The sequence below is a fragment of the Rutidosis leptorrhynchoides genome, chromosome 4, assembly GCF_046630445.1.
Source record: "Rutidosis leptorrhynchoides isolate AG116_Rl617_1_P2 chromosome 4, CSIRO_AGI_Rlap_v1, whole genome shotgun sequence".
Lineage (NCBI taxonomy): Eukaryota > Viridiplantae > Streptophyta > Magnoliopsida > Asterales > Asteraceae > Rutidosis > Rutidosis leptorrhynchoides.
Window position 1 is genome coordinate 422,972,853 of NC_092336.1, and position 72,089 is coordinate 423,044,941.

Below are 72,089 nucleotides of genomic sequence, written 5' to 3' on the forward strand. Positions count from 1 at the left end.
ACCACTGGCATACTTCCCTGTAACTTGGTAACTATTATTTACATGAGGTATTGTAAACGCGAATCCTGTTGATAGATCTATCGGGCCTGACAACCCCAACCGGACTGGACGACCAGTATTCAACGGTTGCACAGTACTTCATTTTGGTGACTACACTTGGTACGGTGTAGTGAGATTTCATAATAAAGGGAATATGCGACGTTGATTCAATGTTAAGTATGGTTATCAAGTGCTCAACAACTTAGAATATTTTTATTAAAACGTTTATATATGAAATCTTGTGGTCTATATTTATAACGCTGCCGGCATTAAACCTATATCTCACCAACTTTATGTTGACGTTTTAAGCATGTTTATTCTCAGGTGATAACTAAAAGCTTCCGCTGCAACATGTTGAATTTAAGCAAGATCTTGAGTATGCATATTTGTGTCAAAAATAAAACTGCATATCGGAGGATTTGTAATGTAAAATATGTTGGAAGTCGTATTGTTATTATCACATGTAAAGTTTGTAAGTCTAAGATCATCGCTAAACGATAATCATTATTAAGTTGTTTAAACCTTGTATTTGTAATAAAAGCTATGGTTTGTATTGTAAAAACGAATGCAGTTTTTGAAAAATGTCACATATAGAGGTCAATACCTCGCGATGAAATCATATGTTATTGTATTCGTCTTTATGGTTAAGGTCGGGTTGTGACATGTGGTATCAGAGCGTTGGTCTTAGAGAACCAGAAAATTTGCATTAGTGTGTCTTATCGAGTTTGTTAGGATGCATTAGTGAGTCTGGACTTTGACCGTGTTTGATTTCGAAAACTATTGCTTATCCTTGTTGGTTAAAAATTAATATGTAAATATTATGTGGTATTAACGTGCTAGTTGTTATGTGATAGATGTCTGGCTTAGAACTTATTATCACATTCAACGACTCCGAACCAGAATCTTCAGATGGTGTTCCAGTCATTAACCTATCCGATGATGAAAACGACACCTTTGGGGAAGACTCACAAGTTCCGGATGAATCAATTGAAGAGGAACCAGAAAGTGATCCCGAGGAGGAAGAAATACAGGAAATTACGAAAGACAAGTTCGAACGAGGAAAGAAACGAAAGGCTACTGAAATGAAAAATCCAAATCCCGAGTCTAGAGAGAATGTTGTAGCACCAACTCCACCAGATACTTCCACACCTATTCCCGCTATTCCTATTAGTTCTATCCTGGCATCCAGTTCTTCAACCCCTCAGCCAAAACGCAGGGAGACAACCATGATAACCTTTAAGCGATTCCTTTGAACACAAACGCTTTTGGTTAAATGATACGCTGTTGTTTTAAACCATGGGATCATATAACGTTTTGTATAATATTACTAGTGTGGATTGCTTAATGTTTGATGTAAGATAAGCATATGTAAAATAGTGAAGTGTGAAATGCAATAATTTTCCATGGTTGAGTATTATTTGGGTGATAGTAATTGATTTTCGTACTGAGCTATTAAGTATGAACTTTAACGGGTAGGTACTACCCTAGGTATAATTATAAAATGCTAATAAGAAGAAAAGGCTTTTATAATAATAACTGGTTCATATTATTAATAAGCTACGATGTACTATAAATACATACTACATCTATAATATTCCATGTGAATAATTATTTTTTTTCCATTTTTATTGAAGATTATGGCGCGATTGAACCGAATGATGGAACAAGAAATCCAGGAACTCATCAATCAGCGAGTGAACAACAGAATGTTATGGGTCGAGGCTGCAAGAGGTGCTGCAGTTAACCCAAATCCTCGTGTGGGATGCACTTACAAAACTTTTCAAGGTTGCAAGCCCTCATCATTCAGTGGAACAGAAGGACCGATCGGTTTAACACGGTGGATCGAAAAGATTGAGTCTGTGTTTAAAATCAGTGGTTGTATTGAGAAGGACATGACCAAGTATGCATTGTGCACCTTACAAGATAGTGCACTCATGTGGTGAAAAAACTATGTGAAGGCCGTAGGAGGAGATGTAGCTTATGATACTCCCTGGAAAGAATTCAAAATAATGCTAATCAACGAATATTGTCCAAGGAACGAGGTTAGGAAGTTGGAAGCTGAATTACGAAGCCTGAAAGTTGTTGGTACTGAACTCACCAACTACAATCAGCGATTCATGGAATTAGCTTTGCTATGTCCCGAATTGGTACCAACCGAATAACGGAAGATTGAACTGTACAAAGACGGTTTGCCTAAAAAGGTCAAGGCAAATGTTACAGCATCCAAACCCAAGACTATTCATGAAGCTATCACCATGGCGAACGAGTTGATGGACCAGATTATTCTGGATAAGAACACCGATGACAAGACATCGGGAAACAAAAGAAAGTGGGAAGGTAATCATCAATAATCCAACAAGAAACAAGAAACCACGCAAGGTGCGGGTAGCGGTTCGAACTCAGGTTACAAGGGACGAAATCCTTTATGTAACAGATGCCACAAACATCACTCTAGTTATTGTAATGTGGTGTGCAACAATTGTAATCGAAAAGGTCATCTTGCTGAAGATTGTAGGGTTCCCGCTACAAATACAAACGGTACCAAGACTCCTGCCACCAATGCAAATAGAACTGCCTTGGCCACTGTTACTTGTTATGGGTGTGGGAAACAGGGTCATTATAAGAGTTAGTGCCCAAATCCAGAGAAGAATAATGGATCTGCACGTGGAAGAGCATTTGTTATTAATGCTAGAGAGGCGTGCGAAGACCGGGAGCTTGTTACGGGTACGTTTACCATTAATAACTTATCCGCATCTATTATATTTGATACTGGTGCCGATAGAAGTTACGTGTGTAGAGACTTTCATGCTAAATTGAATTGTTCATCATTACCTCTAGATGCTAAGTATATGATTGAGTTAGCTAATGGTAAACTAATTAAAGCCGATAAAACTTGCCGTGATTGTAAAATAAATTTAGCCGGAGAAACATTTAAGATTGATTTGATACCCGTAGAATTAGGAAGTTTTGATGTAATAGTCGACATGGACTGGATGTCCAAAATAGGAGCTGAAGTTGTGTGTGCCAAGAAGGCAATTTGCATTCCTCGTAAGGATAAAACGCCAGTAATGATTTATGGAGAGAAGGGTAACTCAAAGTTAAAACTCATTAGTTGTTTGAAAGCTCAAAAGTGCTTAAAGAAAGGGTGCTATGCTATCTTAGCACATGTTAATAAAGTCGAAATGAAGGAAAAAGTGAAGAGCATCAATGACGTGCCTGTGGCAAGAGATTTTCCTGAAGTCTTTCCGGAAGAGTTGCCGGGACTACCTCCTTTCAGGTCTGTAGAATTTTAAATAGATCTTGTACCAGGAGCTGCGCCGGTTGCTCGTGCTCCATATAGACTTGCACCGTCCGAGTTAAAAGAACTTCAGAGTCAGTTAAAAGAATTACTGGACCGAGGATTCATACGACCAAGTACTTCACCGTGGGGAGCTCCAATTTTATTTGTTAAAAAGAAAGATGGATCTTTTAGGATGTGTATAGATTATCGTGAATTAAATAAGTTAACTATCAAGAATCGGTATCCACTACCGAGAATTGACGATTTATTTGATCAACTGCAAGGATCATGTGTGTACTCGAAAATCGACTTAAGATCGGGCTATCATCAACTACGTGTCATAGAAGAAGATATTTCGAAAACTGCTTTTCTGACACGCTACGGTCATTATGAATTTTTGGTCATGCCGTTTGGATTAACGAATGCGCCAGCTGTATTCATGGACCTCATGAATCGAGTTTGTAGTCCGTATTTAGATAAGTTTGTTATCATTTTCATTGACGATATTCTTATCTATTCCAAGAGTGAGCAAGAGCATGAACAGCATTTAAGATTGGTATTGGAATTGTTAAGAAAAGAACAATTATACGCCAAATTTTCTAAGTGTGCGTTTTGGTTAAAAGAAGTGTAATTTCTTGGTCATGTTGTTAGTAGCAAAGGAATTCAGGTTGACCCAGCTAAAATTGAGGCCATTGAAAAATGGGAGACTCCTAAGACACCAACGCAGATACGCCAATTTTTGGGTTTAGCTGGTTATTATAGAAGGTTTATTCAAGATTTTTCTCGAATAGCTAAACCATTAACAGCGTTAACGCAAAAAGGGAAGAAGTACGAATGGACTTCTGAGCAGGAGAGTGCTTTTCAATTACTGAAGAAGAAGTTGACTACAGCGCCTATTTTATCGTTACCTGAAGGGAACGATGATTTTGAGATATATTGTGACGCTTCGCGGCAAGGTTTTGGTTGCGTCCTTATGCAACGGAAGAAAGTTATAGCATACGCATCCCGACAATTGAAGATTCATGAGCAGAATTATATGACGCATGACTTAGAATTGGGAGCAGTAGTGTTTGCATTGAAGATATGGAGACACTACTTATATGGGGTTAAATGCACTGTGTTTACCGATCATAAAAGCCTTCAACATATCTTCGATCAGAAACAGCTGAACATGAGGCAACGTAGGTGGGTCGAGCTGATAAACAACTACGATTGTGAGATTCTCTATCATCCCGGGAAAGCGAATGTAGTGGCCGACGCTCTAAGCAGAAAGGAATGAGAACCAATTCGAGTACGAGCGATGAACATAAAAATTCGCATGAATCTCAACTCACAAATCAAAGAGGCTCAACGAGAAGCTCTTACTAAAGAAAACATAGGAAATGAAATAATGAAGAAGTATGAGAAGCAACTCATTATATGGGAAGACGGAATTCGATATTTCGCAAACCGTATTTGGGTACCGAAGTTGGGTGGATTAAGGAAGTTGATATTGAATGAGGCGCACAAGACAAGATACTCGATACATCCTGGAGTTGGAAAGATGTACCAAGATCTTAAGACGCGTTATTGGTGGCCTAATTTAAAGACAGACGTTGCAACATATGTTGGGGAATGTTTAACTTGTTCTAAAGTTAAAGCAGAACACCAGAAGCCGTCAGGGTTACTTCAACAACCAGAAATCCCAGAATGGAAATGGGATGGTATTGCCATAGATTTCATCACAAAGTTACCTAAGACTGCCTGGGGTTATGACACCATTTGGGTAATAGTTGATCGTCTCACCAAATCTGCACATTTCTTGCCTATAAAGGAAACGGATAGAATGGAGAAACTATTACGACTGTACATAAAGGAAATTGTTTCAAGGCATGGAATACCTATTTCCATTATATCCGATCGTGATAGTAGATTTACATCAAAGTTCTGGCAATCACTACAGGAGGCCCTAGGAACTCGTTTGGATATGAGTACCGCATATCATCCGTAAACTGACGGGCAGAGTGAAAGAACAATTCAGACTCTTGAAGACATGCTCAGGGCATGTGTGATCGATTTTGGAAACGGATGGGAAAAATATCTATCATTAGCAGAATTCTCGTATAATAACAGTTATCATGCGAGCATTAAAGCTGCACCATTTGAAGCATTGTATGGAAGGAAGTGTAGATCTCCTATCTGTTGGAATGAAGTAGGAGATCGACAATTAACTGGTCCCGAGATTATACACGAAACGACTGAGAAGATAGTACAAATCAAGGAGAGATTGAAAACAGCCCGTAGTTGCCAAAAGAGCTACGCCGATGTCCGATGGAAACCATTAGAGTTTCAGATCGGTGACATGGTTATGTTAAAGGTGTCACCTTGGAAAGGTGTAATACGTTTCGGTAAAAGGGGTAAACTGAACCCAAGGTATGTAGGCCCGTTCAAGATCATCAAAAGCATTGGACCGGTAGCTTATCGACTCGAGTTACCGCAACAACTCGCCGAAGTACATAATACATTTCATGTATCAAACCTTAAGAAATGTCTTGCAAAGGAAGATCTCACCATTCCTCTTAAAGAAATCCAAGTCGATGAGAAACTACAATTCATAGAAGAACCAGTCGAAATCATGGACCGTGAAGTTAAACAACTCAAGCAGAGCAACATACCGATCGTTAAGGTTCGTTGGAATGCTGGAAGGGGTCCCGAGTTTACTTGGGAAAGAGAGGATCAGATGAAACGAAAGTACCCACATTTGTTTCCCGAGAACGCAAAATAGGTACAATTTTAAAATTTCGGGACGAAATTTATTTAACGGGTAGGTACTGTAACGACCCGGATTTTTTCGATCATTTTATACCTATGAGATTAATATTTACATAAATTAAACCTTACCAACATGATAAGTAATCTAAATTGTTGAGATTTATGTTTTTAAAAAGAGTTTTACACAACGTTTGACCGTCCAATTTGACCGATGATATCACGAACTATATAACAAACGATAATTATACGTTTGTGTATATATATGTATTTATATATATTTAACATGATCTAAGAATGGTTTAACATCTCATTGTGTACTAATAACAATAAGTTATAAGTATACTTTGAGACTACTAACTTAAGTTTTCAAAATGATAACTATACGTAACGTTATTTGACATATATACCTTTAACCTATAATACTTATACAAGCATCGTATAAATATGTATTTAATCACTTTTAAAGGGCTTATATACATAAAACAATATAAGTATATTTACAAAAGATAGCTATATTTGAATTCTCATTCCGTTTCCTCAAAATTTCTACACGTATACCTAGAGTATATGTACTCGTATCATACCCAGCTCCTATACATATTTACTATTAGTATATACACATCACAATCACTTTATTAGCAGCCATGAGTCAGCCAATTTTGGATCTTAGCATGCATGATTAATCAATTTGGCATATTACAAGACTTTTGCACAATATTACAAATTTATACATCTTTTTACCACCATTTATACTCCATTCCAATTTCATTTTTACTACACATTTTCTCTAACCAAAAATACACTCTTAGGAACCTTAAGTGTTCTTCACAATCTCAGCAAATAACCATGAAGATATAGCTTCAAAAACAAGCCTTAATCATCATAATAAATTCCTTACAAGAAAACTTCAATAATCCTTCCAAAAATACAAGTTTACTTCCAACCTTTTGATCCAACTCCACCACTCTTTTGGTTCTAGGATTTTTCTCATCTTTTACAGTAACGTTGTCCAAGTAACTTGAGGTAGTAACCTTGTTCATAACCTTATTTGATTCATATTTATATAGCTATCTTATTTTGTGTTGTAAAATTTTAACAACAAGAACATAGTTTGAATGATTTCAAACTTGTTTGCAAACTAAATAGATCCTTCTAACTTAACTTTTAAAACACTTCAATACCTGTAATATATCATAATGATATGCTAACTTAACAAGATATAACTTGGTTTTACAAGGAACATCTTAAAAACTGAATCTACGTCGTCGGAGTGCAACCGGGGGCTGTTTTGGGTTGGATAATTAAAAACCATCTTAAGCTTTGAATTGGAAGTTCATGTTCTGGAAAAATGATATTTCTTATGAATATGTTAACACATAAAAATTTCATGGTTTAACTCAAAGTGTAAGTATTTTTAGAAAAATGATCATTAAATGTTGTTTTTATGATGAAAAATGATCACTTTCATAAGTTTCACCAAAGTTTGACCTATAACCTGTGATTTAGAATACAACCTAAGGTATTTTCAGTTCATATTCTTAAAATTTGACTCGATCCAAGGAAGTGGCAAGTTGAACCAACAAAAACGGAGTTGTAATGAAGAAACTACGACTAAAACAAGATCGGGTATCCGAAGCTAGTTTAGCTACGAAAATATTTGGAGAAAAATTAAATTAATCATATATTTCTAATTAATATGATATTTCATATATATTTACTTATGATTTGATTTTATATATTTCAGGACCACCCGTAAACAACACGAGAAGATTAATCATAAGACCTCATGATTGTACGCAACACGTCATTTGACAACACGGTATTTTATGTACGCAACACGTCACTTGACAACATGGTACCATGGGTCGAGATTAATTCCGATCAATACGAATACGATGTGGTCTTTATTTATTTTATTTAAGCAACTAATTGTGGACCACTAACATCGAACTGCTAACTACGGACTAAAAAAATATTAAAAGTATTAAAAGTATATATATATATATATATATATATATATATATATATATATATATATATATATATATATATATATATATGTAACGATTACTTAAAAAGAAAATATGTTGATATATTATATATATGGTTAGGTTCGTGATATCTATCGAAGACCAAGTCGTGATAAATACCTTCAAGGCAAAAGTGAGTATATAGTCCCACTTTTAAACTCTAAATATTTCGGGATGAGAATACATGCATTTTATGATTTACGTTATGGACACAAGTGATTAAAAATATATATTCTACGTTGAGTTGTACCACTGGCATACTTCCCTGTAACTTGGTAACTATTATTTACATGAGGTATTGTAAACGCGAATCCTGTTGATAGATCTATCGGGCCTGACAACCCCAACCGGACTGGACGACCAGTATTCAACGGTTGCACAGTACTTCGTTTTGGTGACTACACTTGGTACGGTGTAGTAAGATTTCATAATAAAGGGAATATGCGACGTTGATTAAATGTTAAGTATGGTTATCAAGTGCTCAACAACTTAGAATATTTTTATTAAAACGTTTATATATGAAATCTTGTGGTCTATATTTATAACGCTGCCGGCATTAAACCTATATCTCACCAACTTTATGTTGACGTTTTAAGCATGTTTATTCTCAGGTGATAACTAAAAGCTTCCGCTGCAACATGTTGAATTTAAGCAAGATCTTGAGTATGCATATTTGTGTCAAAAATAAAACTGCGTATCGGAGGATTTGTAATGTAAAATATGTTGGAAGTCGTATTGTTATTATCACATGTGAAGTTTGTAAGTCTAAGATTATCGCTAAACGATAATCATTATTAAGTTGTTTAAACCTTGTATTTGTAATAAAAGCTATGGTTTGTATTGTAAAAACGAATGCAGTTTTTGAAAAATGTCGCATATAGAGGTCAATACCTCGCGATGAAATCATATGTTATTGTATTCGTCCTTATGGTTAAGGTCGGGTTGTGACAATTATCAATCTTACTAAAATTAATATATTGTTATCTCTAAAACTAGTAACGTTATTACAAATAGATATTTTTATATAAAAATACATTACACCATATTTTATTACTAAAAAGATATTAATTAAACTATATGTAAAATATATCAATTAATATATAAATATATATTAAACTTTAATATACAGATTTATCATTTATGATAAATAATAGTTATACAAAACATATGAACTAAATATATTAAATTCATCAAAATAATATATAGTATAACAAGTATATTATTAACAACAATATAAATATACATATATAATTTCTTGATTATGATCATGTGTATTAATAAAGATACAAATGATATAGGTTCGTGAATCCGAGGTCAACCCTGCATTGTTCAATATAGTCATATGTATTTTTACTACAAAATACATTAGGTGAGTTTCATTTGCTCCCTTTTTAATGCTTTTGCAATATATATTTTTGGGACTGAGAATACATGCGCTACTTTTATAAATGTTTTACGAAATAGACACAAGTAATCGAAACTACATTATATGGTTGAATGGATCGAAGCCGAATATGCCCCTTTTAACCTGGTAATCTAAGAATTTGGGAACAGACCCCCAAATTGACGCGAATCCTAAAGATAGATCTATTGGGCCCAACAAGCCCCATTCTGGAATTTGGAATGCTTTAGTACTTCGAAATTTATCATGTCCGATGGGTGTCCCGGAATGATGGGGATATTCTATATGCATCTTGTTAATGTCGATTATCAGGGTTCAATCTATATGAATGATTTTTGTCTCTATGCATGAGACATATATTTATGAGAAATGAAAATCTTGTGGTCTATTAAAATGATGAAAATGATTATTTATATTAAACTAATGAACTCACCAACCTTTTGGTTGACACTTTAAAGCATGTTTATTATCAGGTATGAAAGAAATCTTCCGCTGTGTATTTGCTCATTTTAGAGATATTACTTGGAGTCATTCATGACATATTTCAAAATACGTTGCATTCGAGTCGTTGAGTTCATCAAGATTATTATTAAGTCAATTATAGTTGGATATATTATGAAATGGTATGCATGTCTGTCAACTTTCGATGAAATGAAAGTTTTTCTTTTAAAACGAATGCAATGTTTGTAAAATGTATCATATAGAGGTCAAATATTTCGCGATGTAATCAAATGTTATTGTATTTGTTCTTATGGATTAGGACGGGTCACTACAGAAAACCACATCAGGAGCCTTTTGTTGATATATAGTAGTATAATATAATGGGTTTACTTGGGTTCTTTGTTTATTCTTAGTGTAGGCATTTACTTTTTACTTTAATCTAGTAAGGTACTAATAGCACACTATATATGGTAATGGTTTGAAATGTGAGTGATGTAGGGTGAGATACAAGATATTTTGTTTCCCAAACCTTGCATCTCAACAGTTATTGGGATATAGTCTTTTCAACAGGAGTTCTAAGGATTTAACATTCAATAAGATCGGTCATTTTGCTCTAATTAATTTTCTGCGTTTTGACGTATAGATTGGTGATATCTTTTTGTTGTTTGACGACGATGTTTATACATTTTTGACTTAATCGCTATCAGTGTAAACTAATTTTAACTTTACTTTAGCCAGCCGTGGACAGAGTATTGTGGCAATACTAATGTTTTCGAAAACTATTTTATAGAGCTGTCGTCAACACATGAGCTCATAAATCTAGAAACCATAAGTAAAAGAAAAAACAAAATCTCTGTATGTCTTATGAATTTATCCGTTTTCAAAAATAAAATCGGCTAAAGCCTGACACAAAATGTTTATTCAATTACCGCTATAAAGAGCATACTTTTTATGTATTTCATGTTTACAACAATGAATAACAAACTTATGTTATGAATAACTTTATGAACAAATATTAGCAACACTTTATTGATGCGTATTCTTTTTACTTTAGAAATTCAACCCACAACAAAACCTACGACAATAACCATGTAATATCGTTATTTAATATTAATATACATTTGCAAAATACTATATAAAAAGGGCTCATAATCTAGTAAATAGATATTCCGTATGATGTTTGGTCGAATTATCATAAACAACACTTGCAAACTCTCTTCCCCTATATGTTAACTTCATTCTGCAAAACGCACGATATTCGTTCCCAATCCTTAATTCACTATTTCCCCATCGTCAATTCACGAAGAAGTCGCCTCCTTCACACCGTTGCAAGTTCGTGGATCCGTGAGATTTTTTGGTGAGTTTTAAGTTTGGGCAAGATTTTTATTACGTGGCTACCTTCTTCTCAATCAAAGTTTCTCAAGGTTTGATTTCTTTTCAATTTCAGTTTTTAATTACTTCTCGGATCTCACGCACACCTCCTCATATTGTTTGGATTTCTTTTTTTTAACTCGATTTTTTCAGTTCTCACGTACAGCTTCCGAGCTTCTAAAGGTTTGATTTGGTTTTCAATTTCAGTTTTTTTATTTCAGTTAAAGTTTGGCCAGCTTCATATTTATCCTCAATTTTCTAATTTGTTCGGCATCTGAATGGAGATTGCGATGATTTGTTTTTATTATTTATATATATAAATATAAATAAAAAAATAAAAAGCTATAATTAAATAAATACAGTATCAAAAAATCGATATAAATATATAAAGGGTCAGCTGGTTAAGTGACCTGTGATTATATCTCAGTTTTGCTCAACTTCGATTTCAACAGCTTCTCAATTAGTTTAATTTGATTTTAGAACATGTTACATATAATTTTAATTGATGGGTCAACTAGACTTTCAATTAGTTTAATTCTCAATTAGTTTTGCACAGCTCAATTTTGCACAGTAACTGTTCTTTTCTAACATATAATTTAAGCTCACTTTTGCACAATTTCTAATTAGGCAGGTCTAGTTCATGGATCCGTGAGAGTTTCTTGTGCATATAAGTTAATTTGCATGAAAAAGAAAATCCTAATTCATTGTTTACTGTTTTACGGATTGCCGGATTGGTTTACTAAATTCCTGTTTTAGGCTACCTAATATAAAGTTAGGGTTTTGATCTTGTACAGTATCATTCTTTATTGTGTTTCAAATTACTACGTGTCTTGCTAAAACGTTATTATTGTTAATATGATTATAGATTTTCTTGAGCAACTTGAATGTTGAACACAAAATTAAGGTTTGAATTGTGCACTTAATTTTGTCTATGATTCAGATTTGATTCCTAATAATATGCGTGTCTTCATACTTAATTGTTAATGTTGAATAATTCGTTATAATATCTGCAGGTGACTTTAATGACTCGATTTTTGTGCTTGTTCATTATTGTTATGCTCGTACCGTTGGGGCCGGTGCTGGTATTAAATGCTAAGCCCATAGGAACGAGATTGGATCTTTTAGAAAGTACCGGTAACAATACCCACTGGGACGAGAAATCAATTTTAATTGAGCATTTGGCGCGTATAACGTACGTGAACAGCATAATTAACATGGCCGGTGTGATCTTATTTGGACCGGAAAAGGCTCAGTCAATTCTCCGTTATAAGCTAATCAAGCTTCAAGATCATGACAGACAATGTCTTGAATCCACGGTATTGTTTAACTTCAACGTTAATATAGCTTATAATAATAATAATGTACCTTTACAGTTTAATAAATCATACTTGTTTTTCATTGCAGTATAAGTTATTTCTAAAGCATTGCGGTGAGATAGAGTCAGATTCCATAAATCGGTTGAGATCATTTGGAAATATGTGTTCTTTTGTTGCTGATAAAGCAAAGATCAAGGAAGCATTCATTATCTCATGTGGCACAAATAACACTGAGCCATCCGGTGAATTACTTTTTTTTTTTTATTTGTCCTCACATTTAGTTATGGCGGATTAACTTGAGTTGGATATAGACTTCATATATAGATATATCGTGGAGTTATAAATACTAATTAGTTCAATTATTTAAAACTACAGTAATCGACAAAGGGCATTTGGCCCAGCGGTATCGTGGTCGCCTTCCAACCAAGAGGTTGAGGGTTCAAGTCTCACTTGGGACATATTTGTGGTTGTAAATATTCGTGTTAATGATGTGTGTGTGTGTTTGCCTTTCAAAAAAAACAGTAATCGACAAAGAAAATCCGAGTATAGAAATAATACCTGCACCAGTTCATGGCACTTCTGACTACTACTGTGGACGAGTTTCTGTAAAAGGCATCTCAAGAATGAAACCGTGGAGTTATGCTAAAGAATATCGTGTTCGGGTGTCTCCGTCACCCATCGTTCGAGATGAATCGTATAGCAAGATTCATCTTTGTTTCCACCGGTAAGTAACACTACACGAGGCTTTTGTTACTAGCTTTTAGAGGTGGCAAAGGTACTGTTAGTGAGTCTAATTGGGCACATCTTTTTTTTAATGGGAAGTATAGGGTTTAGCTGAAACTCTGCAATCAGTTTTTATGAATAACTTATACGTTAGTTATGAGTATAGATATTCTTCTATTACACTGGTAGTGATTTAAAAATATTCAAATGCATCAATTCAAATATATATACCGCGAATATTATTCACCGGATGACATCTTGATTATAGGAATGCTACACTCGGATTATGCCAGTGTGAAAACTATGATTGGATATCTATTAAAAAGAGGTTACAGAGTTCTCGAATGTCACCTTATGAGCATAGCTTTGTTGATGTAAAGGTCGATAGCGGGGCTTTTGGTGATGTTATGGTCATTTATGATGAAGGTATTTTGTGTGCATATATCCTTTTACATTTTTGTTTCCACCAATATTATAAGAATGAGCAATTTTCCAAATAAGTTCTCATCTTGATGTCTTATTTACTTGTATACTTGCAAAGTTTTGTGCAATGTTCTTGCAAAATAGACTATGTTTTTATTATATTTTTTTACAAGAAAGATTGTTACTTTGAAATATTACACCAAATGTGATCGTTCAAGAAGTTGTAATTGTGTCTTTGTAGCTGCTTTGATTATCTTTAGGGAGGGAGTAATTGTTTGCCTTTTGTTTTGACATATTGTACTGCACAGTGTCACGTAGAGGGCGCTATCAATTGCTTTTTGGGGGAATTGGTTTGTTATTCTTGGCACCTATTGCTAGCAAGTGAGTCCCGTTTTACTACTACTATACTAGTCCTCTGGTGGTGATTGTTTCGAGTTTTAGTTTATCGTTCTCATGCTCTCCTCGTTTATCAGGGAATTTTTCCCTGGAGTTGCTAGTCGGGGAGCCCAATTTAGCAAGTGGTGCATGCTTATACTTGGCGTCACTTGTATCTTACACGTGAGTAATCTCATCACTTTCTTCCATTTATTTTTTTAGTATTCATTCATTGGTCGAATTAGCTGAATAGTTTTTTTAGCATCATTATTTGGCTTTATATTTGTTTTTTCAGAGCTCTTTTGACACTCCTTTGGCAATCGTCGCAGCCGCTTCTTGTTTGTCAGTATATTATGTGATTTTTTCTATCATGTGGCGTGATGATTAGTAAGTTTTATATATTCCTGTTTATTTCCCCTTACCAACAACTAGGATTATAGGTTGATAACTCCTTTTTTTGGGTAATGGGGATCACTCAGTAGATATATTGATTATAAAAAGATACATAAAATATAGAATGGCTATAGGACATGCCAACCTCTCAAACAACCATTGCTAAGTAAAGCAAATTACAAAGCCACCACGAGCACGAGACCCTCAAACAAACAAAGAAAATGACGGGGAAATCTACTGTTTTGGTACCTTTTTCTCTAAAAAAATAAATAAATATTTTTATGGCTTCAATTATCTTCTTTCTCCAAGAAGGACAAGTAATCAAGAGTACTAGGGGCATCATAAGTTGCGTATAGAGGCCTGATATCATGATTCCCTAAGAACTCATAGGTCTTTTTGCATTTCTAGCTAACTTTAGCTAAGGACATAGTCGGGACACTTTATCTATAATGCTTTTCTTCCATGATCACTCAAATATTATTTAGAAGCACTTAACTAAGGTGAAAATAATCCAAGATGTTGACATTCTGACTGTATGGTGCCTTTTATTTTTCTGTAGAGCTCCAATATTTTCGAAGAGGATGAACATTTGGCCATCAAGTAAACAGACAACGCTGGAGCCTTTAGACCATTTCTAACGGTAGAGGCGTTTCTTTGTCGTGTCACTTGCCTTTATGCATTTTTTTGATGATTATGACGTGTTTCTTTTTTGAGCGGAGTAGTGGTGGTGTTTCTTTTTTGTGTTAGTTGGGAGTATTGTGATGATGTGTTAAAATATAATTATTATGTTAAGTATTAAAAGAGAATAAAAATAATATTTTTAAATTAATAAAAAAATAAAATAAACAAGTGACACACGTTTCTTTTGGTGTCACTTTCTAACTAACGCCAAAGAAACGTCTAAAGTGACACACGGATACGGGAAGAGGGAGGCGTTTCTTTCATCCACGTAGGCAAGTAGCGGGGTTACTTGCAACCCGTTACAAGTGGTCTTAGGCTTTGAGCATAGATAGGAAACAAAATATTAACACCTCAAATTAATTTTTGGTTGTCGTACAAAGTCAAAACCCCTGCATGTTCTTTTCTTTACCGCACGATAACCCAAGAGAAATCAACCACACATATTGTATTCCTTTTACGATAAACCACATACGAATATTATTTGTTTATTGTATAAGACCGATTGTAACGGCAACAAGTAACGCCATTACTTGTCTACGTGTAACCAAAGTGACGCCAGAAACCGGAGTAACGGGCCGTTACTTGACGGCATTACTTCGGCGGTTGTACGAAAGAGACGGGAAAGCAACGGACGTCTTGGCCACGTGGCGGTCGCTGATTGGTTGGGCTATATAACCGTTGGGAAAAAAATTCACTTATATATATATATATATATATATATATATATATATATATATATATATATATATATATATATATGGGGCAGGATCAATGGGGAAGTAACCAATCGGGGGGAAACAAATTTTTTTTTTCTTTTTTTCGTTTTTTTGGAATTTTTTTTCCAGGCATCAAGATCACACGAAAATATGAACATTTAAAAAAGACACTTCATGATGAATGTTATTATTTAGGCGGGAAAACGATCGACCAAAATAACATTCAAGATAATATTGATTGTGAAGAATGTTAACGTTTTTTTCTTCTTCATGTTTTGTGAAGTAAAATTTAGCCCGATTTAGAGTTTAGGGTTTGGTGTTTTGGGTTTAGTCCCTAAACCCAAAACCCCAAACCCTACCGTTCGTGTTAAAAACTCAATCTAAATCCTAAATCTAAACCCTAAACCCTAAATTTCTAAACCTTAATATCTAAACCCTATAAACCCTAATATATAAACCCTAATATCTAAAACCTCAACATACGCTCGAAAAACACGATAATTGTTATATATTACTTCTTAGAGCGTTTTACCGCCAAAATAAAAACATTTATCACAAAGTGTCTTTATTAAATGTTCATATTTTCATCCAATCTATAATGTTCGTGAACAAAGCTTTTACCAAAAAAAAAAAAAAAAAATTTACTTCCCTCCGATTGGTTACTTGCCCCTTGATCCTGCCCCCACACACACACACACATATATATATATATATATATATATATATATATATATATATATATATATATATATATATATATATATATATATATAGGGGTAGGATCAAGGGGGAAGCAACCAATCGGGGGGAAGCAAAATTTTTTTTTTTTTTTTTTTCCTTTTTTTGGAATTTTTTTTCAGTCATCAAGATCACACGATAATATGAACATTTAGAAAAGACACATCGTGATGAATGTTATTATTTTGGCGGGAAAATGATCGACAAAAATAACATTCAAAATAATATTGTTCGTGAAGAATGTGAACGTTTTTTCCCCCCATGTTTTGTGAAGTAAAATTTAGCCCGATTTAGAGTTTGTTTAGGGTTTGGGGTTTGGTGTTTTGGGTTTATTCCATAAACCCAAAACACAAACCCTAAACTCTTAACCGTTCGTGTTAAAAACTCAATCTACATCCTAAATCTACATCCTAAATCTAAACCCTAAATCTAAACTCTAAACCCTAAATTTCTAAACCCTATTATCTAAAACCTCAACATACGCTCGAAAACACGATAATTGTTATATATTAATTCTTCGAGCGTTTTCCCGCCAAAATAAAAACATTTATCACAAACTGTCTTTATTAAATGTTCATATTTTCATCCAATCTATAATGTTTGTGAACAAAGTTTTTTCAAAAAACGAAAAAAAAAAAAAAATTGCTTCCCCCCGATTGGTTACTTTCCTCTTGATCCTACCACTATATATATATATATATATATATATATATATATATGATATCTATTTAATTTTATACACACACATCCTACTTTCCTTCTTTTATTTTCTTAAATCAAATAACATACAAACTACAATTTTATTTTTTCACAATGGACGAAACTTACAAGATGCTCGAGTTTATTAAAATGAAAATGAAATACAAGATAAAATCAGAAAGATCACACGATCTGCTGCCAAATACCAATACAATACTAAACATCAAAGATGCCTCCTACATGCTCACGTCACTACTATATATATTAGTTCAGTCTACACATTAACCCTACATTAAATGGGCGTCGGTTGGCATTGTTGGGCTGGGCTCTTCTCTATCATCGTGATTGTGTCTTTGTCGTTGCTTTGATTATCTTTAGGGAGTAATTGTTTGCTTTTGTTTTGAAAAATTGTATTGCGCAGTGTCACATGAGGGGCGCTATTATTTTCTTGTTGGGGGAATTGGTTTGTTATTTTTGGCACCTATTGTTAGCAAGTGAGTCCCGTTTTACTATACTATTCCTATTTCTTTTAAAGTTTAGTTTATCGTTCTCAAACTCGTTTATCAGGGACTTTCTCGGTGGAGTTGATAGGTGGGGGGAGCCCAATTTAGCAAGTGGGGCATGATTATACTTGCCGTCACATGTGTCTTTCTGCCTTTCAGGTTAGTTATCTCATCAATTTTTTCTCCCTTTTATTTTTAGTATTCATAGGTCGAATAGCTGAATAGTTCTTCGTATTTCATCTTGTTTTTTTTTTTTTTTTACAATTTTTTTGCCTACCAACATTATAAAGCTCTATGTTTGTTTTCAGAGCTCTATTGAAACTCCTTTGGCAATCGTAGTAGTCGGTTCTTGTTTGACACTATATTGTGTGATTTTTTCTATCAAGTGGCGTGACAATGTGTAAGTTCTATATTACCTTTTATATCACCATGCAGGATCACATGTCAATACTCTTATTTTGTACCTTTTCTCTAAACATCATAAGTTGCGTATATAGGCCATATATCACGTTCCGATATAACTCAATAGGTCTTTATGCATTTCTATCAGGTTATTTATCTCATCAATTTTTTCTCCCTTTTATTTTTAGTATTCATAGGTCGAATAGCTGAATAGTTCTTCGTATTTCATCTTTTTTTTTTTTTTTACCTACCAACATTATTCTATGTTTGTTTTCAGAGCTCTATTGAAACTCCTTTGGCAATCGTAGTAGTCGGTTCTTGTTTGACACTATATTATGTGATTTTTTTCTATCAAGTGGCGTGACAATGTGTAAGTTCTATATTACCTTTTATATCACCATGCAGGATCACATGTCAATACTCTTATTTTGCTACCTTTTCTCTAAACATCATAAGTTGCGTATATAGGCCATATATCACGTTCCGATATAACTCATAGGTCTTTATGCATTTCTAGCTAACTTCAGCAAATAACATAGTGGGGTATACAACTCTTGTAGTTCTTTCATGATTTTTGAAGAGGATAAAGAATTGGCCATCTATTAGACAAACCACACCCGAAGTTGGAGAAGGTAAATTACCGATGAAGGTCGACTGATATTGGATATTAGAGGTAAAAAATTTTGGCCCTTTCATCCTTAGACGTGTCTCATGATGTGATTTTTTTTTTATCTTTTCAATCCTTTGACAGTTCGTGATTCGACATATAGGAATTGACTCATCAACCCATTCATAAGTAAATGGGTCGATATTCCTAAATTTAGATAGTTTTCTTGATATTTCCAAGTCAGCCGACTACTTGGTTTCAAGTAGTGTCCGACCTGACTAGGCCCATTCGGCGGTCAATGTCGGTCAACTGGTTAAAATGGGTCAAAAGTCGACTAGTCCCCAACGTAGCAAGTTAGTCTCTACAAGGTCCCGATCAACTAGTCCCTAACGTAGCAAGTTAGCGACTTTCGAATATTACTTCAATATTTCAACTTATCTTTTTTACCTCCTTTTCAACTAAATTGTGTGTGTGTATTGTCCGATAATATTGACTTAAACAAACTGTTATTTAAAGACTTGTTTTGTTACAACAATGCAGTCAATGCTTATGTTCTTGACAAATTTTCTAGACTAGAACATGTGTACTTGTCTGTTGGATCAATTTGCTTAATCTTACCTACGAAAAAGGTACAACTCTTTTTATTGGCATCTGCAGTAAAACATTTAATTTTTTATTTTTGTAAGGTTTTAGATCCTTGCACTTGCTAGCAAACCTGATATATTTTTGTGGTTTTTAGTGCTGTAAATGCCAGGGTGTATAGAAGCAGAGACCTTACGTTTTATGGTTACTGCTGTGAACTTTTGAGGATGATTTAGTGTTATGATTAACTAACTAGTATATTAGTTTTATAGTTATCATTACTGATTTAAAAGTTAATTTTGATGCTTTTTAGATGGTTAATTTATGAATGCTACTATAAATGTCTAGAGTAATTATTGAATATTTTATCGCGAAGATTTACAATTGTAACTGTTGAGATAAATACTCCCTAACAAGTAGCAAAGTTTTTCCTTTACATCGATCGAATTAAACAACAAAAAAAGCCAGAAGGTTTTCAAATAACCAAGAGCAATTTATGATTTTCGATAAATGTAAGTGGATGCATGATATGAACATGTATAGCAAACAAAAACATCACATGTTTTATAGAATTTGTTGAACCATTTTTTATGATGTAGGATGCATGGCTCGAGTACAAAATAAACAATACCAAAAACATCATTCCACAAATGATACATCCTTCCATTTACAGTTCATAGATTATATATCAAAATTGAGTTTCATATGTTGTTTCATGTTATATTCTGTAAGCTTAACCATCATATATTTGTCTTAATTCGCTCCTTTTTTTGCAAGACGGTAATTATCAGGTGAAGGGTGTGAGCAGGAAAATGTTTGATTTCTTTAGTAGATGTTATTAATAACATGACTAGCAAGGAGGGTACATAAAGATTACTATGGGGTTGCTAAGTTAAGAATTTCCATTTGAAATTTTACAAACTGTAGACTTTAACCAAGAAAATGAGAAAATCACAATGTTATCACACAAAACGCATTTTCTAGTAGCATTTTGAATATCAAATCAGGTAATAAAATTTATAAAAAAACTATAAATTTTCAAATAATGACTAAGATACAAAATATATGCAAGTGTATATGATCATGTATCAGTATATTATAGGTAAAGTCCGGGAGTTTCGTTCCACATGAGAGTGTAACATATGTAATTCAAGATTTAGCTAAACCGTAACCAAAAAAGCAAAAATAGAACAATTTTTTGTCGTAAACAAAGACGGAGTAAGCAGTCAAACTTTTACGTTACTGGTAATAAATTTGGCACACACAAGAGGTACCATTTTTCTATAAATATAAATTTTGTTTCACATTCCACGCCACCTTCTCATTTATCTCGATAATTCTTTTTTCAACAACCAATATCATTACACAAACAACAAATATCGCAGTAAAGCTTATACATAGTGCATTAATACTTGTGCATTCCTCTGTATTTCAAGATTTTAAACGTGGATGTAAGATAAGTTCAATAAATCACCACCTACTCCTCTCAAAGGAACAGTTCTTTTTGATATCATTTCAATCACTAAAATACAAAAACACAACACAAAGTTTTTACTTTTGTGGTTTCTTTCACATTTTAAAATCCCCTGCTTTTCTTGTTGAGTTTCTGCTCATTTTCTTAACCATCTCTAGATTTCTTGTAACTTTATCTTTCTTTCTTCATTTCTTGCAAGTAAACCTCATTTTTTTTTGGCATATTATCTAGTGTTTGATTCATTATCAGAACAAAAGATACAAACACACATTCTGGCATTCTGCTTGTAAGGTAATAATAGATAGATCTCATTATTTGTATTATTTATAAGTCATTTTAGTTCTTAATTTATGATCAGAATCTATACAGTTGGCTTGATTTGATTGAAACTGAGAATAATTAAATGGGTATTTTTTTTTTTTTTTTTCTGTTACACATTTTGAGAAAAAGAAGGCATTTAATTTGTTTTGAGATGGAAATTTAGACTTACTTGATTTGCCATTCAATGATTCAAGATATTTGATATGAAAGGTAACTAGTAGTATGAAACACCTCACCGTTTGTGCTTAATTATTAAGTTAAAAAGTTTGAGTCTTTGTTTCTAGATCTCATTTGTAAATCTCTTGTTTCCCTCCTAAAGATGCGTTTATTTATTGTATTGTATTATCAATTATAAACAATCCCTTTTTGGTGGATTCAGTTCTGTCAAAGTCCTAATCTTTAATTGGATATTTTATTATGAAAATCAAGAATCAAGAATTTTACATGACCCTCGTGCTGTAAAAGCTTTAGTCTTTTGTCTAGTTTATTTACATTCACCAAATAATAATAAAAATCCACAACTGATACTCCCACCTTCGCAAACCCTTTCAGATCACAATTACAGGTAAAACCTCTTTCCAGTGAGATTTACTATCACATAAACTTGAAATCCTAATCGCGAAATCAGTACAAACAAAGTTGAAACGTTGACTGTCGTAGTTGACCGTCTTGGACCGATGTTGACCGTTTTTTATAGTTACCATTCTTAGCCGAATTTGGGTGGAACGCCACAGGACACTCGATTTTCCGTTCCGACGACCGTTTTTCTCAACCAAAACTATTTTCATAAGCTACCCTTGGGTCTGAGGGTAAACACGTTTAATAAATTTAAGCAAAAATGGATCTTGACATGACCCGTTTACAAATTCTTATCCCTTATTACCCGACCTCTACAAATTCTTATCTTTTAGGACCCGTTTATAAAAATCATAGTATGACATAAGTACATAGCTGATTAAGAAATGGTAGCAAACCACATAGTGGAACATAATGGGAAAATGGTTTAGCATTAACCTTACAGTGGGTACACAGTGGGAAGTTGGTTTAGCATTAAAGACTGTTTTTGGATGATGTTATAACTTATAATAATAGATAAATATGAAGATGATAAATGGATAGTTTAATACTCCATCCAATATTAATTGAAGTTTTAAGCATGTTAGAAATATTTCTAACAAACAAAAGTACAAAAGTTCTAAGGAATTTTTTAAGGTATAAGTAGTTTATATAGAGTCTATATTCCATACAACCAAGCTTATAAGTTTAGTAGGACTTTAACCCAAAGTAAGATATAATTATGGCAATGTAGAAATTTTCTTTTGTAATTGGGCTGACTGCAATAAAACTACTCGGGTCAAGCTGTAAACTGATATATTTTATAATATAAGTAATATTTAAAGGGTCATACAACTTGTATCATCATCGATTAACTTACATCAGTACATCTACGACTAAAATCCTTGATTACCTATCAATTCAATTCAATACTATATTCAATTACAAACATAAATGAACTATGGTCTATCACCACTACTTGTATTCCCATATTTACCATCCCTTGATACCAGTGTTGCAAAAGTCGGCCGAATTGACTGACACGTCGTTTTTTAGGCATGGCCAATGCGTCGTTGCTAAAAAGTCGGTCAAAGGTAAAAATTTGGTCAAAGTCGGAAAAGTTGGTCTAATTCGGAAAAAGTTGGTCAAAGTCGGTCAAAGTCAGTCAAAGTCAGTCAATTTTTTTAATTGTTTTTGTAATATTGTTAATAAGTGTTAATTGTTCATGTTTATTGTAAATATAATTTATATTTTAAGATTCGATCTATATAATATTATATATAAATATATATTTAATATAAGTATTTTAAAAAGCCAACATTAGTCAACGCCCGTTGCGTCACCGTTGCGTCCGACGCGTTGTTTTTTAGACATGGCCGATGCGTCGCCGACTCGCGTCTTTTACAACCTTGCTTGATACTATGATCCAACACATTAGAACTTATATTCCCATATACTTACCATCTATTGATACCATGATCCAGTACATTAGATCTTATATTCCCATACTTAGCATCGAAAACATACGTACATTCAGTTATAAATATAACCATTTCTTATTCTTTGTTTACTGCTAAATTTGTCCAGTTAAAGATGAGATATGTTAAAATTCATAGAGCAAATCTTCAATGGCGTTTGATTCAACATCATCCGTTCACGACAGCTATCAACATGATGTGTTTCTGAGCTTTAGTTTCAGAGTTTTGGAAAAGGTAAATAACATAACTTCTTTAAATGCTCTTATATTTATGTTTGTGTTGTTTTGACTTTTTTAATGGAATTAAGATTGCTTATTATTTTCTTTCTAGTTAAAATACCACATCTCTATAAACCATATGAACTCAAATATTTTTTTAATAGTACCGAATAGTATTCCCCATGTCATCTATTAGAATACTCGTCGTGGTAACACCAATATTGTAGTGTTGTGGAGTTGCAACTTTTGTACCGGTTTATCATTATTATACTCATGTCGTTGGTGTTGGTTTCAAACCTACTAAAGTTTGGAGCAAAAGAGTTTTGTTTAATTTCAGGATTGCGATTTGGTAAAATAGATTGGAGAGAGTTTGAACCGCTTGATTTCAAACCTTTTCGCAATAGAGTATTCAAAGATGTCAAGTCTCGCTCCATCCATGTTAGTGACGACGTGAAGGCATTGTTTAAAAATACCGATAGTTTTGCAAATCTTAAGGACGATGATGCAGTCCGTGTTTGTTTATTGTTGGTGTATAAGCTTGTATTTGCCGAACATGGTGGTGATAGCATAATGCGGTAGACAGTGATTTTTTGGCTCTAATGGAGGATCTAGATAAATGGAACCGTTTCCCGTGGGGTTATCACATATGGACATTAACTTACCCTCAGCTTAAGAATGCGGTTCCAAGTCGTAGGCGAAGACATTTTTATGACATAGAGGAACATGGGAAAGCGACTTACGCACTGCAAGGTTTTATATGGATTTTTCAGGTATGGATTTTGGAGGCCTTCCCTATTGCCGAAATAAAATGGTGGAGAACTTTTCCGAAAATCCTACCCAGGGGTATTCGTTGGTATAAGAATACGAGGGTTAGTGTAGATCTGAGCAAATGGTTCTTACCGGATTACCCAGACGCGAGATTTTTTCCTTTATGTTTATGTTATTATATTTTATTTTAAAAAACCAACTAATTATATTAACTTTATATTTACAGGGTCTGATTCCTTGCAATATATCAATGTTTCTAGCCGAGGAAACAACCTATTGGTGGTTAGCAAGTCGGTCGTTCTTTGAAAATAAAGTTTAGGTTGACGGGTGTCCTATTGATAAGCCTACTACCATACATATTGATCTTACTACTCCACCCCCTAATCCTTGTAATGCAACCTCTGAGACTCCTATTGCAGCCTGCCATTCTTCAATGAGCCCAAGGGTCGTATCGCTTGAGGAATATAAGAAGTTACAACATGTTGTTTTTTAATTTGCAAAAAGATGTGGTCAAGTTGAAAATGGATTATATGAAGTTAGAGCGACAGGTATATTTTGATATGTTATTGTAAGTTATCATAATTGTTTACAAATATTCACAAATATTATTAGTAACCTTCTAATATTAAAATTCAGGTATTCCCGGAAATCGAATTCAAGACATTGTAGTTCATCCCGTTTTCCCTAATCCTGCTGGCGAAGATGACAAAGTTTCTGATTTCATCATTGAACATGATGGAGTTGCTGACCCGAAACCTTCCTTCAATGAAGAGAAAAAAAGTCATATGAGCGATTTGGATCTCAACCTGGATTTTAATGAAAGTTTAGATCTGAATTTCTTAGACGATTCACCTAAGGTTAGTTGTTTTCATAATTGCATGTTGACATGTGGTAATATATTAATATCCTATATGCTTGTCGCATTCACTTTTCAAGTAATAACTACAAATTATGTTCTTCCTCAGAAAAATGACCTACAAATCTGCCTTAATAATGTACCATCTCATATGGTCCATATTCTTGATAATAAGATTGCAGAAAACGAAAGGATCCTTTATTTATCAACTTATCAGCTGGCCCAGATATGAACTTCGTGTAATAGGTTTATGCTAAACTTTATAATAATATCTTATGTTTATATTTATTTTATATGTAGATTCAACAAGGACAAGAACAAAATGAAGACGTCAAAAAATGCGGTAGTATCTTTACATGTCGCAATTACCAACGACAAATGAAGATTTACTTCAAGATCCAATATATGAGTCGGTATACCCTTTTTGGGAAAAATTGGTGAGAATTGTAGTCATTGAAACATATATAGGTAGTATTGATATGAATATTTTGTTAACTAAGTGACATGAAATATATGTTTTGTAACTACTAACTAGGTAGTAGGGGTGTGCACCATTTGGTGTCAAACAGAATAAATCGAATATCGAATCGGTAGTATACAGGTAGTATTGATATGAATATTTTGTGGGATTATCACTTTTTTGCCCATTTTTTTTTCACCTTTTTGCGTTGGAGCCCAAAATTTTTTTGTTGTTGCCAAATTGCCCGCGCAAGGTGCCTTGCGTCCTTGCACCTGGGTGTGTCTATTGCGACCTTGCATCCCGGGGACGCAAGGACGCAAGGAGCCTCTTGCGACCTTGCTTCCCGGGGACGCAAGGACGCAAGGTGCCTCTTGCTCCTGCCTGATCGTTTTCCTTCAGACATTTCATTGAACACCTTATGTGCATGCAAATTATTCATTGCTTTTCATTATTTTGATGATATTCTTCCATCCCACACAACATGTGAAGTGAATTTGAATAAAGTTCTACATAAATAATCACATAAAAATATGCATGCACAGAGAATTCACTTGAAATTTTCACGGCTAAATAAAAAACTCAGCTATAGGTTATATCAGTCAGTTTGACCTTCTTTGTACAACTATGTAATCGTAAGTTTATGGAATTTTTGGCCTTAAATACTTGACCGATTAGTTGCAAGTTCTTTATTTATTTTTTAAACAGAGTTGTAATAATTACTTAGTTCGTTCAAGACTTCATAACATTATGCAGATAAGGTGTTCGATGAAATGTCTGAAGAAAAACGATCAGGCGGGAGCAAGAGGCACATTGCGTCCTTGCGTCTCCGGGAAGCAAGGTCTCAAGAGGCTCCTTGCGTCCCCGGGAAGCAAGGTCGCAATAGGCACACCCAGGTGCAAGGCGCAAGGCACCTTGCGCGGGCAATTTGGCAAAAAAAAATTTTTTTGGGCTCCAACGCAAAAAGGTGAAAAAAATGGGCAAAAAAGTGATAATCCCATATTTTGTTAACTAAGTGACATGAAATATATGTTTTGTAACTACTAACTAGGTAGTAGGATGAAATATATGTTTTACATAGAGTAACTAACTAAAATGTTTGTTAACTAATTTTTTCATATGTGTTTATCAGATTACTAATGTTCCATCTGTCGGAGAGGATTGTACACAAAATCCCAAACCAGAAATTGTGAAGAGGAGAGGGAAGCGGGAGAGGAAGGTTGGGCCTTTACAAAAAACACCATGGATGAAACCTTAATCAACAACGCATGCGAAACACAAAATCAGGAAGAAACGTGCGATAAGTCCCGTACATAAGTTAGGGTTGATCAAAGTGTGGAAGTACGAAGATTTTTTTTGTTAGCATACTTAGGTTATCTATTATTGTTTCTATTTTGAAAACAACTTACTTTTGCAGGTTAAGAAAAAGTCATTTAGAGGGTGTGTTTGGATTAGCGATTTGAATATTGATTATGCTTTAAATAATCAAAATCAAATAATCTCCTGTATCAAAATGCGATTTAATTTAATAGTGTTTGGATTTGATTATGTTGTTTGATATCGTAATAAATAAATAATCAGTTTTATAAGTGTTTGAAAATCAAATTATTTAATAACTTAACATGTAAAATTACTAAAATGGACATTCTTTGTTAAGAAATAAATTATATATGTAATAATATATATATATATATATATATATATATATATATATATATATATATATATATATATATATATATATATATATATATATATATATATATATATATATATATATATATTTTAATAAGTTATAAAATCCATAATCAAATATAGGCAAAGTATCAACATATAGATTTTCATTCGTTATTCATCTAATCTAATTTATATATAAACACACACAAAAATCCTAAAATAATTGTGTGCATTCTTAATTTCTTATGCATTACAGAGTATTATTTGTTATTCCATTAACAAGGTTCAAGCTTCCATACAAAAAGACTTGTCACCATCAATCACTATACATGTAAAAGTAACTTAATGGAAAAACCAAAACTCTTTTGTGTGACGATTGACAAAAGTGAAATAATAGCTTCACTTTGAAGAAAGTATGTCAGGTTCTTTTGGTTTTTACTTTTTAGTAAAAAAATAATTACACCATATAACTATTTATAGGGGCATAAAGGTAAAGTAACTTGGTGGGAAATATTATCGGGAATTGCGTTTTCTGTGCAGTAACCCTCCCCTTACTGTTGGGATACCGCGTTTTGGAGTTCACATACCGCAAAAAATCAAGTTTTGACATTTATTTGCCAAATACTATATCCGATCGTGATAGTAGATTTACATCAAAGTTCTGGCAATCACTATAGGAGGCCCTAGGAACTCGTTTGGATATGAGTACCGCATATCATCCGTAAACTGACGGGCAGAGTGAAAGAACAATTCAGACTCTTGAAGACATGCTCAGGGCATGTGTGATCGATTTTGGAAACGGATGGGATAAATATCTATCATTAGCAGAATTCTCGTATAATAACAGTTATCATGTGAGCATTAAAGCTGCACCATTTGAAGCATTGTATGGAAGGAAGTGTAGATCTCCTATCTGTTGGAATGAAGTAGGAGATCGACAATTAACTGGTCCCGAGATTATACACGAAACGACTGAGAAGATAGTACAAATCAAGGAGAGATTGAAAACAGCCCGTAGTTGCCAAAAGAGCTACGCCGATGTCCGATGGAAACCATTAGAGTTTCAGATCGGTGACATGGTTATGTTAAAGGTGTCACCTTGGAAAGGTGTAATACGTTTCGGTAAAAGGGGTAAACTGAACCCAAGGTATGTAGGCCCGTTCAAGATCATCAAAAGCATTGGACCGGTAGCTTATCGACTCGAGTTACCGCAACAACTCGCCGAAGTACATAATACATTTCACGTATCAAACCTTAAGAAATGTCTTGCAAAGGAAGATCTCACCATTCCTCTTAAAGAAATCCAAGTCGACGAGAAACTACAATTCATAGAAGAACCAGTCGAAATCATGGACCGTGAAGTTAAACAACTCAAGCAGAGCAACATACCGATAGTTAAGGTTCGTTGGAATGCTGGAAGGGGTCCCGAGTTTACTTGGGAAAGAGAGGATCAGATGAAACGAAAGTACCCACATTTGTTTCCCGAGAACGCAAAATAGGTACAATTTTAAAATTTCGGGACGAAATTTATTTAACGGGTAGGTACTGTAACGACCCGGATTTTTTCGATCATTTTATACCTATGAGATTAATATTTACATAAATTAAACCTTACCAACATGATAAGTAATCTAAATTGTTGAGATTTATGTTTTTAAAAAGAGTTTTACACAACGTTTGACCGTCCAATTTGACCGATGATATCACGAACTATATAACAAACGATAATTATACGTTTGTGTATATATATGTATTTATATATATTTAACATGATCTAAGAATGGTTTAACATCTCATTGTGTACTAATAACAATAAGTTATAAGTATACTTTGAGACTACTAACTTAAGTTTTCAAAATGATAACTATACGTAACGTTATTTGACATATATACCTTTAACCTATAATACTTATACAAGCATCGTATAAATATGTATTTAATCACTTTTAAAGGGCTTATATACATAAAACAATATAAGTATATTTACAAAAGATAGCTATATTTGAATTCTCATTCCGTTTCCTCAAAATTTCTACACGTATACCTAGAGTATATGTACTCGTATCATACCCAGCTCCTATACATATTTACTATTAGTATATACACATCACAATCACTTTATTAGCAGCCATGAGTCAGCCAATTTTGGATCTTAGCATGCATGATTAATCAATTTGGCATATTACAAGACTTTTGCACAATATTACAAATTTATACATCTTTTCACCACCATTTATACTCCATTCCAATTTCATTTTTACTACACATTTTCTCTAATCAAAAATACACTCTTAGGAACCTTAAGTGTTCTTCACAATCTCAGCAAATAACCATGAAGATCTAGCTTCAAAAACAAGCCTTAATCATCATAATAAATTCCTTACAAGAAAACTTCAATAATCCTTCCAAAAATACAAGTTTACTTCCAACCTTTTGATCCAACTCCACCACTCTTTTGGTTCTAGGATTTTTCTCATCTTTTACAGTAACGTTGTCCAAGTAACTTGAGGTAGTAACCTTGTTCATAACCTTATTCGATTCATATTTATATAGCTATCTTATTTTGTGTTGTAAAATTTTAACAACAAGAACATAGTTTGAATGATTTCAAACTTGTTTGCAAACTAAATAGATCCTTCTAACTTAACTTTTAAAACACTTCAATACCTGTAATATATCATAATGATATGCTAACTTAACAAGATATAACTTGGTTTTACAAGGAACATCTTAAAAACTGAATCTACGTCGTCGGAGTGCAACCGGGGGCTGTTTTGAGTTGGATAATTAAAAACCATCTTAAGCTTTGAATTGGAAGTTCATGTTCTGGAAAAATGATATTTCTTATGAATATGTTAACACATAAAAATTTCATGGTTTAACTCAAAGTGTAAGTATTTTTAGAAAAATGATCATTAAATGTTGTTTTTATGATGAAAAATGATCACTTTCATAAGTTTCACCAAAGTTTGACCTATAACCTGTGATTTAGAATACAACCTAAGGTATTTTCAGTTCATATTCTTAAAATTTGACTCGATCCAAGGAAGTGGCAAGTTGAACCAACAAAAACGGAGTTGTAATGAAGAAACTACGACTAAAACAAGATCGGGTATCCGAAGCTAGTTTAGCTACGAAAATATTTGGAGAAAAATTAAATTAATCATATATTTCTAATTAATATGATATTTCATATATATTTACTTATGATTTGATTTTATATATTTCAGGACCACCCGTAAACAACACGAGAAGATTAATCATAAGACCTCATGATTGTACGCAACACGTCATTTGACAACACGGTATTTTATGTACGCAACACGTCACTTGACAACATGGTACCATGGGTCGAGATTAATTCCGATCAATACGAATACGATGTGGTCTTTATTTATTTTATTTAAGCAACTAATTGTGGACCACTAACATCGAACTGCTAACTACGGACTAAAAAAATATTAAAAGTATTAAAAGTATATATATATATATATATATATATATATATATATATATATATATATATATATATATATATATGTAACGATTACTTAAAAAGAAAATATGTTGATATATTATATATATGGTTAGGTTCGTGATATCTATCGGAGACCAAGTCGTGATAAATACCTTCAAGGCAAAAGTGAGTATATAGTCCCACTTTTAAACTCTAAATATTTCGGGATGAGAATACATGCATTTTATGATTTACGTTATGGACACAAGTGATTAAAAATATATATTCTACGTTGAGTTGTACCACTGGCATACTTCCCTGTAACTTGGTAACTATTATTTACATGAGGTATTGTAAACGCGAATCCTGTTGATAGATCTATCGGGCCTGACAACCCCAACCGGACTGGACGACCAGTATTCAACGGTTGCACAGTACTTCGTTTTGGTGACTACACTTGGTACGGTGTAGTAAGATTTCATAATAAAGGGAATATGCGACGTTGATTAAATGTTAAGTATGGTTATCAAGTGCTCAACAACTTAGAATATTTTTATTAAAACGTTTATATATGAAATCTTGTGGTCTATATTTATAACGCTGCCGGCATTAAACCTATATCTCACCAACTTTATGTTGACGTTTTAAGCATGTTTATTCTCAGGTGATAACTAAAAGCTTCCGCTGCAACATGTTGAATTTAAGCAAGATCTTGAGTATGCATATTTGTGTCAAAAATAAAACTGCGTATCGGAGGATTTGTAATGTAAAATATGTTGGAAGTCGTATTGTTATTATCACATGTGAAGTTTGTAAGTCTAAGATTATCGCTAAACGATAATCATTATTAAGTTGTTTAAACCTTGTATTTGTAATAAAAGCTATGGTTTGTATTGTAAAAACGAATGCAGTTTTTGAAAAATGTCGCATATAGAGGTCAATACCTCGCGATGAAATCATATGTTATTGTATTCGTCCTTATGGTTAAGGTCGGGTTGTGACAATTATCAATCTTACTAAAATTAATATATTGTTATCTCTAAAACTAGTAACGTTATTACAAATAGATATTTTTATATAAAAATACATTACACCATATTTTATTACTAAAAAGATATTAATTAAACTATATGTAAAATATATCAATTAATATATAAATATATATTAAACTTTAATATACAGATTTATCATTTATGATAAATAATAGTTATACAAAACATATGAACTAAATATATTAAATTCATCAAAATAATATATAGTATAACAAGTATATTATTAACAACAATATAAATATACATATATAATTTCTTGATTATGATCATGTGTATTAATAAAGATACAAATGATATAGGTTCGTGAATCCGAGGTCAACCCTGCATTGTTCAATATAGTCATATGTATTTTTACTACAAAATACATTAGGTGAGTTTCATTTGCTCCCTTTTTAATGCTTTTGCAATATATATTTTTGGGACTGAGAATACATGCGCTACTTTTATAAATGTTTTACGAAATAGACACAAGTAATCGAAACTACATTATATGGTTGAATGGATCGAAGCCGAATATGCCCCTTTTAACCTGGTAATCTAAGAATTTGGGAACAGACCCCCAAATTGACGCGAATCCTAAAGATAGATCTATTGGGCCCAACAAGCCCCATTCTGGAATTTGGAATGCTTTAGTACTTCGAAATTTATCATGTCCGATGGGTGTCCCGGAATGATGGGGATATTCTATATGCATCTTGTTAATGTCGATTATCAGGGTTCAATCTATATGAATGATTTTTGTCTCTATGCATGAGACATATATTTATGAGAAATGAAAATCTTGTGGTCTATTAAAATGATGAAAATGATTATTTATATTAAACTAATGAACTCACCAACCTTTTGGTTGACACTTTAAAGCATGTTTATTATCAGGTATGAAAGAAATCTTCCGCTGTGCATTTGCTCATTTTAGAGATATTACTTGGAGTCATTCATGACATATTTCAAAATACGTTGCATTCGAGTCGTTGAGTTCATCAAGATTATTATTAAGTCAATTATAGTTGGATATATTATGAAATGGTATGCATGTCTGTCAACTTTCGATGAAATGAAAGTTTTTCTTTTAAAACGAATGCAATGTTTGTAAAATGTATCATATAGAGGTCAAATATTTCGCGATGTAATCAAATGTTATTGTATTTGTTCTTATGGATTAGGACGGGTCACTACAGAAAACCACATCAGGAGCCTTTTGTTGATATATAGTAGTATAATATAATGGGTTTACTTGGGTTCTTTGTTTATTCTTAGTGTAGGCATTTACTTTTTACTTTAATCTAGTAAGGTACTAATAGCACACTATATATGGTAATGGTTTGAAATGTGAGTGATGTAGGGTGAGATACAAGATATTTTGTTTCCCAAACCTTGCATCTCAACAGTTATTGGGATATAGTCTTTTCAACAGGAGTTCTAAGGATTTAACATTCAATAAGATCGGTCATTTTGCTCTAATTAATTTTCTGCGTTTTGACGTATAGATTGGTGATATCTTTTTGTTGTTTGACGACGATGTTTATACATTTTTGACTTAATCGCTATCAGTGTAAACTAATTTTAACTTTACTTTAGCCAGCCGTGGACAGAGTATTGTGGCAATACTAATGTTTTCGAAAACTATTTTATAGAGCTGTCGTCAACACATGAGCTCATAAATCTAGAAACCATAAGTAAAAGAAAAAACAAAATCTCTGTATGTCTTATGAATTTATCCGTTTTCAAAAATAAAATCGGCTAAAGCCTGACACAAAATGTTTATTCAATTACCGCTATAAAGAGCATACTTTTTATGTATTTCATGTTTACAACAATGAATAACAAACTTATGTTATGAATAACTTTATGAACAAATATTAGCAACACTTTATTGATGCGTATTCTTTTTACTTTAGAAATTCAACCCACAACAAAACCTACGACAATAACCATGTAATATCGTTATTTAATATTAATATACATTTGCAAAATACTATATAAAAAGGGCTCATAATCTAGTAAATAGATATTCCGTATGATGTTTGGTCGAATTATCATAAACAACACTTGCAAACTCTCTTCCCCTATATGTTAACTTCATTCTGCAAAACGCACGATATTCGTTCCCAATCCTTAATTCACTATTTCCCCATCGTCAATTCACGAAGAAGTCGCCTCCTTCACACCGTTGCAAGTTCGTGGATCCGTGAGATTTTTTGGTGAGTTTTAAGTTTGGGCAAGATTTTTATTACGTGGCTACCTTCTTCTCAATCAAAGTTTCTCAAGGTTTGATTTCTTTTCAATTTCAGTTTTTAATTACTTCTCGGATCTCACGCACACCTCCTCATATTGTTTGGATTTCTTTTTTTTAACTCGATTTTTTCAGTTCTCACGTACAGCTTCCGAGCTTCTAAAGGTTTGATTTGGTTTTCAATTTCAGTTTTTTTATTTCAGTTAAAGTTTGGCCAGCTTCATATTTATCCTCAATTTTCTAATTTGTTCGGCATCTGAATGGAGATTGCGATGATTTGTTTTTATTATTTATATATATAAATATAAATAAAAAAATAAAAAGCTATAATTAAATAAATACAGTATCAAAAAATCGATATAAATATATAAAGGGTCAGCTGGTTAAGTGACCTGTGATTATATCTCAGTTTTGCTCAACTTCGATTTCAACAGCTTCTCAATTAGTTTAATTTGATTTTAGAACATGTTACATATAATTTTAATTGATGGGTCAACTAGACTTTCAATTAGTTTAATTCTCAATTAGTTTTGCACAGCTCAATTTTGCACAGTAACTGTTCTTTTCTAACATATAATTTAAGCTCACTTTTGCACAATTTCTAATTAGGCAGGTCTAGTTCATGGATCCGTGAGAGTTTCTTGTGCATATAAGTTAATTTGCATGAAAAAGAAAATCCTAATTCATTGTTTACTGTTTTACGGATTGCCGGATTGGTTTACTAAATTCCTGTTTTAGGCTACCTAATATAAAGTTAGGGTTTTGATCTTGTACAGTATCATTCTTTATTGTGTTTCAAATTACTACGTGTCTTGCTAAAACGTTATTATTGTTAATATGATTATAGATTTTCTTGAGCAACTTGAATGTTGAACACAAAATTAAGGTTTGAATTGTGCACTTAATTTTGTCTATGATTCAGATTTGATTCCTAATAATATGCGTGTCTTCATACTTAATTGTTAATGTTGAATAATTCGTTATAATATCTGCAGGTGACTTTAATGACTCGATTTTTGTGCTTGTTCATTATTGTTATGCTCGTACCGTTGGGGCCGGTGCTGGTATTAAATGCTAAGCCCATAGGAACGAGATTGGATCTTTTAGAAAGTACCGGTAACAATACCCACTGGGACGAGAAATCAATTTTAATTGAGCATTTGGCGCGTATAACGTACGTGAACAGCATAATTAACATGGCCGGTGTGATCTTATTTGGACCGGAAAAGGCTCAGTCAATTCTCCGTTATAAGCTAATCAAGCTTCAAGATCATGACAGACAATGTCTTGAATCCACGGTATTGTTTAACTTCAACGTTAATATAGCTTATAATAATAATAATGTACCTTTACAGTTTAATAAATCATACTTGTTTTTCATTGCAGTATAAGTTATTTCTAAAGCATTGCGGTGAGATAGAGTCAGATTCCATAAATCGGTTGAGATCATTTGGAAATATGTGTTCTTTTGTTGCTGATAAAGCAAAGATCGAGGAAGCATTCATTATCTCATGTGGCACAAATAACACTGAGCCATCCGGTGAATTACTTTTTTTTTTTTTATTTGTCCTCACATTTAGTTATGGCGGATTAACTTGAGTTGGATATAGACTTCATATATAGATATATCGTGGAGTTATAAATACTAATTAGTTCAATTATTTAAAACTACAGTAATCGACAAAGGGCATTTGGCCCAGCGGTATCGTGGTCGCCTTCCAACCAAGAGGTTGAGGGTTCAAGTCTCACTTGGGACATATTTGTGGTTGTAAATATTCGTGTTAATGATGTGTGTGTGTGTTTGCCTTTCAAAAAAAACAGTAATCGACAAAGAAAATCCGAGTATAGAAATAATACCTGCACCAGTTCATGGCACTTCTGACTACTACTGTGGACGAGTTTCTGTAAAAGGCATCTCAAGAATGAAACCGTGGAGTTATGCTAAAGAATATCGTGTTCGGGTGTCTCCGTCACCCATCGTTCGAGATGAATCGTATAGCAAGATTCATCTTTGTTTCCACCGGTAAGTAACACTACACGAGGCTTTTGTTACTAGCTTTTAGAGGTGGCAAAGGTACTGTTAGTGAGTCTAATTGGGCACATCTTTTTTTTAATGGGAAGTATAGGGTTTAGCTGAAACTCTGCAATCAGTTTTTATGAATAACTTATACGTTAGTTATGAGTATAGATATTCTTCTATTACACTGGTAGTGATTTAAAAATATTCAAATGCATCAATTCAAATATATATACCGCGAATATTATTCACCGGATGACATCTTGATTATAGGAATGCTACACTCGGATTATGCCAGTGTGAAAACTATGATTGGATATCTATTAAAAAGAGGTTACAGAGTTCTCGAATGTCACCTTATGAGCATAGCTTTGTTGATGTAAAGGTCGATAGCGGGGCTTTTGGTGATGTTATGGTCATTTATGATGAAGGTATTTTGTGTGCATATATCCTTTTACATTTTTGTTTCCACCAATATTATAAGAATGAGCAATTTTCCAAATAAGTTCTCATCTTGATGTCTTATTTACTTGTATACTTGCAAAGTTTTGTGCAATGTTCTTGCAAAATAGACTATGTTTTTATTATATTTTTTTACAAGAAAGATTGTTACTTTGAAATATTACACCAAATGTGATCGTTCAAGAAGTTGTAATTGTGTCTTTGTAGCTGCTTTGATTATCTTTAGGGAGGGAGTAATTGTTTGCCTTTTGTTTTGACATATTGTACTGCACAGTGTCACGTAGAGGGCGCTATCAATTGCTTTTTGGGGGAATTGGTTTGTTATTCTTGGCACCTATTGCTAGCAAGTGAGTCCCGTTTTACTACTACTATACTAGTCCTCTGGTGGTGATTGTTTCGAGTTTTAGTTTATCGTTCTCATGCTCTCCTCGTTTATCAGGGAATTTTTCCCTGGAGTTGCTAGTCGGGGAGCCCAATTTAGCAAGTGGTGCATGCTTATACTTGGCGTCACTTGTATCTTACACGTGAGTAATCTCATCACTTTCTTCCATTTATTTTTTTAGTATTCATTCATTGGTCGAATTAGCTGAATAGTTTTTTTAGCATCATTATTTGGCTTTATATTTGTTTTTTCAGAGCTCTTTTGACACTCCTTTGGCAATCGTCGCAGCCGCTTCTTGTTTGTCAGTATATTATGTGATTTTTTCTATCATGTGGCGTGATGATTAGTAAGTTTTATATATTCCTGTTTATTTCCCCTTACCAACAACTAGGATTATAGGTTGATAACTCCTTTTTTTGGGTAATGGGGATCACTCAGTAGATATATTGATTATAAAAAGATACATAAAATATAGAATGGCTATAGGACATGCCCTATAACCTCTCAAACAACCATTGCTAAGTAAAGCAAATTACAAAGCCACCACGAGCACGAGACCCACAAACAAACAAAGGAATGACAGGGAAATCTACTGTTTTGGTACCTTTTTCTCTAAAAAAATAAATAAATATTTTTATGGCTTCAATTATCTTTTCTCCAAGAAGGACAAGTAATCAAGAGTACTAGGGGCATCATAAGTTGCGTATAGAGGCCTGATATTATGATTCCCTAAGAACTCATAGGTCTTTTTGCATTTCTAGCTAACTTTAGCTAAGGACATAGTCGGGACACTTTATTTATAATGCTTTTCTTCCATGATCACTCAAATCTTATTTAGAAGCACTTAACTAAGTTGAAAATAATCCAAGATGTTGACATTCTGACTGTATGGTGCGTTTTATTTTTCTGTAGAGCTCCAATGTTTTCGAAGAGGATGAACATTTGGCCATCAAGTAAACAGACAACGCTGGAGCCTTTAGACCATTTGTAACGGTAGAGGCGTTTCTTTGTCGTGTCACTTGCCTTTATGCATTTTTTTTGATGATTATGATGTGTTTCTTTTTTGAGTGGAGTAGTGGTGGTGTTTCTTTTTGGTGTTAGTTGGGAGTATTGTGATAATGTGTTAAAATATAATTATGTTAAGTATTAAAAGAGAATAAAAATAATATTTTTAAATTAATAAAAAAATAAAATAAACAAGTGACACACGTTTCTTTTGGTGTCACTTTCTAACTAACGCCGAAGAAACGTCTAATGTGACACACGGATACGGGAAGAGGGAGGCGTTTCTTTCATCCACGTAGGCAAGTAACTGGGTTACTTGCAACCCGTTACAAGTGGTCTTAGGCTTTGAGCATAGATAGGAAACAAAATATTAAAACCTCAAATTAATTTTTGGTTGCCGTACAAAGTCAAAACCCCTGCATGTTCTTTTCTTTACCGCACGATAACCTAAGAGAAATCAACCACACATCTTGTATTCCTTTTACGATAAACCACATACGAATATTATTTTGCTTATTGTATAAGACTGATTGTAACGACAACAAGTAACGCCGTTACTTGTCTACGTGTAACCAAAGTGACGCCAGAAACCGGAGTAGCGGGCCGTTACTTGACGGCATTACTTCGGCGGTTGTACGAAAGAGACGGGAAAGCAACGGACGTCTTGACCACGTGGCGGTCGCTGGTTGGTTGGGCTATATAACCGTTGGAAAAAAATTCAATATATATATATATATATATATATATATATATATATATATATATATATATATATATATATATATATATATATGGGCAGGGTCAATGGGGAAGTAACCAATCGGGGGGAACAATTTTTTTTTTCTTTTTTTCGTTTTTTTGGAATTTTTTTTCCAGATATCAAGATCACACGAAAATATGAACATTTAAAAAAGACACTTCGTGATGAATGTTATTATTTAGGCGGGAAAACGATCGACCAAAATAACATTCAAGATAATATTAATTGTGAAGAATGTTAACGTTTTTTTTTTCTTCATGTTTTGTGAAGTAAAATTTATCCCGATTTAGAGTTTAGGGTTTAGGGTTTGGTGTTTTGGGTTTAGTCCCTAAACCCAAAACCCCAAACCCTACCGTTCGAGTTAAAAACTCAATCTAAATCCTAAATCTAAACCCTAAATCTAAACCCTAAACCCTAATATCTAAAACCTCAACATACGCTCGAAGAACACGATAATTGTTATATATTACTTAATTGTTATATATTATTACTTCTTAGAGGGCTTTCCCGCCAAAATAAAAACATTTATAACAAAGTGTCTTTATTAAATGTTCATATTTTCATCCAATCTATAATGTTCGTGAACAAAGTTTTTACAAAAAATTTTTTTTTTGCTTCCCCCCGATTGGTTACTTCTCCCTTGATCCTACCACTATATATATATATATATATATATATATATATATATATATATATATATATATATATATATATATATAGTGGTAGGATCAATGAGGAAGTAACCAATCGGGGGGAAGCAAAAAATTTTTATTTTTATTTTTTTCGTTTTTTTGGAATTTTTTTTCAGTCATCAAGATCACACGATTATATGAACATTTAGAAAAGACACATCGTGATGAATGTTATTATTTTGGCGGGAAAATGATCGACAAAAATAACATTCAAGATAATATTGTTCGTGAAGAATGTGAACGTTTTTTTTCCTTCATGTTTTGTGAAGTAAAATTTAGCCCGATTTAGAGTTTGTTTAGGGTTTAGGGTTTGGTGTTTTCGGTTTATTCCATAAACCCAAAAGTCTAAACCCTAAACTCTAAACCGTTCGTGTTAAAAATTCAATCTACATCCTAAATCTAAACCCTAAATCTAAACCCTAAACACTAAATTTCTAAACCCTAATATCTAAACCCTAATATCTAAAACCTCAACATACGCTCGAAAAACACGATAATTGTTAATTGTTATATATTAATTCTTCGAGCGTTTTCCCGCTAAAATAAAAACATTTATCACAAACTGTCTTTATTAAATGTTCATATTTTCATCCAATCTATAATGTTTGTGAACAAAGTTTTTTCAAAAAACGAAAAAAAAAAAATTGCTTCCCCCCGCTTCTCCCCGATTGGTTACTTTCCTCTTGATCCTACCACTATATATATATATATATATATATATATATATATATCATATCTATTTAATTTTATACACACACATCCTACTTTTCTTCTTTTATTTTCTTAAATCAAATAACATACAAACTACAATTTTGTTTTTTCACAATGGACGAAACTTACAAGATGCTCGAGTTTATTAAAATGAAAATGAAATACAAGATAAAATCAGAAAGATCACACGATCTGCTGCCTAAAATCAGTCAAGATAAACATTATCTTGCTGCCCAAGCCTACATGGCCAAATACCAATACAATATTAAACATCAAAGATGCCTCCTACATGCTCACGTCACTACTATATATATTAGTTCAGTCTACACATTAACCCTACATTAAATGGGCGTCGGTTGGCATTGTTGGGCTGGGCTATTCTCTATCATCGTGATTGTGTCTTTGTCGTTGCTTTGATTATCTTTAGGGAGTAATTGTTTGCCTTTTGTTTTGAAAAATTGTATTGCGCAGTGTCACATGAGGGGCGCTATTATTTTCTTGTTGGGGGAATTGGTTTGTTATTTTTGGCACCTATTGTTAGCAAGTGAGTCCCGTTTTACTATACTATCCCTCTTTCTTTTAAAGTATTATTTTTACGATTCTCAAACTCGTTTATCAGGGACTTTTTCGGTGGAGTTGATAGTTGGGGAGCCCAATTTAGCAAGTGGGGCATGATTATACTTGCCGTCACGTTTATCTTTCAGGCGAGTTATCTCGTCACTTTTTTCTCCCTTTTATTTTTAGTATTCATAGGTCGAATAGCTGAATGGTTCTTTGTATTTCATCTTGGTTTTTGTACAATTGTTCTGCCTGCCAACATTGATACATTATTATGCTTTATGTTTGTTTTCAGAGCTCTATTGACACTCCTTTGGCAATCGTAGCAGTCGGTTTTTGTTTGACACTATATTATGTGATTTTTTCTATCAAGTGGCGTGACAATGTGTAAGTTCTATATTTCCCTTTATATCACCATGCGATGTTAATACTCTTATATTGCTACCTTTTCTCTAAACATTATAAGTTGTGTATATTTTGTTATGCTTACATATTCAAAACATTACACTCTTTAATTGATTTTTAGTCATGCTTCAAGCAGCAAAAACACATACAAATGCTAAATCCTCCACTACACTTCATTAAAACTGATTATGAGGTTCAGATTATTACTTCACACATCACTTTGAAAATGAATGAACAACCACCTCTCTACTGCTTTTCTCATGTTATATAAGTGTTGTATTTCTTCGATCACTAAAATGTTATTTAGAAGCTCTTGATTATGCTGAAATGCAAGATGTTGCTATTCAACTGTATCGTGCGTTTTATACCCTGTAGAGCTCCACTATAAAGAATTGGCCATCTAGTAGACAAGCCACACCTGAAGCTGGAGAAGGTACATTACCCATGAAGGTCGACTGATAATGGATATTAAAGGTAAAAAAAAAAAATTGGCCTTTTCATCCTTGACGTGTCTCATGATATGTTTTTTTTTTTTTTTTTTTTAATCTTTTTAATCCTTTGACAGTTTGTGATTCGACATATAGGAATCAACTCATCGACCCATTCATAAGTAAATGGGTTGATATTTCTAAATTTAGATAGTTTTCTTGATATTTCCAAGTCAGCCGACTAGTTGGTTTCGGGTAGTGTCCGACCTGACTAGGCCCATTCGGCGGTCAATGTCTGTCAACTGGTTCAAAAGTCGACTAGTCCCCAACGTGGCCAGTTAGTTTCGACAAGGTCCTGATCAACCAGTCCTCGACTAGCGACTTTCGAATATTACTTCAAAATTGCAACTATTCTTTCTTACCTCTTTTTCAACTAAATGTATCTGTGTATTGTCCGATAATATTGACTTAAAAAAACTGTTATCTAAAGACTTGTTTTGTTACAACAATGCAGTCAATGCTTATGCTCTTGACAAATTTTCTAGACTAGAACGTGTGTACTTGTCTGTTGGATTGATTTGCTTAATCCTACCTACGAAAATGGTACAACTCTTTTTATTGGCAACTGCAGTAAAACATTTATTCATTTATTTTTGCAGGGTTTTAGATCCTTGCACTTGCTAACAAACCTGCTATATTTTCGTGGTTTTTAGTGTTGTAATTGCCAGGGTGTATAGACGCAGAGATCTTACCTTTTATGTTTACTGCTGTGAAATTTTGAGGATGATTTAGTGTTATGATTAACTAACTAGTATATTAGGTTTATGGTTATCATTACTGATTTAAAAGTTAATCTTGATGCTTTTTAGATGGTTAGTTTATAAATGCTACTATAAATGTCTAGAGTAATTACTGAATATTTTATCGTGAAGATCTACAATTGTAACCGTTGAGATAAATACTCCCCAACAAGTAGCAAAGTTTTTCCTTTACATTGATCGATCGAATTAAACAACAAACAAAAGCTAGAAGGTTTTATGATAAATGTAAGTGGATGCATGATATGAGCATGTATAGCAAACAAGAACATCACATGTTTTATAAAATTTGTTGAACCATTTTTTATGATGTAGGATGTATGGCTCGAGTACAAAATAAACAATACCAAAAACATCATTCTACAAATGATACATCCTTCCATTTACAGTTAATAAGTTAATAGATTATAGATAAAAATTGAGTTTCATATGTTGTTTCATGTTATGTTCTGTAAGCTTAACCATCGTCTATTTGTCTTAGACCATTCACTATGGGCATTCCACATCATCCTCCTCAGCATCATCTCCACCATAGGCACCGTAGCTCCATCTTAATATGCTCCCTTTTTTGCAAGACGGTAATTATCAGGTGAAGGGTGTGAGCAAGAAAATGTTTGATTTCTTTAGTAGATGTTATTAACATGACTAGCAAGGAGGTACATAAAGATTACTATGGGTTTGCTAAGTTAAGAATTTCCATTTGAAATTTTACAAACTGTAGACTTTAACCAAGAAAATGAGAAAATTACAATGTTATCATACAAAACGGCTTATTTTCTAGTAGCATTTTGAATATCAAATCAGGTAATAAAATTTATAAAAAACTATAAATTTTCAAATAACGACTAAGATACAAAATATATGCACGTGTATCTGATCATGTAGTAGTATATTATATGTAAAGTCCGGGAGTTTCGTTCCACACGAGAGTGTAACATATGTAATTCAAGATTTAGCTAAACCGTAACCAAACTATCTGAAAGCAAAAATAGAATAATCTTTTGTTTTCGCCGCCGCCGCCACCGTCAAAACGAAGACGGAGTAAGCAGTCAAACTTTTACGTTACTGGTAATAAATTTGGCACACACAAGAGGTACCATTTTTCTACCTTGAAACAAGCATATAAATTTTGTTTCACACTCCACCCCACTTTCTCATTTATCTCTATAATTCCTTTTTCAACAACCAATATCATTACACAAACAACAAATATCGCATTAAAGCTTATACATAGTGCATTAATACTTGTGCATTACCCCCTATTACAAAATTCTGAGTGTGGATGTAAGATAAGTTCAATAAATTACCACCTACTCCTCTCAGAGGAACAGTTTTTTTTTTGGGTATCAATAGCTTCACAAGTCACAGATACAACACAAAGTTTTTACTTTTGTGATTTCTTTCATATTTTAAAACCCCCTGTCTTGTTGAGTTTCTGCTCATTTTCTTAACCATCTCTGGATTTCTTGTAACTTTATCTTACTTTCTTCATTTCTTGCAAGTAAACCTCATTTTTTTTGGCATATTATCTAGTGTTTGATTCATTATCAGAAAGATACAAACACACATTCTGGCATTCTGCTTGTAAGGTAATAATAGATAGATCTCATTATTTGTATTATTTACAAGTCATTTTAGTTCTTAATTTATGATCAGAATCTATACAGTTGGCTTGATTTGATTGAAACTGAGAATAATTAAATGGATCTTTTTTTTTTTTTTTTTTTTTTTTTTTTTTTTTCTTTTTCTGTTACACATTTTGAGAAAAAAGAAGGCATTTAATTTGTTTTGAGATGGAAATTTAAACTTACTTGATTTGCCATTCAATGATTCAATGATTCAAGATTTTTGACATGAAAGGTAACTAGTAGTATGAAACAGTGTTGTAAAAAACGGAAAAAACGGGGGTGTAGACGGGGTGTAGACGGATTTTGGAGTGCCCCGTCCCGTTTATACATAAAACGTTTAAAAAAACGGAAATCGGCCAAAAAACGGTCAAAAGACGGTCAAACACGGTCCGAGACGGGAAAAAACGGGTTTTTCTGATTTTTTCAAGTTTTTTTTTTTTTTTATATTAAACGTTGTGCTATTACTTAGGGTTTCTTTTTTTATGTTTGAAATGTTGAAGTATTTAAACATGTGTGAAATGCTTATGTTTGGAATAATGTAATGTACAATATATATATAATATATAACATTTTTATTTAAAAGTCAACGTTAGTCAACATCCGTCTAGACCTCCGTCTCGACCCCGTCTCGACCCTTTTAGGACCCGACCGTCTCGAACCCGTCTCGCGTCTTTTGCAACCTTGGTATGAAACACCTCACCGTTTGTGCTTAATTATTAAGTTAAAAAGTTTGAGTCTTTGTTATTTAATTCTAGATCTCATTTGTAAATCTCTTGTTTCCCTCCTAAAGATGCGTTTATTTATTGTATTATCAATTATAAACAATCCGGTGGATTCAGTTCTGTCAAAGTCCTAATCTTTAATTGGATATTTTATTATGAAAATCAAGAATCAAGAATTTTACATGACCCTCGTGCTGTAAAAGCTTTAGTCTTTTGTCTAGTTTATTTACATTCACCAAATAATAATAAAAATCCACAACTGATACTCCCACCTTCGCAAACCCTTTCAGATCACAATTACAGGTAAAACCTCTTTCCAGTGAGATTTACTATCACATAAACTTGAAATCCTAATCGCGAAATCAGTACAAACAAAGTTGAAACGTTGACTGTCGTAGTTGACCGTCTTGGACCGATGTTGACCGTTTTTTATAGTTACCATTCTTAGCCGAATTTGGGTGGAACGCCACAGGACACTCGATTTTCCGTTCCGACGACCGTTTTTCTCAACCAAAACTATTTTCATAAGCTACCCTTGGGTCTGAGGGTAAACACGTTTAATAAATTTAAGCAAAAATGGATCTTGACATGACCCGTTTACAAATTCTTATCCCTTATTACCCGACCTCTACAAATTCTTATCTTTTAGGACCCGTTTATAAAAATCATAGTATGACATAAGTACATAGCTGATTAAGAAATGGTAGCAAACCACATAGTGGAACATAATGGGAAAATGGTTTAGCATTAACCTTACAGTGGGTACACAGTGGGAAGTTGGTTTAGCATTAAAGACTGTTTTTGGATGATGTTATAACTTATAATAATAGATAAATATGAAGATGATAAATGGATAGTTTAATACTCCATCCAATATTAATTGAAGTTTTAAGCATGTTAGAAATATTTCTAACAAACAAAAGTACAAAAGTTCTAAGGAATTTTTTAAGGTATAAGTAGTTTATATAGAGTCTATATTCCATACAACCAAGCTTATAAGTTTAGTAGGACTTTAACCCAAAGTAAGATATAATTATGGCAATGTAGAAATTTTCTTTTGTAATTGGGCTGACTGCAATAAAACTACTCGGGTCAAGCTGTAAACTGATATATATTATAATATAAGTAATATTTAAAGGGTCATACAACTTGTATCATCAACGATTAACTTACATCAGTACATCTACGACTAAAATCCTTGATTACCTATCAATTCAATTCAATACTATATTCAATTACAAACATAAATGAACTATGGTCTATCACCACTACTTGTATTCCCATATTTACCATCCCTTGATACCAGTGTTGCAAAAGTCGGCCGAATTGACTGACACGTCGTTTTTAGGCATGGCCAATGCGTCGTTGCTAAAAAGTCGGTCAAAGGTAAAAATTTGGTCAAAGTCGGAAAAGTTGGTCTAATTCGGAAAAAGTTGGTCAAAGTCGGTCAAAGTCAGTCAAAGTCAGTCAATTTTTTTAATTGTTTTTGTAATATTGTTAATAAGTGTTAATTGTTCATGTTTATTGTAAATATAATTTATATTTTAAGATTCGATCTATATAATATTATATATAAATATATATTTAATATAAGTATTTTAAAAAGCCAACATTAGTCAACGCCCGTTGCGTCACCGTTGCGTCCGACGCGTTGTTTTTTAGACATGGCCGATGCGTAGCCGATTCGCGTCTTTTACAACCTTGCTTGATACTATGATCCAACACATTAGAACTTATATTCCCATATACTTACCATCTATTGATACCATGATCCAGTACATTAGATCTTATATTCCCATACTTAGCATCTAAAACATACGTACATTCAGTTATAATTATAACCATTTCTTATTCTTTGTTTACTGCTAAATTTGTCCAGTTAAAGATGAGATATGTTAAAATTCATAGAGCAAATCTTCAATGGCGTTTGATTCAACATCATCCGTTCACGACAGCTATCAACATGATGTGTTTCTGAGCTTTAGTTTCAGAGTTTTGGAAAAGGTAAATAACATAACTTCTTTAAATGCTCTTATATTTATGTTTGTGTTGTTTTGACATTTTTAATGGAATTAAGATTGCTTATTATTTTCTTTCTAGTTAAAATACCACATCTCTATAAACCATATGAACTCAAATATTTTTTTAATAGTACCGAATAGTATTCCCCATGTCATCTATTAGAATACTCGTCGTGGTAACACCAATATTGTAGTGTTGTGGAGTTGCAACTTTTGTACCGGTTTATCTTTATTATACTCATGCCGTTTGTGTTGGTTTCAAACCTACTAAAGTTTGGAGCAAAAGAGTTTTGTTTAATTTCAGGATTGCGATTTGGTAAAATAGTTTGGAGAGAGTTTGAACCGCTTGATTTCAAACCTTTTCGCAATAGAGTATTCAAAGATGTCAAGTCTCGCTCCATCCATGTTAGTGACGTGAAGGCATTGTTTAAAAATACCGATAGTTTTGCAAATCTTAAGGACGATGATGCAGTCCGTGTTTGTTTATTGTTGGTGTATAAGCTTGTATTTGCCGAACATGGTGGTGATAGCATAATGCGGTGGTGATAGCATAATGCGGTAGACAGTGATTTTTTGGCTCTAATGGAGGATCTAGATAAATGGAACCGTTTCCCGTGGGGTTATTACATATGGACATTAACTTACCCTCAGCTTAAGAATGCGGTTCCAAGTCGTAGGCGAAGACATTTTCATGACATACAGGAACATGGGAAAGCGACTTACGCACTGCAAGGTTTTATATGAATTTTTCAGGTATGGATTTTGGAGGCCTTCCCTATTGCCGAAATAAAATGGTGGAGAACGTTTCCGAAAATCCTACCCAGGGGTATTAGTTGGTATAAGAATACGAGGGTTAGTGTAGATCTGAGCAAATGGTTCATACCGGATTACCCAGACGTGAGATTTTTTCCTTTATGTTTATGTTATTATATTTTATTTTAAAAAACCAACTAATTATATTAACTTTATATTTACAGGGTCTGATTCCTTGCAATATATCAATGTTTCTAGCCGAGGAAACAACCTATTGGTGGTTAGCAAGTCGGTTGTTCTTTGAAAATAAAGTTTAGGTTGACGGGTGTCCCATTGATAAGCCTACTACCATACATACTGATCCTACTACTCCACCCCCTAATCCTTGTAATGCAACCTCTGAGACTCCTATTGCAGCCTGCCATTCTTCAATGGGCCCAAGAGTCGTATCGCTCGAGGAATATAAGAAGTTACAACATGTTGTTTTTAAGTTGCAAAAAGATGTGGTCTAGTTGAAAGTGGATTATATGAAGTTAGAGCGACAGGTATATTTTAATATGTTATTGTAAGTTATCATAATTGTTTACAAATATTCACAAATATTATTAGTAACCTTCTAATATTAAAATTCAGGTATTCCCGGAAATCGAATTCAAGACATTGTAGTTCATCCCGTTTTTCCTAATCCTGCTGGCGAAGATGACAAAGTTTCTGATTTCATCATTGAACATGATGGAGTTGCTGACCCGAAACCTTCCTTCAATGAAGAGAAAAAAAGTCATATGAGCGATTTGGATCTCAACCTGGATTTTAATGAAAGTTTAGATCTGAATTTCTTAGACGATTCACCTCAGGTTAGTTGTTTTCATAATTGCATGTTGACATGTGGAAATATATTAATATCCTATATGCTTGTCTCATTCACTTTTCAAGTAATGACTACAAATTATGTTCTTCCTCAGAAAACTGACCTACAAATCTGCCTTAATAATGTTCCATCTCATATGGTCCATCTTCTTGATAATAAGATTGCAGAAAACGAAAGGATCCTTTATTTATCAACTTATCAGCTGGCCCAGATATGAACTTCGTGTAATAGGTTTATGCTAAACTTTATAATAATATCTTATGTTTATATTTATTTTATATGTAGATTCAACAAGGACAAGAACAAAATGAAGACGTCAAAAAATGCGGTAGCATCTTTACGTGTCGCAATTACCAACGACAAATGAAGATTTACTTGAAGATCCAATATATGAGTCGGTATACCCTTTTTAGGAAAAATTGGTGAGAATTGTAGTCATTGAAACATATATAGGTAGTATTGATATGAATATTTTGTTAACTAAGTGACATGAAATATATGTTTTGTAACTACTAACTAGGTAGTAGGGGTGTGCACTATTTGGTGTCAAACCGAATAAATCGAATATCGAATTGGTAGTATATAGGTAGTATTGATATGAATATTTTGTTAACTAAGTGACATGAAATATATGTTTTGTAACTACTAACTAGGTAGTAGGGGTATGCACCATTTGGTGTCAAACCGAATAAACCGAATATCATATCGAATCCAAAAAAAAAAAAACCAAACCGAAAATTTTAAACGGTTTTCGGATCGATTGAAATCGAATTCGTAATTCGGTTTTTGGTTTTAAAAATTTTAAATTTGGTTAACCGAAAACCCAATTAAAAACCGAATTCAAATTAATAACATATTAAAACATATTTATAATTATAATATTTATATATTTATATTATATTTGATGTATTATTACATTTTTATTAAACAATAAACATGTTATACACCCTGTATATTTAAATTAATTCCACAACCGTTATTCCTAATTTATATGTAAGTTTATGCTGGTTAGGATTTTTATTTTTAGTGATTTTCGGTTTTAACCGAAACCAAACCGAAATCAAATTCGGTTTTCCGTTCGGTTATGGTTTTGATATTTGAATTTGGTTTCGGTTTAGTTTTCGGTTTTGATATTATAAGTTTCAAAACTGAAAAAATCGAAAAACTAAAAATCGAACCGATGAACACCCCTACTAGGTAGGATGAAATATATGTTTTACATAGAGTAACTAACTAAAATGTTTGTTAACTAATTTTTTCATATGTGTTTATCAGATTACTAATGTTCCATCTGTCGGAGAGGATTGTACACAAAATTCCAAACCAGAAATTGTGAAGAGGAGAGGGAAGCGGGAGAGGAAGGTTGGGCCTTTACAAAAAACACCATGGATGAAACCTCAATCAACAACGCATGCGAAACACAAAATCAGGAAGAAACGTGCGATAAGTCCCGTACATAAGTTAGGGTTGATCAAAGTGTGGAAGTACGAAGATTTTTTTTGTTAGCATACTTAGGTTATCTATTATTGTTTCTATTTTGAAAACAACTTACTTTTGTAGGTTAAGAAAAAGTCATTTAGGGGGTGTTTGGATTAGCGATTTGAATATTGATTATGCGTTTTAAATAATCAAAATCAAATAATCTCCTGTATCAAAACGCGATTTAATTTAATAGTGTTTGGATTTGATTATGTTGTTTGATATCGTAATAAATAAAAAATCAGTTTTATAAGTGTTTGGGAAAATCAAATTATTTAATAACTTAACATGTAAAATTACTAAAATGGACATTCTTTGTTAAGAAATAAATTATATATGTAATATATATATATATATATATATATATATATATATATATATATATATATATATATATATTTTAATAAGTTATAAAATCCATAATCAAATATAGGCAAAGTATCAACATATAGATTTTCATTCGTTATTCATCTAATCTAATTTATATATAAACACACACAAAAATCCTAAAATAATTGTGTGCATTCTTAATTTCTGATGCATTACATAGTATTATTTGTTATTCCATTAACAAGGTTCAAGCTTCCATACAAAAAGACTTGTCACCATCAATCACTATACATGTAAGAGTAACTTAATGGAAAAACCAAAACTCTTTTGTGTGACGATTGACAAAAGTGAAATAATAGCTTTACTTTGAAGAAAGTATGTCAGGTTCTTTTGGTTTTTACTTTTTAGTAAAAAAACAATTACACCATATAACTATTTACAGGGGCATAAAGGTAAAGTAACTTGGTGGGAAATATTATCGGGAATTGCGTTTGCTATGCAGTAACCCTCCCCTTACTGTTGGGATACCGCGTTTTGGAGTTCACATACCACAAAAAATCAACTTTTGACATTTATTTGCCAAACACTATTAAGTAGATTAATTGAAACTTGTAAACGTAATAATTAAAAAATCAACACCAAATCGCTAAGCCAAACACCCTCTTAATAAAAATAAGGGTCAATTATTTGACGAGAAAGATTCGTATGTTGTCCGAAAAGGATCAAGGGTTGCACTTGAACATAACAAATAAACAACCTTCCCAGATGGCACCTGTTGGAGCTCCTCGTATGCCAATGTTCAGTCCCAGTGTTGGTCAGCAAATATTTTATGGTCAAACTAAGCCTACCTTCCTTCCTCAATGAGTAAGGACCTTATTGTATGTGATTTATAATTAGCCATAATCACTTCAACGGTAAATTCACTGCAAGTTTATACAGACAATGTTGGAAGCATAATGATGGTTGTTAATAGGTCTCGATTTACATTTTATACACAACTAATTTTTATACCGACTTGTAGGCCAGTACCTCAAACTCCTCTAAAGATCAGATGACAAGGATTTTCTCAAACTCCTCTAAAGATCAGCAACTAATTGGAAAGGTTTTTTATTTATTTATTTTTTTCTAGTTTTTTATATTTTTTTTAAAGTGTTCATAATAACCCAATACTGTGCAGTTAAAAAAAAATTAAAATGTGCAGTTCAAACACATACTGTGCAGTTTTTTATTTTTATTTTTATTGTGCAGTTCAAACACATACGGTGCACAGTTTAAAAGAATTAAAATGTGCAGTTCAAACACATAGTGTGCAGTTTAAGCACATACTGTGCAGTTATTTTTTTCTTTTTTTTGTTAAGTTCAAACACATTATGTGCAGTTTAAAGAAATTTAAATGTGCAGTTCAAACACATATTGTGCAGTTTAAACACATATTGTGCATTTTTTTGTGTGCAGTTTAAACACATACAATGCAGGTTAAAAAAAATAAAATGTGCAGTTCAAACACATATTGTGCTTTTTTTTGGTGCAGTTCAAACCTTATTGTATGTATACCGATTGATGAATTTTCTTTTGTTGCATCTGCATAGCCTATTTATGGTTATGGATTCCAACAACAACTTGTTTCGGGCATGAGGCTAAGTTGTGCTCCAGTGCCAAAGTTTCGCATGACAATGGGCGCACATGGTCAACAGGTACAACATCCCGGTGAAATGCATGCTAGTATTCCTGTTGATCAGAAACACCAAGAGCCGCCTCCTATTATGCAGCAGCAGGTTTATTTTTTATTCGTGTAGTTAATGTGCTAATTATGTATTAATATTTGAACATATGTAGAAAATTTTATTTGATAATAATTTTGTATATAAATATTTTAATAGGATGTAATCATGGTTAAGAGTGACGCGAAGGACAATAATTTATCGTTACTGTATGGTCCTGCAAAGCCTGTCCCTGATTTCAATAAGGTAACATAATAACAATTCTTGATTTTGGTTATATTGTAGAGGATATTAAGGTTATTTCATTTACTTATGATGTTATAGGATTTTATAAGGTGATTCGGTATTGGTTACCACCCACACACAAATCCCGAATTTGATGAGTGGCTACGTTCTGAAGAAGCGAGATATGTGCATATCCACATTTACTCAAGATTAGGAGTTACACGACTTTTTTGGTATTCTTTACTAGAGTGCGAAACACCAGATGAGCATATAGATAAAAGCGACGTGATAGACATCGAAAGGGGATGGCTCTTCGATAGTGTGAGTATTAAATTCTCTATTTCCTTTTGTTATATAGAGCATTATTTCATGTATACCTTTGTAAAACCCGCATGTAGTTCCATATTTTATTAAAACCAAGATAAGTATACAACATGTAGTTTTATATATTATCTATTGTGTTACTCTAATTCACATAATAAATATAGTCAGTTTTGTCAGTATAGTAGTATAGTCAGATAGTCATTAGTTTGTGACATTAGTTTGTTTGTGAAGTGAACGCATAATGTGATTCATGAATATTGTATGAAACAAACGCTTTTAATATATGTGCAAAGAATTCAAGGCATTTTGATATGATGGTCATCTACCAACTGCTTTATCTTATGTATGTTGTAACAACATATTAAGTTGTAGATGAATTACTTAAATAGACTGCTACTGGAAAATGCTGATTGGTGTACATTCGATTGTTATTTCGCAAATCTAATGATGTCTCAACAATATAGTCAGGTTTCCAAAAAAATTTGTAATGGTTACAATTATCCTAGAAATGGGAAGGAAGTAAGTCGTGTAAGTCTCTTGTATTAGCTTACAATTTGAATATGTACATTTTTCCTCATAAGATGTTTAACAATAACTAACACTTTTCAGGTGCTCATTCCGGTAAACGCCAAGGCAAACCATTATTGCCTTATGGAGTTACATATTCCGACAGGCGTTATCACGTATTATGACCATCTACATCTAACTCCAGCTATGCATGTAAATTTGGACCTTGAATTTTCTTTGCTTCATGATCCAGTACATTAGAACTTATATTCGCATACTTACCATCCATTGATATTATGATCCACCACATTAGAAGTTATATTTCCATATACTTACCATCTATTGATACCATGATCTAGTACATTAATTCTTTTATTCCTGTACTCACCATTTAAAACATAGATTAACTTATGAATAAAATCTGTTCTTATTCTTTGTCTACTGCCAAATTTGTCCAGTTAAAGATGAGGTTTGTAATGATTCATGTTGCAAATCATCAATGACGTTTGATTCAACATCATCCGTTTACAAGAGCTATGATGTGCTTTTCAGGTTGTAATTTTAATCAGGAAATAGCTATTCAACCAGCACATATAGTGTACCTAATCATGTAATAGTATAAAATTGATAAATCCAGATTTCGTTCCTAGGGACAGTAAATGCAAACTAACTAAAACTTATGAATTTACTCTAAACAAATTCACTAAGCAGGGGGTTTTCCGTTTAATGAGTGGAATGTCATATTGTGCTTAAAAAATATCTTGAAATTAAATTTAAGATTACAGAGTACCGACAGATTAAGAACGATATGTCTATCTAGGATTTATTCACTTTGACATAGGGAGTGTTTAGGTTTAAGTCCTAATAAATTCCACCTACTCGTGAAGTCTCCTAACTAGGTCTAGTCGTGGTCTAGGGATCTAGATACATAACATTCAACAAACTTAATGACTTGAACTTATGATGACGTACGGTCGCGACCATCACTAATTGCGCTAACTGGTTGTTGCCTACAATTCACCTTCATCTATTTTTCCTAATCAAGCTTAATCTGTTTCCTTGGTCAGGACAACGTATGATTTCTATGTCACCAAATCATAACGTAAATCTTCTAACTAATGAGTTGTCAATTCAAAGAGTCACAAACAATAGCATAATAAACTTAATCAATAATAGATAGATAAAGACCGTTCTTCATTCAAACATTAAATCTTGTAAATAAGAATAAATCAATATAAAAGAACTCCCATGTCAAAGTATTTAGCCTAAATACACATATAATGTTTAGCCAACAACCATATTAAGAAAATAAACCATTACTAAATCAAAACAAAGATTCATTAGTGTAAAATCAAAAGATAAACCAAATTAATTGAGTTTCTGGAATGAGATTCAAGTTTTGGACGGTTTATATGCTGTAGATTCGATGTTTCTTGCTCCGTTTGGTACTTGGAATGATGAAAAGATGGTTTCTTGAGAAGAAATTCGTGGTTGCTGCTCACAATGGTATATCTTAGGGTTAAAAATATGTACTTTAGCTTTTATACCCTTTCTGACTTATTCGACCATGCGCCACATCAAGGGTTTCATGCGGCGCATGACCCTTCTAAATCTGGCGCTTGACACTTCATGAGGCGCATTTCTTCAAAGATTCTGGAACTGTTATATGGTCAATGCGACGCATCATAAGGCCGTGCTTCTGTGACTATAATCTTCTGTTAACTTTTTCATGCGGCGCTTTATTCCAAAGCGGTGCTTCCTCCTTTCATGCGCATGGGGATAATGCTTCTGTTCAAATGGCCAAGCGGCGTATCATAACCCATGCGGCGCATGACCATGATTCCAGTAGCTCTTTCTGCATGAGTCTGCTAACTTCTTCAAAACTTCATCTTTTCTCCATATTTCCTGAAATCAATCCGCAAAGTACTACGTACCCAAAATCTTGCAATTCGGCCACAAAAACCTATCAACGACCCAAAATATTGCCTGAATAATGGATATAAAACATGTATAAATCAGAAAATATAAAATACCCCACACTTGAACTTTGCTTATCCTCAAGCAAATAAGGACTAAACAAAAACATACTTTTAGGTAGAATTGCATATTTAATATTCAAAAAGACCTTCATCATGCCTGTAAGTTCACCAAGAAAATTAAACTCTCTGAACAATCAATATAGCAATAACATTCACCTAAATATGTATTATAGGAAAATATAATGGGATCGACACTACTTAGAAAAGTTAATTGTGTGGTTATCACACGGTAATAAATTGGTTTAAAACGGCTACGAATGTCGAATTGTAACACCCCGTTTTTCTAAACATGACGCTCGGGGCGTCATTTGAAGTCCAAGAATGATTATTTAATAGTTTGGATGTAATGCATTGACCACGATTGACTTTGGGATGTTTTAAAAGTGAAATTGGAGTACATCAGGTAAACTGTCGAGTTTGAGTGCAGTTTGTCGCGTTCTGGTGCGTCGCGTTCCGTGACAAACATGCTTGAAACGATACAACTTCTGATGGTGATTTCTGTCCACTTTGTCGCGTTTGAGTGTTGTGTTTCGCGTATTGGTGTCGCGAAACGCGACAAGGTATCGCGAAACGCGACAAATGTCGCTGTAATGACATTATTAACCCATTTTAATGGAATCTTTTGAGGGTGTTTTGGTAAATTCACTTATGGCCGGTTCTAGAGCCATAAGACTGATTCAAGGCTCATATTATCCTCATTTTCACTCAAAAACACTTTCACCTTCAAACCCTAGAGAGAGAGGAGAGTTTTAGAGAGAGAGAACTCCATTTGGAAAAGAAGGAGGTTGTTTAGGGTCAAACTTCAAGTGTTAAAGTTGTTCATCTCATCAACGACATCATTTTGGTGGTATTGGTAAGTCTCAACTCCGAATTTCATCTTTGTAATTTGATATTCAAGTTTAGGGTTTTGAGCTAGTTAGTTGTAAAACCCATTTAGGAGGTGAAATGGGTAATTGTATCTAGTTATTGTTGATGTTGGTGGTTTTTGGGTCGGTTAATGATTTAACCATGTTTAAGGCTTGTATGTAGCTTGTAATCACTAGTATTAGTGATTATAGAAGTGTTGGAACCACTTTGGGTGTATTTTGGTTAACTAATTTTGAAATGGGTCAAATTAGGGTTAAGGTGTCATATTGGGCAAGATTGGTATTTAACGCCTATGCTTGGGTTTAATTGGTATATTAGGACCATTGTCACTTGTGTTAGTGATCATTGGCTAGTTTTGGCGCTATTTGAGCTTGGAAGTGTATTTGGGTCGAAATTGCACTATTTAACAAATTGGGTCGATTTGTAAATCCACCCTAATTGTGTTGTTGTATTTGTGTTAATGGAATAGGTACTTTCCATTGACGTGTTGCGGATTACTTGGTTGCATTCATCAAGGCTTAAGGTGAGTGTTAATATCCTATGTGCATATGTATGTGTAGAATGGGTGTTGGTCGGGTGAAGTGATTCTCGGTCATAGAGCTCACTTCACATATAGGTGGATTGATGGACTTGTGTATAGATCCAATTGGCACGGTTGTGCGTTTTGGTTGACCACCTTTGGCGAGGTACACACTTTGTGTGTACGTTATCACGTGGGCGTGTGATGTGGATTATATAACCCCAATGGCGAAGGGTTAATATTGTGAGTGGAGTATTTATACGTACGTGTATATGGCGTACCTATTTGTGGGTGTTATGGCATGAACCATCGAGCCGGTAGTACCATAACATGTGTGCGATAAGATGTGAACCACGTGCCGGTAGCATCGAGTGTGAACCACATGCCGGTAGCACTATAAATATAATGATGTGAACCACGTGCCGGTAGCATCGAGTGTGAACCATGTGCCGGTAGCATCGAGTGTGAACCACATGCCATAACATGTGTGCGATAAGATGTGAACCACATGCCGGTAGCACTATAAAATGAGCGTGAACCACGTGCTGGTAGCGTCGAAGTGTGAACCACGTGCCGGTAGCACTATAAAAGAGTGAGACTCAAATGCGTATGGTGTGAACCACGTGCCGGTAGCACCATAGCATTATGGTTAACCATATTATGTTGTTGGATATTGTTTAGCATGTTAAATATTGTATACGTATATTGTTGTATTGTTGTGATGTAGCTAACCCTCCGGGTGTAGCTCATTGGCGTTGTTCACCTTGTCGTTGGTGAACTAACTTATAATTTGTTGATATCTTTAGCTTGTGCTTAGAGATCGTACGGTATGCTTAGTGTAGTTGCCTTATACTTGGATGCTTCGGTATGCGGTATTTGACTTTTGTGTGGCGTGTCCATTTTATACATATATATGTATGTAGTATAATATCACTCACTAAGCGTTAGCTTACCCTCTCGTTGTTGATATTTTTATAGGTTCGCATGCTTGGCGGCTCGGGTAAGCTTGGGGATTAGAGATCTTGGCTAGGTTGCTTTAGAAGATCTTGCATTTGGACTCGATTAGGATTTGGGTAGCGTAGTCCCAAATCACCATGCTCGGCTTTGTGTAAACGTAACTAGTCGGGTCATAATGATTACAACCGGATTACGATTTAATTAATGTGTGCTAAATTGTTGCGGGACTTGTAAGATTACGGGTCGGAATGGGTTATAGTTAGTGCCTTGTTGTAGGTGGACTAACATTTATATTAGTAATGCGGATATTATTAATATGTTATTGTGTTGTGATAATAATTCTCGCTTGTGTTTATATCGCGTAGAATTTTGTTTGTGTTTGTTATATCATCGAGCGAGGCGGTCGTTGTACTAACGAGTTGATACGACGTGTGTGCGTAATAAGAACTTGCAAACCTTATTACGGGTGCAAATTGTGTCTAGCAAGTGATGTACGACGAGTGTTTAGCAATATGGGGCGGTGTTGTGTGAATAACTTTATACGTTCGTGATCTAATCGCTTTGCATTCCTTAGAATGGCGACGGGAAACGGGATTGAGACGAACGACACGGAGTTTAACGCTAGAGTTGCGGTCGTTGTTGCGGAGCAAATGAGTGCGTTTCGGGAAGAAATGGATAGGAAGTATTCCGAATCTCGGAGTAGTGGTGAAATGGAGCGTTGTCTTAAGAGCTTCATGAGGACTAAACCCCCGATGTATGACGGGAAACTGGATTCTTTAGTGAGCACAACTTGGATCTCGGCTGTCGAAGGGTGTTTTCGCACTATTGAATGCCCTCCCGAGAAGAAGACGAGACTCGCTACTAGTTTGTTGCGGGGTAGGACAAAGGATTGGTTGGATGGTATGATTGATCTTGTCGGTGGCGAAACGTTTATGGCTTTATCGTGGGATGAATTTAAGGAGGAATTCTTCGAGGAGTTTCGAAATTCAGCTGATTTGTGGGAGTTGCGTAATGAGTTGCGAAATTTGCGACAAGGATCTATGGATTTGAATACTCTCAAGACGACCTTTATGGCGAAGGCTCGTTTTTGCCCGGAGTATTTGGAGAATGATCGTTTGTTGATGGGGGATTTCTATCGGACCTTGAATGATGACTTGAAGTGTAAAATTAGCCGGGGTCAAGCGAAATCATTTGCGGAGTTATTCGCCTTGGCTAGAGGTTTCGAGTCTTATTCGCGATCAAAGGTTGGTGAACCTTCAAGTGAGAGAAGGGTTGTTTCGTATGGTGCTCCAAGTAAGAGGAATAAGGGTCCGAGTGTGAGCACGGGTGGTGCACGGACGAATATATTGGATTCTAGTGCGGCTAGATATTACAATTGTGGTGTGAGGGGTCACAAGTCGTGGGAATGTTCGGTACCAAAAGGTGATGGCATGGTGTGCTTCAATTGCCAAGAAGAAGGACATCGTAAGTCGGAATGTCCCAAGTTAGCGTGGACGGGTGCGGCAGGGAGACGTTAAGGTACGTTTCGTTTTAATAAATATGTCCCTTGATTATTTATTAAGTGCTGTTTGAATTTGAGTTGATTAAAAGCCTTGTGTTGTGCATATTGTTGTTATGGGTGACGTTCCTAATAGAAGTACCCCGTGGTGACGTTTGATTGTCGGGCGAAGGGCGTAAGACTTGGTGCAACCAAGCATTCCTTAATATTTAGAAAATGTTTCTACCAAGCCATGGAAATGGGCTTTGGTATTCGGTTGTTAAGCACGTGTTCGCTTCGTGTTGAAGTTGATGAACCATGAGGTTCGACTGGTGGGATGAAACCCGAGAAATCGAGTGCTTGATCTCGGTGTATGTTGGTAAAGGAGTCTACGTGATGCGACATTAGGTGCCTCTTTTATACCTACTAGCGTAGTGCTTGACTCCGATTGTGTTGCGGTTACATTGTACTTAGGGTACCGAAGTGAAACCCTTAGGTACATGAGTGACTGGGTGGAAGTTGACAAACTATAGCAGTTGGATGATTGCGAGGGTATGGTTTGTGCAATTTGTGGTACACTTTTCGTTCGAAGTGTTTAGGGATAGGTTAAGATCCTTAGTATGCTCAAGGTTGGAACAAGTTATGGTGATGGGTCGAGCGAACCCAATTATTTGGTAAATTCTACCTTTGGTAGCATTGTACGGTTGTACGAGTTGTGGATATCGGACGTAGTTCCAAGTGGGGGAGTTACACTCCCGCACGAGGAAGTTCTAGTGTGAGATTTCGGATGACGTTTTAGTAGATCCGAAACTTGTGTTGGGACCTAGTTTTGGTCGATTTGTGGTAGAGTACAAATTCGGTTAAATTGTACTTATGGTTTGGATTTAAATTATCACCGAGGTGGTAATGTGGTAAATCTCGTCGAGAGATAATGGACGTGTTTGATGAGCAAGGTGAAATCCCTCGGTTAAGGGATGTGCGTATCGGATTCTCTTCTAGAGAATTATTGTTTTGTACCTATGTTTGATACAGGTGGTTCTTGCTCGATTGTGTGAATGGTTAGTGGTATCCGTTAGGATTCACTATGGCGTAGCAGAGCTCGATGTTACGCTACTCGTTGTTCGAGGCCAAAAAGGGCGTTGATTGGTGGAGCATGACCTTCGGGGTCCACTGACTTCATCATGGTATTGTTGATTGGTGAAGCATGACCTTCGGGGTCCGCTGACTTCATCATGGTATTGTTGATTGGTGAAGCATGACCTTCGGGGTCCGCTGACTTCATCATGGTATTGTTGATTGGTGAAGCATGACCTTCGGGGTCCGCTGACTTCATCATGGTATTGTTGATTGGTGAAGCATGACCTTCGGGGTCCGCTGACTTCATCATGGGAGTAGTGACATATCGGTGAAGCATGACCGTTGACGGGGTCCGCTGACTTCATCCGATGTTGAGTGATCTATCAGTTGTTTTATACACCGATGGTGGGGTCGTAAGGACCGTGTGGTGTGATCTATCGGTTGTTTTATACACCGATGGTGGGATCGTGAGGACCATGTTGTGTGATTAGTGATACGATAGCCGTGTTTCGCTCACATGTTGTTACGGGTGTGACAATAGTCAATTTTGTACACCTTAGGATTAGCGTTGCCATAGTCGTTTTGGGCGCTCTTGGTTTTAGCCGTTGCTTATGATGTTAGGATAGTGGCGCATTGGTTGTATTGCGCACTACAAGGGATGTTAAGTGGTAAGTGTTATCCGTAAGGATTCGTTTGGTTCGGTCTTCATCATTTCGGGTTGTTGACCTTAGGTTGAGACTTGGTTGCTTTTAGCATTGTACTCGGTAAGGGTACGCTAAGGGATTGATATCTCGGTTCGAGATTGATTGTGTTTTCCCGATGCGAGGGAATGAGTAAGGTTTTAGTGCTCGGATTGTGATTTGATAAATCGCGGGTGACGATTTAGTTGCTAAGGGTAACTCTTTGAGAAGAATTGCCCGACGGAATTGGAAGAATACGTGGCGATTTCGCGTATTCTAAGTGATTGTTGTAACCTTCGGTTGTTGCGTGTATTGCACGGCTCAGAATGCGTGCAAGTGTGTGTCTTAGTTAATGGATTAGTCCTTGGGTTAATGAGTAATGTGATGAAAGTCAGATTGAAACGTTTGTTGAGAACCGTAGTGTGTCGGTTTGGATTGATTAAGTGATTAGGATCACGAGGACCTGATCGAATCTAAGTGGGGGAGAGTTGTAACACCCCGTTTTTCTAAACATGACGCTCGAGGCGTCATTTGAAGTCCAAGAATGATTATTTAATAGTTTGGATGTAATGCATTGACCACGATTGACTTTGGGATGTTTTAAAAGTGAAATTGGAGTACATCAGGTAAACTGTCGAGTTTGAGTGCAGTTTGTCGCGTTCTAGTGCGTCGCGTTCTGTGACAAACATGCTAGAAATGAGACAACTTCTGATGGTGATTTCTGTCTACTTTGTCGCGTTTGAGTGTTGTGTGTCGTGTATTGGTGTCACGAAACGCGACAAGGTGTCGCGAAACGCGACAAATGTCGCTGTAATGACATTATTAACCCATTTTAATGGAATCTTTTGAGGGTGTTTTGGTAAATTCACTTATGGCCGGTTCCAGAGCCATAAGACTGATTCAAGGCTCATATTATCCTCATTTTCACTCAAAAACACTTTCACCTTCAAACCCTAGAGAGAGAGGAGAGTTTTAGAGAGAGAGAACTCCATTTGGAGAAGAAGGAGGTTGTTTAGGGTCAAACCTCAAGTGTTAAAGTTGTTCATCTCGTCAACGGTATCATTTTGGTGGTATTGGTAAGTCTCAACTCCGAATTTCATCTTTGTAATTTGATATTCAAGTTTAGGGTTTTGAGCTAGTTAGTTGTAAAACCCATTTAGGAGGTGAAATGGGTAATTGTATCCAGTTATTGTTGATGTTGGTGGGTTTTGGGTCGGTTAATGATTTAACCATGTTTAAGGCTTGTATGTAGCTTGTAATCACTAGTATTAGTGATTATAGAAGTGTTGGAACCACTTTGGGTGTATTTTGGTTAACTAATTTTGAAATGGGTCAAATTAGGGTTAAGGTGTCATATTGGGAAAGATTGGTATTTAACGCCTATGCTTGGGTTTAATTGGTATATTAGGACCATTGTCACTTGTGTTAGTGATCATTGGCTAGTTTTGGCGCGGTTTGAGCTTGGAAGTGCATTTGGGTCAAAATTGCACTATTTGACAATTTGGGTCGATTTGTAAATCCACCCTAATTGTGTTGTTGTATTTGTGTTAATGGAATAGGTACTTTCCATTGGCGTGTTGCGGATTAGTTGGTTGCATTCATCAAGGCTTAAGGTGAGTGTTAATATCCTATGTGCATATGTATGTGTAGGATGGGTGCGGGTCGGGTGAAGTGGTTCTCGGTCATAGAGCTCACTTCACATATAGGTGGATTGATGGACTTGTGTATAGGTCCAATTGGCACGGTTGTGCGTTTTGGTTGACCACCTTTGGCGAGGTGCACACTTTGTGTGTACGTTATCACATGGGTGTGTGATGTGGATTATATAACCCCAATGGCGAAGGGTTAATATTGTGAGTGGAGTATTTATACGTACGTGTATATGGCGTATCTATTTGTGGGTGTTATGGCATGAACTATCGAGCCGGTAGTGCCATAAAATGTGTGCGATAAGATGTAAACCACGTGCCGGTAGCATCGAGTGTGAACTATGTGCCGGTAGCACTATAAATATAATGATGTGAACCACGTGCCGGTAGCATCGAGTGTGAACCACGTGCCGGTAGCACTATAAAATGAGCGTGAACCACGTGCCGGTAGCGTCGAAGTGTGAACCACGTGTCGGTAGCACTATAAAAGAGTGAGACTCAAATGCGTATGGTGTGAACAACGTGCCGGTAGCACCATAGCGTTATGGTTAACCATATTATGTTGTTGGATATTGTTTAGCATGTTAAATATTGTATACATATATTGTTGTATTGTTGTGATGTAGCAAACCCTCCAGGTGTAGCTCATTGGCGTTGTTCACCTTGTCGTTGGTGAACTAACTTATACTTTGTTGATATCTTTAGCTTGTGCTTAGAGATCGTACGGTATGCTTAGTGTAGTTTCCTTATACTTGGATGCTTCGGTATGCGGTATTTGACTTTTGTGTGGCGTGTCCATTTTATACATATATATGTATGTAGTATATTATCACTCACTAAGCGTTAGCTTACCCTCTCGTTGTTGATATATTTATAGGTTCGCATGCTTGGCGGCTCGGGTAAGCTTGGGGATTAGAGATCTTGGCTAGGTTGCTTTAGAAGATCTTGCTTTTGGACTCGATTAGGATTTGGGTAGCGTAGTCCCAAATCACCATGCTCGGTTTTGTGTAAACGTAACTAGTCGGGTCATAATGATTACAACCGGATTACGATTTAATTAATGAACCATTGTATTAGGGAGTTTAAATTATTGATGTATGTTATAAGTTCATTGAACTTACTTTGGTAACAAATATGTTTTGGAATTAGTGTAATGGGACCTAAAGTATTATTTAACGCGTATTAAAAGGAAAAAATTTTATGGGCCGGTTTTAATACGGGTTGGGTTGTTTCACGAATCAATTATACTTTATAAGGTTTAGACATCTTAACGTGACCCTCATTCATACCAAGATAAATTCATTAACTATATTATCTAGGACAATATGATTACCAAATTTAAATCAGAATGTCAAGTATAACTAGAATCATACATATGTTTGTGTATTGGTCCACTTTAACTTTTCAAATAGCCAAACACATGTCTTGTCTACGTTAATATTAAGAACATCGAAAAATCAACCAATGAATCGCCTAAGTCTAATAAGAACTACCCTATATCACAAGCCAAGTGGTCTGGTTCACCTAACGATGGATAGAGAGTAAACATTAATGTCTTTAACTTAAATTTAGCAATAATACTGCAATGAGAGCAAGCCATATGCCTTCAATGGTCCCTGCCTTGAAGTGCAATAAGACATTCGTTTCATAATTTTTGGCATTTATTTCTTTTTGCTTGCCTTATGAGAGTAACTTCCTCGATCCATGTAGCGAACATTCGAACAACCGATCTCAAAACAGAAAAAGGTTTTAGGTGGTTAGGTGATCTAGCACCCCAAAGGATCTAATAGCCCGAATCTCACATACTACTTCTTTAAGCTTTTTTTTTAATACTTACCCTCGGATGTTTTTTCATATCATAATGAAATGAATGAATGGTATATGTGGGATGGGACTTGTGACATACAAACAATTCCTTTAGACCTTTGGAAAGGAAAGAATAAATTCTAGAAGTGTTGCATTAGTTACAGTTAATTTGCATCTTAATATTATGAAAAGCCACAAACATTACCTTATGATAGCCAGTTATAATTGAAATTCAAATTTAAATCGATTATTTCTAAGCATAAATGAGTTGCATTGTCACATACTGTTACTAAATCTAAACAAGATAAAGTATGATTAAAATTCGACATCAATGGCCAAAAATAAGGGTAGGAGTGAGAATTAGGTTTCATATGGTTTTCATCTAAAGGCTAAGACTTCTAAGATTTTCTATTTGGAATGTTAATACTTTATTCAAGCACTAACGACCTGGGCAGACTGAAATTTTAGAAACTGTAGACTTTAACCAAGAAAATTAGAAAATCACAATGTTATCACACAAAACGCATTTTCTAGTAGCATTTTAATTATCAAATCAAGTAATAAAATTTATAAAAAACTATAAAATTTTCAAATAACGACTAAAATACATAATATATGCACGTGTATCTGATCATATGTAGTAGTATAGTATAGCTAAAGTGTAACTAAACTATCTGAAAGCAAAAATAGAACAAAATGATGTTGTCGTTGATAATGCTAAAAAATGAACATATTTTTCATAGCATTATCCCTCAAGAAAGACAAGCTTTTAGTTGCAATTGTTCTATTTACAAGTGATATTCGTTTAAATAATAAAAGGTGAAGACAAAAGACAGATTCGACAAATTGAAGACGCAAACGACCAAAAAGCTCAAAAGTACAAAGTACAATTAAAGTGGTTCCAATTATTGATAAGAAACGTCTCAAAATTACAAGAGTACAAGACGCGAAACGCAAAGTACAAGATATTAAATTATACGCAAGGACGTTCGAAAATCCGGAACCGGGACCAAAGTCAACTCTCAACGCTCGACGCAACGGACTAAAAATTACAAGTTAACTATGCACATAAATAAAATATAATATTTAATTAATTCTTATAATTATTTATATATTATATTATTATTTATAAACGTCGGAAAGAAAGAAAACAAAGACATGTGACTTCTCCCAGCTGGCCTTGAGATCGCATGGCCTGGAAGAGTAAAAACCATGCGATCGCATGGCCCTGAAATCCAGGCCTGGTCCTATAAAGTTCGCGAGTTTTGGACAAAATTTTAACATCTTTTTCTTTCCTTCTATCAACGTATATATATATATATATATATATATATATATATATATATATATATATATATATATATATATATATATATATATATATATTAATTTTAATTTTAATTTTAATTTTAAATTCTAATAATAAGGGAATGTTAGCGAATGTTGTAAGGGTGTAAGTCGATATTCTGTCCGTGTAACGCTACGCTATTTTTAATCACTGTAAGTTATGGTTAATGTTATTTTTAAATTAATGTCTCGTAGCTAAGTTAGTATTATGCTTATTTAAAACGAAGTAATCATGATGTTGGGCTAAAATACTAAAATTGGGTAATTGGGCTTTGTACCATAATTGGGGTTTGGACAAAAGAACGACACTTGTGGATATTAGACTATGGGCTATTAATGGGCTTTATATTTGTTTAATTAAATGATAGTTTGTTAATTTAATATAAAGATTTACAATTGGACGTACCTATAAATAACCATATACACTTGATCGGACACGATGTGCGGGATATTTATATGTACGAATAATCGTTCAATTAACCGGACACGGGAATGGATTAATAGTTAATAGATTTATTAAAACAGGGGTGAAATTATGTACAAGGACACTTGGCATAATTGTTAACAAAGTATTAAAACCTTGGGTTACACGCAGTCGATATCCTGGTGTAATTATTAAACAAAGTATTAAGATCTTGTTACAGTTTAAGTCCCCAATTATTTGGAATATTTGACTTCGGATATAAGGATAATTTGACGAGGATACTCGCACTTTATATTTATGACTGATTGACTGTTATGGACAAAAACCAGATGGACATATTGAATAATCCAGGACAAAGGACAATTAACCCATGGGAATAAACTAAAATCAACACGTCAAACATCATGATTACGAAAGTTTAAATAAGCATAATTCCTTTATTTTCATATTTAATTGCACTTCTAATTATCGCACTTTTATTTATTGTCATTGTATTTAATTGCAGTTTTAATTATCGTACTTTTTAATTATCGCACTTTTATTTATCACAATTTCATTATCGTTATTTACTTTACGTTTTAAATTAAATCTTTTATATAATTAATATTTTACATTAGGTTTTAACTGCGACTAAAGTTTTAAAATCGACAAACCGGTCATTAAACGGTAAAAACCCTCTTTTTATAATAATAATATTACTTTTATATATATATTTGTATTTTTATAAATTAAAACTAATATAGCTTTAAGCTTGTTTAAAAGATTCCATGTGGAACGAACCGGACTTACTAAAAACTACACTATTGTACGATTAGGTACACTGCCTATAAGTGTTGTAGCAAGGTTTAGGTATATCCATTCTATAAATAAATAAATATCTTGTGTAAAATTGTATCGTATTTAATAGTTTTTCCAAGTAAAATATAAGCTATTTCATATACACCTCGCATAACATCAAGTATTTTTGGCGCCGCTGCCGGGGACACTAAAACGCCGAAAGCGCAACGCTAAATATATAAAAAATATTTTTATTAATTTTTAAGTTTACTTTTATAAAAATACGCATTTGTAAAAATACGTTTTAAATAATATATTCAAAAATATAAAAAGAAAAAAAAATTTAAGTATTTTTAAGAGTTTGTAAAATATTTAAGTTCTATAAAGTTTCTTTATCTTTATTTTGTAAAAATATAAATTTTATTTAATTTATATATATATTATATAAATATCTAAATCAGAAAAACAGAAAAAAAAATAATATAAAAGTTTACGGGCTACACTATAGCAGCCCAACCCATCTGGCCCGATTTTCTACTTCATGCGATCGCATGAATATATAGCATACACTCCATGCGATCGCATGGAGTGATTTGACTCGTCTGAAATAAGCTGTACGAAATTAGGGTTTATAATAATAATTATTATTAATTAATAACCCTAATTAGGTTATAATTATTTTATTATTTAGTTTAGTTTATTTATAATTTGTATTTTAAGTTTATTTAGTTTTATTAAATTATAAAATTAATATTTTTATAAAATAAATAATATAAAAACAATATTTTTATAAAAATTGTACTTTTTACAACCTTAAGTATATTTTTATATTTTGTACCCTTTTAATTGTTTTAGCGTAATATTTGTATTTTTTGCTCGTTTTTAGTTTTAAGTCATAGTTTTTGCCATAGTTATTTTTATTTCTAGATTTTTAGGCTTTGTCGTAAAATCCCTTAAGTGCTTTTTCTTTAGACTAAGATTTAGGTGCTTTAGAATTTTGTGACGCCGTTTTTATATTTTAGTACCTTTTTAAGTTATTTCCATTTGGGATATAGTTTTTCTTTTAAGCTTTAATATTTTTAGACGCAACTTTTAATTCTTAGTTTTTAGTTCCTTTTTAAGTTACGACGCGCTACTTTCTTATTTTTATTATTCGACGCCTTTTATTTTTTGACGTTTTTCGACGCGCTCTTTTTCTTTCTTATTTCTCGACATTCTAGTTTTAGGACTTAGATTTTTTCTATTTCTTCTCTAAAATTTCTTTAAATTACGAAAAATTATTTTAAGTGGTTAAATTGATAGACATCAAAATTTTCTGGTTCGTAGTAATAGTTGGATTTGTACGAGGACCGGGTTATTGGAGCCAAACAGTACTCAATTATATTGAGACCAAACGAATCCTGCCCCTCTGCTGCATCTTTTGGCTATTCGAAACGTGGGCAAAATCAGAAAAGTCTATTAATTTGATAACTTATATAATTTTTCTTATTTTTATAACTAATAGGATATTCAGTGAATGCACCGAGCAAAACGTTCACCACCTTTTGTACGTTCACCACCTGTAACTCGATCAAGACATCTAGCAAATATTGTCACCGTTGATTTTTCTTTAGAATCTTCATCCAGTCGGCCAAGTACTCCAATTCAAATTTCCGATAATCCATTTTTTGAACCCGACCTCACAATTGAGAATCCGGTGAATATTCAGGGACGATTCCGAGATCCTGAACCATTAATCTTTCCTCCGGAATTACCAATCATTCAAACAGAGATTGTTGAGGAACCAACCATTAAATCAGAATCCTCTAGTGATTCAGATTCAACAAATTCAATGATGGAGAATCTGGAACCTCTAAGTATGGAAGACCGAATGAGAGCTAAACGCACTGGCCAAGGTCACGCAATTACTCAACCAGACATTAATGCGCCAGGTTATGAAATCAAAGGACAAATCCTACACATGGTAACAAATCAATGCCAATTTAGTGGTGCACCGAAGGAAGATCCAAATGAACATCTTCGTACATTTAATAGGATCTGTACTTTATTTAAAATTCGAGAAGTTGAGGATGAACAGATATATCTCATGTTATTTCCCTGGACTTTAAAGGGAGAAGCCAAAGATTGGTTAGAATCATTACCTGACGGGGCGATTGATACATGGGACATTTTAGTTGAAAAATTTCTTAAACAATTCTTTCCGGCATCTAAAGCCGTGAGACTTCAAGGAGAAATTGTTACGTTCACACAAAAGCCAAATGAAACTCTATATGAGGCATGGACAAGATTTGGAAAGTTATTGAGAGGATGTCCGCAACATGGTTTAGACACTTGTCAAATAGTACAAATATTCTACCAAGGATGCGACATCACTACAAGTAAAGACATCGATATAGCAGCTGGTGGTTCTATTATGAAGAAAACAGCAACTGATGCTTACAAAATTATTGATAACACTGCTTCCCACTCACATAAGTGGCACCAAGAAAAAGATATCGTTAGATCATCTAAAGCAGCTAGAGCCGATTCTAGCCATGACTTAGATTCCATTTCCGCAAAGATAGATGCTGTCGAGAGACGAATGGAAAAGATGACTAAAGATATTCACTCAATACGAATTAGTTGTGAGCAGTGTGGAGGACCACATTTGACAAAAAGATTGTCTCAGTATTGAACTAACAATGGAACAAAGAGAGAATGTTTCATACATAAACCAAAGGCCTGGAAATAATTATCAGAATAATTATCAACCGCCAAGACCGATCTACAATCAAAACCAGAATTATAACCGAAATGTTCCATACAACAACCAACAAGGTTCTAGCAATCAACAAGTATCCAATAATACTTACAATCAGCAAAGACCTAATTTTCAAAACAAACCACCACAAACTGATGATAAAAAGCCAAATTTAGAAGACATGATGACGAAGCTAGTTGATTCTCAAACTCAATTTTTCACATCTTAGAAACAAACCAATGAACAAAATGCTCAAGCTTTTAGAAATCAACAAGCTTCTATTCAAAATCTGGAACAAGAAGTGAGCAACCTAGCAAGGTTGATAGGTGAAAGAAAACCGGGAAGTCTACCTAGTGATACAAATGCTAACCCTCAGAATGAAACAGCTAAAGCTATTACCACAAGAAGTTGTATTACACTTAAACCACCTGAAATACCTTTAATTTCTGATGAAGCTATTCCTGCTCCACAAGAACCACAATCTGATCAAGATAAGGAAAAAGAACCGGTAGTTGAAAAGGTTAATGAAGATAACACAGTTAAGGCTAAACCTTATGTTAAACCATACCAACCACCACTTCCTTACCCGAGTAAAATGAGAAAAGAGAGACTTGAAGCCAAGCATTCCAAATTCTTGGATATGTTTAAACAGATAAATGTAAATCTTCCTTTCATTGATGTAATTTCAGGAATGACTAGATATGCTAAATTCCTGAAAGATCTAATCACAAATAGAAAGAAAATGGAAGACCTCTCGGCTGTTACTATGAATGCTAATTGTTCTGCAGTGCTGTTAAATAAGATACCAGAAAAATTATCAGATCCAGGAAGTTTCACAATTCTATGTTTTCTGGGTTGTCTTAGTTCAATAGAAGCATTGGCAGACTTAGGTGCTAGTATAAATTTAATGCCGTATTCACTATACGCTAAACTAGACCTTGGAGAATTGAAACCAACACGAATAAGCATACAACTAGCCGATCGATCAGTAAAATATCCTAGAGGGATAATGGAGAACATGTTAGTTAAAGTTGGTACTTTAGTATTTCCAGTAGATTTTGTTATTCTGGACATGGAAGAAGATTCTCAAGTTCCTCTCATATTAGGAAGACCATTCTTAAACACGGCTAAAGCAATGATAGATTTGTTCGGTAAGAAACTGACCCTAAGTATAGAGGACCAGAGTGTTACATTTTCTGTTGATAGAGCTATGCAACAACCACAATCTGCAGATGAAACATGTTATTATATTCAAACTATAGAATCACATGCAGAATTGTTAGAAGAATTTCCAGAATTACAAGGAACAGGAGAATGCTTTTTAGGAGAAGGAACTGAACCAATTGATGAAACTGAAATGTTAGCTACACTTATGGCTAATGGATATGAACCAACAACAGAAGAAATTCAAATGCTAAAAGAGGAAGAAAGATATTGATATAAATCATCGATAGAAGAACCACTGATATTAGAGTTAAAGCCACTTCCAAACCATTTGGAATACGCTTATTTACATGGTGAATCTGAATTACCTGTAATAATATCGTCTTCTCTTACTGAAAATGAAAAATCTCAACTCATTTCCGTGCTAAAAGCTCATAAACCAGCTATTGCATAGAAAATTTATGATATTAAAGGAATAAGTCCTTCGTATTGTACACATAAAATCCTTATGGAAGAAGGTCATAAAACGTATGTGTAACGCCAAAGAAGACTAAATCCTAATATGTAAGATGTTATTAAGAAAGAAATTATTAAACTGCTAGATGCATGTTTAATTTATCCAATTTCTGATAGTCCATGGATAAGCCCAGTTCAATGCATACCTAAGAAGGGTGGTATGACTGTCATCACAAATGAGAAAAATGAGCTTATTCCTACAAGGACTGTAACAGGATGGCGTGTTTGTATTGATTATAGAAAATTAAATGACGCCACCAGAAAAGATCACTTTCCCTTACCTTTTATTGATCAAATATTGGAACGATTAGCAGGAAATAGTTACTATTGTTTTCTTGATGGTTTTTTCGGATATTTTCAAATTCCAATAGCACCTGAGGACCAAGAGAAAACCACGTTCACGTGCCCTTATGGTACTTTTACTTACAAACGCATGCCATTTGGACTTTGCAACGCCCCTGCAACCTTTCAAAGGTGCATGATGGCGATTTTTCAAGACATGATAGAAGAATGCATGGAAGTTTTCATGAATGACTTTTCAATCTTCGGTGATACATTTGAATCATGTCTAGTTAATCTTGAACGAATGCTTATTAGATGTGAACAATCAAATCTAGTACTTAATTGGGAGAAATGCCATTTCATGGTTAAAGAAGGCATCGTTCTTGGTCATAAAATTTCAAAGGAAGGAATTGAAGTGGATAGAGCTAAAGTAGATGTAATTGCTAAACTTCCACATCCCACCAATGTTAGAGGAGTTAGGAGTTTTATAGGGCATGCCATTTTTACCGATGTTTCATAAAAGATTTTTCTAAAATTGCCACTCCTATGAATAAACTCCTAGAAAAGGATGCTCCATTCATCTTTTCAGATGAATGCATTAAATCTTTTAATATTCTTAAAGAAAAACTCACTAATGCACAAATCATGATAACTCCAAATTGGAATCTACCGTTTGAACTTATGTGCGATGCAAGTGATTTTGCAATGGGAGCCGTTTTAGGACAAAGGATTGAAAAACGATTTCAACCTATATATTATGCTAGTAAGATATTACAAGGAGCACAAACGAATTATACAACTACTAAAAAAGAACTCCTTGCTATTGTCTTTGCTTTTGACAAATTTCGATCATATCTCGTTTTAGCTAAAACGGTGGTCTATACCGACCATTCTGCTCTTAGATACCTATTTTTGAAACAAGATGCCAAACCA

The 72,089-nt window shown here is 34.0% G+C and overlaps 2 protein-coding genes and 3 long non-coding RNA genes across 9 annotated transcripts; all 5 read left to right on the forward strand.

Annotated features, from left to right (window-relative positions):
• The first annotated feature begins 11,127 nt into the window (after positions 1-11,127).
• Positions 11,128-17,876, forward strand: LOC139844234 (uncharacterized). Of its 3 annotated transcripts, none has more exons than XR_011757876.1 (10): positions 11,128-11,367; positions 12,328-12,630; positions 12,719-12,872; positions 13,153-13,354; positions 13,622-13,779; positions 14,085-14,157; positions 14,250-14,334; positions 14,447-14,538; positions 15,104-15,184; positions 17,800-17,876. XR_011757876.1 is itself a non-coding variant. In XM_071834456.1 (10 exons), coding segments are annotated over exons 3-10 (1,059 nt in total). In that variant the 5' UTR covers positions 11,128-11,367; positions 12,180-12,218; positions 12,328-12,336; the 3' UTR covers positions 15,105-15,399. The 3 variants fall into 3 exon arrangements, 2 of the variants coding, with proteins under 2 accessions (XP_071690557.1, XP_071690556.1); XM_071834456.1 differs by lacking the exon at positions 17,800-17,876 and adding an exon at positions 12,180-12,218 and having other exon boundaries at positions 15,104-15,399; XM_071834455.1 differs by lacking the exon at positions 17,800-17,876 and having other exon boundaries at positions 15,104-15,399.
• Positions 17,877-21,146: 3,270 nt separating this feature from the next.
• LOC139839380 (uncharacterized) lies at positions 21,147-23,947 on the forward strand. The gene is made up of 3 exons (XR_011756936.1): positions 21,147-21,237; positions 23,410-23,534; positions 23,877-23,947. It is a non-coding gene; the product is annotated as an uncharacterized lncRNA (long non-coding RNA).
• A 348-nt stretch (positions 23,948-24,295) lies between these two features.
• LOC139845470 (uncharacterized) lies at positions 24,296-27,030 on the forward strand. The gene is made up of 5 exons (XR_011758331.1): positions 24,296-24,432; positions 24,513-24,834; positions 24,923-25,143; positions 25,443-25,579; positions 26,732-27,030. It is a non-coding gene; the product is annotated as an uncharacterized lncRNA (long non-coding RNA).
• A 6,783-nt stretch (positions 27,031-33,813) lies between these two features.
• Positions 33,814-41,000, forward strand: LOC139844237 (uncharacterized). Of its 3 annotated transcripts, XR_011757878.1 has the most exons (13): positions 33,814-34,053; positions 34,866-34,904; positions 35,014-35,316; positions 35,405-35,558; positions 35,840-36,041; positions 36,309-36,466; positions 36,772-36,844; positions 36,937-37,021; positions 37,134-37,225; positions 37,792-37,872; positions 40,519-40,591; positions 40,667-40,751; positions 40,901-41,000. XR_011757878.1 is itself a non-coding variant. In XM_071834460.1 (9 exons), coding segments are annotated over exons 2-9 (1,059 nt in total). In that variant the 5' UTR covers positions 33,814-34,053; positions 35,014-35,022; the 3' UTR covers positions 37,793-38,313. The 3 variants fall into 3 exon arrangements, 1 of the variants encoding a protein (XP_071690561.1); XR_011757877.1 differs by lacking the exon at positions 34,866-34,904; XM_071834460.1 differs by lacking the exons at positions 34,866-34,904; positions 40,519-40,591; positions 40,667-40,751; positions 40,901-41,000 and having other exon boundaries at positions 37,792-38,313.
• A 6,485-nt stretch (positions 41,001-47,485) lies between these two features.
• Positions 47,486-48,898, forward strand: LOC139904523 (uncharacterized). Its single transcript, XR_011778851.1, has 3 exons — positions 47,486-47,925; positions 48,014-48,234; positions 48,534-48,898. It is a non-coding gene; the product is annotated as an uncharacterized lncRNA (long non-coding RNA).
• Positions 48,899-72,089: the final 23,191 nt, after the last annotated feature.

What these genes read in the sequence shown, in the direction of transcription:
- LOC139844234 (XM_071834456.1), top strand. Translation starts at nt 12,337, where the DNA reads ATGACTCGATTTTTGTGCTTGTTCATTATTGTTATGCTCGTACCGTTG. An exon ending in GACAATGTCTTGAATCCACG is followed by an intron (nt 12,631 to 12,718) that starts GTATTGTTTAAC and finishes TTTTCATTGCAG; the next exon opens with TATAAGTTATTTCTAAAGCA. An exon ending in TATGGTCATTTATGATGAAG is followed by an intron (nt 13,780 to 14,084) that starts GTATTTTGTGTG and finishes TGTACTGCACAG; the next exon opens with TGTCACGTAGAGGGCGCTAT.
- LOC139844237 (XM_071834460.1), top strand. Translation starts at nt 35,023, where the DNA reads ATGACTCGATTTTTGTGCTTGTTCATTATTGTTATGCTCGTACCGTTG. An exon ending in GACAATGTCTTGAATCCACG is followed by an intron (nt 35,317 to 35,404) that starts GTATTGTTTAAC and finishes TTTTCATTGCAG; the next exon opens with TATAAGTTATTTCTAAAGCA. An exon ending in TATGGTCATTTATGATGAAG is followed by an intron (nt 36,467 to 36,771) that starts GTATTTTGTGTG and finishes TGTACTGCACAG; the next exon opens with TGTCACGTAGAGGGCGCTAT.